The sequence below is a fragment of the Pyxicephalus adspersus genome, chromosome Z (assembly GCF_032062135.1).
Source record: "Pyxicephalus adspersus chromosome Z, UCB_Pads_2.0, whole genome shotgun sequence".
In the NCBI taxonomy this organism is placed as follows: Eukaryota; Metazoa; Chordata; class Amphibia; order Anura; family Pyxicephalidae; genus Pyxicephalus; species Pyxicephalus adspersus.
The window spans coordinates 11,257,629-11,311,890 of NC_092871.1; the positions used below are offsets into that span (position 1 = coordinate 11,257,629).

The 54,262-nt window shown below is 39.3% G+C and overlaps 1 protein-coding gene across 1 annotated transcript; it reads right to left on the reverse strand.

Annotated features, from left to right (window-relative positions):
- Positions 1–11,317: 11,317 nt before the first annotated feature.
- On the reverse strand, positions 11,318–35,656 carry LOC140343444 (uncharacterized). Its single transcript, XM_072430122.1, has 10 exons — positions 35,435–35,656; positions 33,757–33,890; positions 32,421–32,509; positions 29,797–29,892; positions 28,121–28,225; positions 23,929–23,981; positions 14,629–14,765; positions 13,396–13,448; positions 12,836–12,925; positions 11,318–12,626 (listed from the first exon to the last, which is right to left on the reverse strand). The coding sequence occupies exons 1-10, from the start codon at positions 35,543–35,545 to the stop codon at positions 12,499–12,501; spliced, it is 996 nt and encodes a 331-aa protein (XP_072286223.1). The 5' UTR covers positions 35,546–35,656; the 3' UTR covers positions 11,318–12,498.
- Between the last annotated feature and the right edge of the window lie 18,606 nt (positions 35,657–54,262).

Below are 54,262 nucleotides of genomic sequence, written 5' to 3' on the forward strand. Positions count from 1 at the left end.
ACATTTTTCTGCAAAATACTGTTGCTTGGGCATAACGTACTGTGGGTTCACGCAGAGGAATGTGTAACAGAACGCATTGGAGTCCACCAGCCGGTAAGGGAGGAGCTATTAATGCAATCAGCTGTGCAACTGTCGCATTGATTAGCTTTGTTTTGAGGTCATTTGGACCATATTTCCTCTTGCGCTTCAGCATCTGGGAGATGGAAGGTTGGATGCTGCTTATGCTAACCACAGAAGGATTGGATGATGGGGTAAAAGGTTTGGGGGATGGCAATGATGCCTTATCTTGACTGCTAGCAATGCGACAAGCTCCTTTTTACCGCTGGTGGTGCTCGGCTACATGCCCCACTCAAATTGCTGGCAGCAGCATGGGTAACTTTGGTGGCAGAAGGTGGAAAGGAATTGGAGGAAGATCTAGCAGTTGGAGCTTGCTTCTTGGGCAGAGGTGGTCATACAGAGCTCTGTGCTTTGACCAGGGGTTCACGCCAGGTTACCGGGTGGTGGATTTTTAAATGTGTGCTCATGCAACTTGTTCCAAGTTTGTTTGGGTTTTTGCCTCTTTTCAAGTGTTGAGCACACAGTTTGCAGATGACCATAGTGTTTTCATCTCTATGGACGCTATAAAATGTCCACACGGGCAAACATCTGACTGGGCTGAAAGGTGATCTGGAGCTGGTGCTCGTGGTGGCGATCCGCGGTAGTTGAGGCATAGCTGTGGTGACATCTTCCGATGATGGATGGCTATGACTTGCCTCACTGGTACGTGAAGACTGCAGAGTGTGGGTGGCTTTTACCCTCTTCCTCCCTCTCCCCCTTTGAGAGTGCTCTGCAACTTCTTCTTTTACCCTCCTCCTCCTCCTCCTCCTTCTTCTTCCTCCTCTTCTTTTGTCCTATGATGATCTCCTTGTTCGTCCTATGTTGGATCAAGGACATCATCATCATCAGAAGAGACAGTTTCCCTATATGCGCCGAAAGGAAGCTGCGGCCTTTTGGAGCCAGTTTGATTTGGCTCGTCTGGCTCAGAGTGTTCTGGTGAAAAGTAAGTGGGGGGAAAGCCTGTGAACACACTCTCTTCGTCAGATGAAACAATTGAGCATCTTCAAGGAATGCTTGTAGCCCTGCCTCTCCAACCCCTCGGTGGGACTCGTCTACATACTGCTGTACACAAAACTTTCCAGCCGAGGATGAAGAAGTAGGAGGAATAGGTGTATCATGGACTGTTTGGGACACCTGTAAGGCCTGTGTCTAGGACTGAGATGAAGAGGGGGTACAATCACTAGACCCAGGCTGGGTCATGTACTCAACTACCTCTTGTTCATGGTGTGGTAATAATGGAGGCCCACCACCAACAACAGCACTTTTCATTCTCAGGTCTGCAGTTAAAAACAAACTCATACTGCTTTGCTTGCCTTTGAGAAGAATGTCACCCTTACAGATAGCCAAAAAGAGATCACTGGTGTCAGTTAAAATGTCCTGAAAGAAACAAACTGCTCATTACTCAAGGAACCCCTAGCAACCTCTGGAGGAACCCTAGCAGGGTTGATGGACCTCTGGAGAAACCCTAGAGTTCCATGGTACCCTGGTAGAATAATACTGCTCCAATGCCATTCTGTCCTAAATGTAAAAAGTCTGTTTTTTCCTAAAGAATTTTGAAAATACATACAATATTTGCTCATTACAGGATTATTGTTTTTATTTATTTTGTTAATACATAATAGACAAGCAATAAGCATGAGCTCACTGTCCAAAGGATCATTACCAAATGAGTATATAGTGTATACATTTATCAATAACCTTGAAAATAAATATAGTGAAGAAGACACCATATATTTTATATACACAAATATATATTCATTTTCCTGTGACAACCTTACTAATTAGCAGAAAACAGGGTTAGTTTAATACAAAAATGTAATAATTTCACAAACAATAATTACTACAGTTTATCCGCATCAGTTTAAAGGAATTGCACGTGATTATGGATTATATAACCCTTGTAATTACACATTTGAAGTCTGTTCTGAGATAAGAGGAAATGTTACATTCTTCCAATCTGATAAACGTCAGCCGGGTTTGTGCTGGTGTTCTGCAGAAATTAAGAATGAGGATCTTATATTCCATTATGTAATACAGAACCACAGTCTGTAAAACTGCATTTTTATTTATTTTAAAATAATAATATGAGCCTGGGCTGCACTTTAAATAAACTTTGCAAAGAAATTGTCAGTAGATAACTAATTATGCGTCTGAGGGCGATTTTAAAGTGTGCGTATGCCAAAAAAAAATTTGGTGGGAAAAATGGTAGAAACCCTGTCAGGTTAATTGCTATCAGGGGCTCTGTTAAATAGATTTATTCTCATTTCCTGTCCTGCTGACAATATGTTATTTAAAAGGAAAAGAAATTCCCAAATGACATAAAAAGATTTAGATAAAAATCCGAGTAGGAGAAGGCTAAATATTCTTCAGGTTTTTGTAGGTGTTGCAGATTTTCCTTTACTTTCTTCCTAATGAAACCAATTAATAATAGAACAGGATGTGAGGCTACAATTTTTGAACTAACAGATGCTATTTTGAATTGTATCAGGGCATGACAGGTAGCAAAGAAAACAAGACAATCAGTACATACAGTACAATGATAAAATAAACTTAGGGGAGCTTGTCGATTTTCTCATTCAGAACAAAATGACAAGTTTTCTTAACCCTCCCCCTGTTCTCCCATATTTCTCAAAGCTCAACTTTCCTGCATTCCCCTGTAACCTGCTGGTGCCCTAACTTTAATGACTCTGCATAGGTTTTTATTAGGATATGCAGAACCACTTTCTTCCCTCCCCATGTGTTTCATCCCTACTGGGATTCAATGGATTGGGTGTGGAAATGGGTGATTGGAAGGGTATCAGTAAAAGAGAAGAGGTGTTTATAAGGGGGTTGCCTGAATGGGCAAAAAAAAAAACTCCCTACCTTTTATTTATAAACATGAATGTCAGTAAATGATAGACAAGATGCAATTTCCTTAAAGACTTCTACTTCAGCTGGGTCCACCTTATTTGACTTTGCTGTAAAATACAGAAAAAAAACATGGTGAGACATAAATATGATACATTGCTTCAGCCTGCCAGCAAATAGACTAAACATTATATGATATGATATATCATTATATGATATGATATCATATTGTTAAAGCAATGGAGCAGCCAAAAGTCATTCATAACTGTGCATGAGCTGATAGCTCTGTCCCCAGTTCTACCATAAATTCCCAGAAATGCACATATCACTGTACAACAAAAGCTATAGACACCATCCTATTTCATTATCCTGTTTCAATATCCAATGGCACAGGTGCAGTCAAGGAGGAAAGAAGGAGTTCCTTATTGTCCGGAAGTAAGTTCTTGAGTTGTGGTGGTGGAGTATCATATGTGAGACGTATAAAAGTCTGCCAACCATTACAGTAAGTGAAAGTTGCTTTAATTGCAATCTGTATGGACATTAATGTTCTATGGGGCAGAAGGGTGCAATCCTGCTGGGGTGTCTCATGAGGGTAAGTTGAAGGTGCTTGTAGTGGCTTCTAGAGTTGGGTTCACAGTACGACAGTATGACGAAATTGCACTTCATGATGGTCAGGGGGAGGTTATGTCCCTCTGGGAGGCACCTATGTACTTTTAATGTATAGATAATACAAGACCTGGTGACCTTGTTGCAACCTGAAGAATTCTGGATGTTTAGGCTTTTCTCTGTGCAAATTGAAACTATTTTATTTTTTGGAGTAGCTTGTGGTTACAAATATTTCTGGGATCTTTACATTTGGTATTTTCTTCTTACAAGCTGAGGTTTGTTTAGTACAAAACATTGCCATGACAGAAGAACCTAACCCATTTATTAATGAAGGCTTTGTGTTTGCAATGAAACATTTTCTGGGGTGTCAATAAAGCTGAACTATGGGTTAAATAAAAGATGACATATTTGATGTATTGAGCAATATTACAGCTGATTTAGCATTAACACTTTTCTTTTTCTTCACAGCAGAGGTTACCCTGTGGACAGGGTGGTCTTATATGGACATCCAGTTTTAAAACAGACCTTAAATAGCAGCAACTGAAGTTTAAAACCAAATAATACTGTTAACACACAACAACTATACAATAGTACAATACAATATAAAATATAGTTACTTTATAATTACCCCTGGAGGTGTTACAGAATATGGTTTGTCCCAACCACTGTTACTAAAACCTTTGCTTAGTAGCTTGGTCTCATAAGCATCACTTCCACCTAATTTAGGGATATCTGCCACCTATCCCCTGAGACAGAAATAGGTCTCCGCACTGTGACAAAGTACAGAAACGCAGGGAGGCTTATACTTTCTAAGTAAACAATAAGTTGCCGAGAACCAAAGGCACTAACTAAAATCAGTAGGAAGGCTGAAGCTAATCTCCGAGAGTTTCTTACCATGGAGCATGGGGAGACAGAAAGTGTCCCCTTTGAGGGACATACTATCATATCTTACAGCAGGGCAAATATGAATATTGTACTGGAAGTGTGATAAGCCGCAGCCACCAATACATTAATGTATTCTGATCAGGTGAAAGTAGTTCCATTTGGTTGTCCTGGATTGCTGAATTTGCATATCATTGCCCCTGGTGCCATTTTTGTTTAAATTGGTGGCTTCTCTTTACACTTTGTGGTCTCTCTTCTACAACCTAACAGCATAGCCACAGTGAATGCATAAATAGCCATTAAGTATTTTTGAAGCTTATTTTTGAAGCTTATTTTCTTGGCTTCCTACCAGAAGTCTGGATTTTGGATTCTTCCCCAGCAACCAATAGACATAAGGAGCCTATAAACCCATCTAGACGTTAAGGCTATTTTATATCTACCCTTATTTGAGAAGGCACCACTGCAGAATAGAATCAATCATTTAATTTTTACAGCCAACGGCTACGGTGTCTGATAATGCATGTGAAAGATCGGTGACTTATATTTGTGTACCTGTTTTGGATAGGATGTGCCCATTTGATTGATTTGCCTACATTTTCTGTGTTGTCACTAAAATAGTACCGTATTTTTCGGCGTATAAGACGCACTTTTTCTTCCCCAAAACTGGGGGGGGTGATTAGAAGGCGATACATTGACACAGAGTGATTTTTTAGTATTTTGTTCAGAATCTTTTTTTTCTAGGTTTTTCTCGTTTAAAATTGGGTGCGTCTTATAGGCCGGAGCGTCTTATACGCCGAAAAATACGGTAAGTATAGAGAGTTCTCTTTACCATGGAAACATGAATCAATAAAATAAACAATTGCTACAATGAGGAAGGGTTAGCAGATACCAGCGTTTTGGTGTATCCATGATAAAGTTCCATAAGTGAAACTCTTCCCAAAAGTAACTCAAAATCAGTTTGAACTGACAATGCTGGCCGTAAAGTTGGTTTAAGCCTTCAAACCCTAATGTACCAACAATTATTACTACAAGGAGAGTATATTATATAATGTTGGCAATACAAAAAATACATCATCTCCTTGTCCTTCAGTGGAATAATTAGTGACTTACATATCAGATACAGAGCTGTAATGTCATTAGTTTTTCTTTCACTCCAGACAAGCAAAGAGTCTCCTATTGACTGATGGAACACTAAAAAATGTTCTTTATCTGTTAACAAAACAGAAAGAGTTACTAACAAAGCCAGAAGAAAGAAAAACTAGAATATTATCTTTTATCATGAAAAATTTCACAAAACTGTTCCACAAATGTGAGTTAAAGTGAAACTAAAGTCTGATTTTGAAAAAATACATGATCAGGCTTGATGATTGTGATTGCAGAAACGGTCAGGAAATCCCAGCTTCCATCATCCCGGCACAGCCAATCAAGATTGCTGGAGATTTCCTCAAGGAAGAAAAGAAGAAGGAAGATAGGGATGTCCTGGAATAGAACTGGGATAGGTGTGTATCAAAGATTTTATTTCTACTTTAACTCAACTGCCAAACAAAGGGGAAGTAAAGGTTGAGTTGAGGAGCCATATAGCAAAGGACAGGCTGTGCAAAGTTGGGAAGGGTAAAATACAGAAATTATGGGGGCTGAAGTAGTACATACATGAAATATGGTGAGCATGCTAGCTGCAGCAGAACTCATGAAGGGTTAGGAAGCAGTAGAAACAGAACTGAAGCTCAGGGCCTTATATCAGCACTCTTACCACCAATGTCCTGAAACTTGTTATCACTCTTTTCCATTGTTATCTTCGTTCTGCAGAGATTGAATATATTTGAATAATTAAAAAATTTGACAGTTATAATGAATATAAAGTAGAATATAATATACAATACAATAGTACGACCATCAATGAGAATGGACTTTTCAGCAACTTAGTGTCACAAGCAACAGAAGACTGCAAAGATGTATTGAGTTAAAAGAAGAGCAGTGGTATCTCTGCAGACGTCCTACACACACCCTGTGGAGTCAGAACTGCAGCTTGCCAATCAGGAGAAGAATGTGTGTTACTGATTGCAGAGCTGGAGATTTGTCCCAAACTGTGGCTGCTTTCTACAAAAAAATGTTTTGTAAGACGTAGACAGCCTGTTACTTTGATGCACATGAAATGCTTTTGGGTAATTAAAATGTAAACTAATACCTAATATTAGATATCTATTCTCACCTACTCACAATGGAATGTAAAATCTCTCCCCCACCCGACCCCAGTGGTGCTGGCTGTGTCAGTTTGCTTCTATGACAAATAAAACATTTATTATATGTATAGAAGCGGCCATTTTGACTTAAACTTGACTCGCCATCCACCCCTTACTTGTCTGCCTACAGTGCTCCCTTCCAGGGCTCTCTATCCAATAAAAAAGTCAGTGCGTCACATCCCACCACCATATCAGACCCGTGTACAATACCATCACCCTCCCCTGCACAGTACCAGATTCTGTAACATAATTATGGATTTTCTTACCCATCCTCCTGTGAAACAATCACTTGCTGATCCTGCACTGTAAAATCCATCTCTGTAGGAACTTTTACCTTTTTATAAGTAGCTGATGTTTCCACCTTCCATTTACCTGAAAGCTGGGGGGATAACCACCATAAGTATTAAAGAAGACCTGTAATATGCAGACAATAATGCAACATACAAATACTTGAACATTTAGCATCTTATCAGACCATTTCACCAAATAAATCACAACAGTAAAAAATAATTTCTGATTGTACTTGTTATATATATATATTGTACATAAAATATAATAGGCATTCACAGGACAGAAGTTTTGCATGCTTTGAAATATTTTTCTTTATTCTCACCCTCTCCCGGTCTATTTGTTTTACTTCAGCTGGAATATTCAGGCAGGACAGAGCTGCAAACAATTATTAACAATTAATAAATAAAATAATAAAGCACACAGTTTAATTAAAATTGTTATAAACCCATAACAAATGAGGAATGTCATTATAAAATGGGGCTAAAAGTAATGCACTGCACCATCCTAGCTGTTAGATGGGGTTACTGCCATCGATTTTTAGATTTATATATATATTCTGAAAGTACAACAAAATACCCTTTGATCCAGATAGAAATCCCATGTCTTTGTAACTTCCTGTGCAATGCACTGAAATCTTAAATGGTTTTTGACCTTTGCAAACTATCTTCTGCAAATAACACAACTCAGCCTAGAGATGAGAAGGGAGGGGGGAGGTGTGTGGTCCAAATCAGGGGAGCAGACTGGTATGACAACGCTGCTCCTCCTATACAGATGCTGGGACTTGCAGGTTAGAATGAGTCCAATGCATTTCATGTTTATCTGTCACCTGTCAATGGATTCCAGACTACAGAAGTGTCCCTGAAAGAAATTGATGCATCTGACATAAAGCTAAAACCCATGACACTTTGGATTAGCAATGTCTCAATGTACAGGAGAAACCAATTCATGTGGCAGGGGAGCCAGTAGTCAATGTACCCAAAGTTTTAGGGCCAGGGAACACCAACAGGTTTATCACACAGACCACCAGAGAAGTATAAAGTGTCTTACAGGTTCACATGAAGTTTTACATTTTATGATGGTATGGTGGTAAGCGGTGCCTCCGAGGGCTTGCAACCGGAAAGGGAGTAAGAGTGTAGTGGTTAAAATTGTATATTGTAATTGTTGTTGTTACCGAAAATTGTTGTTATTATTGTTAGTATAGTTATTTATGGTTAAATGTCATAATGTTTAATGTTTTATAGTTACAAAAAAATATATATATAAATATTTATAATAAAGTGTTATAAGTGTTGTGTTGTGGTGTTGGGGACAGTGGGGTGGGAAATGGTGGATTGGGGGGGGGGAAGAGGAAGAAATAGGTGGTTGAAGGTGGAAGAAGTGACAATGCTAGCTCTCTGGGTCAGGGACTTAGATTGGCCCTATAACTTCTTGTCTGATCCTCCTTTACTGACACTTACCACTTCGCCTTCTTATGACCATGTTTGTAAAATTTTGACACACTGCATATTGTAAAAACAAAATCCTGTCTTCAAAGGAGAGAATATTCGAGTGACCTGGAATAAAGAGAAAATGTTTAATCGAGCACAAAAGTCTTTTCTGAGTAATAAAAGTTTTGGCTCATACAACCAATCACATTTTCATACATTTTCTAACCTTCTAATTTGTTTGGTTGTTGTAGAAATATAACTAGACAACTTTAGCCCTGGTTTTCAATAATGTGCAAATGTGCATGGCTGCAAGTCAACCCGATATCCTGAATATCTGAATATATTTGGTAATGGTATTTATGTTCTTGCCCTAGAACCAAGCACAGAGCCGAGGATCTGCTCTGTGGATTCTGGCGCTAGTAGGTCCTCCCATTACAAGCTTCCTGTAGAAAACTACAGGAAAGGTAGGTACAAAACTATGGCTAGAAGAAATTACTAATCCCACCTCTTTTTTGGTAAGTAGAATAGCTGCCCCTACCCCCACCCCCCTTGTAAAACTGTAGATAAGCAAGAAACAAGAGAAACAATGTTATATTGTGAATTTGTCAATAGATAAAACCATAGCTTTCATTTACACACATTAAACAGTGAAATAACTTTGGAACTTTCCCAATAATATCCCAATAAGACCGAGGAACTAGACATCACGAATTCCCAAGCAGTTATAAAAGTATGTCTCTTAATCTGGCACGGTTCGCCAACAGGCTTTTTCAGGGGATATGGTGAGACCTTTTGTACAACTGTATTGTAAAATACAATATAATAATAAATTTTGGAACACTTTTGGAACAGATAAGTGTACGATGAATAACATAATACCGTATGTCAAATTTCATGGAAGGTGATAAAACATTCATATGGGTCAGCTTGTGTAGTAAAGGAGTCATGAGATAATGAAGTGTATTAATATGATGGGTAACGAGTAATGAATAAAAGTAAAGAGTAAGCCGTAATAAAAGTGTCGATATTTAAAATATATAAAATAAAATAAAATTATATAGTACAAATATGGAGACATTTATGATGTGGATATAACTATTTACTGAAAAGATGTCATATAGCCATTGTGGTACTGACATGATTACAAAACTAGGCATACTGCATAAGGTAGGAGAGCATGTGTATATAGCCCAAATTTCACCATTTCAGCTTTCACTATTCAGCTTTAATAAAATTCCTTTCACAGTTTGAAAGGAGTTCACTATCAGGGGGGAACACATCTTTTTTAAAGACTGTACAACTGGACAAGGGCCCTCTTGAAACACAGGGCACCTATACTCTAAGTTCAGTTGAGGACCATCTCTGTCTAATTCGGTGCTGTAGCACCATAAGTTTGGATCTCATATATAGATTCTTTGATTCTATTGAGTGTTTTTTTGTGAGGGCCTCAAATAGAAAGCTATTCATACAGCCCAAGGTTATATAAAATGGTTTGAAGACAACTTTATGGGACACCAATGGCTCCAATCCCCGGTAAAAGTTGAAAGTTGCTAATTTCGCTCTAATGTTTAAAGCACAAATTAGGAGTGTAGCTGAAAATCCCTATTTGCATACATTGGCTATTGCCCTTCATATGGCAATTTCCATACATAACGTGAGCATACAATTCTCCCCCGATTTCATAAAAGCTTTTTGTTCCATACTAAATTCAACATTCTCTTTTTATAAGTGTTCTGCTTTGGTAGTTTTGAAGATGACACACCACTTTCTGTCTATAAGGTAAAAGTTATTGGGGGCAGGGAAATTGTTCATTTAGTAAGGAGGAAGGGGAAAACTTGTAATTTTTAATCAAGTCTCTCAACAGTCTTTCCAGTGTTTCTCAAGCAGGGTTCCTTCAGAGGTCGCTAAGGGTTCCTTGAGCAATAAGCAATTTGGACCTCTCAGGTTAGGTACCACTGACACCGATGATCTTTTTGGCTATGTGTAAGCGAGACATTCACCTAAATAGTCAACAAACTCGGAGGCATTCTTTCCATTGACCGCCGAGCTAATATACTGTGAGCTGTAAATAAAAAAAATTATAGAAGGGGTTTCCTGAGGACCTGAAAGGTATTTAGGATTTTCCCATGTTATAAAAGTCGAGAAAGGTGCAATAGGCAATGAAGGAAAAATTTCCCTTATAAAGTATCAGTTGTGATAAATAAAATTCAGCGTCAATTTTATTGTTACTAAAAAAACAAATATTATCTTCAAATTTTTTTTACAATGGGATCAAATAAAAGTCACTTAAAAATACTTACAAAAAAGATTTAAGGCATCATCCTGATCTTCTGAAACATGGAAGACACAGTCCCTGCTGAAATACCGTAATAAAGGCTTATTGCTTCCTGTAAAGAGTAACAAAATATACACCTGAAAATACAAGTTGCCTGGATTTTGTGATTATTTAAGTTTGTGTCACTGGAAGGGAAAATGTCAAGATAAATAATTGCATGAATAATTTTATAATTTGCAATGTGTTAACAACTTTAACTTTGACCTAGGGTCTAACTGGGGTTTTTGGTGTTGTCTACATAGTATACATTACATACCATTGATAGGTCATGGCTATATGAAGGCCTCTCCATTTGCTTCTGGATTCCATACATTGTTGGTGTAATTTTAAAGCTGCACTAAGCCCAAGGGTAAAGCCATAGTGTTCCTAATACACTTGATCTAAAGTAATAGATTGGTTTTCTACAGTGACTGTATGATAGACTGTAGAAAAAGAGTGTTGGATGGCGTTTGACAGAGAACTTAGTAGATTGGGGAGAATAAATCAGGAGACTAGATGTTGAAAGGCAGCCTGTAATGCACCTGGGTACACAAATCACAACCAACTCCAGGGAACACTTCAACAGACTTTATTCCGTAATCCAGGTACAGGGCGAGGTCAAACGCAATAGATCTATCAGATAAGCGAGGTACAAAAGGATGAGGCAGAAGGAGATTGTCAGGGACAATCTGAAGTCAGGGCAGGCAGAGTTCATGCCAGGTCGCTGCTGGTAATAAGACGGAGCTGATGACAAGACACGGGAAGACAACAGAGGTCAAAATGGTAAACCAACACAAACAACGCACCCAAGCACACTGTAACACAGGCTATACCAGGCAAGGACGCTAATGACAGGGTCTCATTAAATGGGCAGAGTGCCCAATCACATTGCACCACCTGGCGCTATTGATTAGGAGGAAACATACTGATTAGTTAAACCCCTGCCGCCATTTCAAACTATACATGCCTTGCCTCCTGGGGGTACAAGAGGCACACATAGTAGTACTGTGCACGCCCGCAGGAATCCTGAGGGCACATGCAGTACTGTGCATAACTACAGGGATGCGGTTCTACTGTTTGGCCGGGACAGATCCCTTCCCAAGTGGGAGGGGACACACTCCGAGCAGAGCAGCGGCAGCCCCGGTGTCTGTTGCAGTGGTCTTCTTTACCCTGCCCTGCGGTGTAAGTACCTTACACAGCCAGTGCTAGACAGATGTAGTGTAGATGAAGTGTAAGTTGTGGTGGGAAATTGGTTGATAGAATTCAGCAAACTAGAAGCATGCTTTGACTTTTGAGTGATGGTGAAATTTCTAAAAACAAGCAAAAAAGTATACTATTTAGAGCAGCCTCTCTCAAACTTTCTAATGTGGGGGAACCCTTGAAGGGTCATCAAGAAACCACTTGTATAGCTACAAAACCCACATCTCACAGTACATTAGTGTGTTGAACCCTTAGCAACATCTGGAGGAGCCCTTGGTTTCCTGGGAACTCGATCTGAGGAATTCTGAAATAAGGGATGGTTAGGTCTTAGAATTATCTGGTAATCAATAGACTTTGGTGTTAGGAGTACAAAAATAGATTGTATTGAGGAAAGCAAGAGACAAAAAAACTGTTGGATAGACTTAGGAAGGATATTCCCTTGAAGAGAGAGATTGCAGAATAATTGAAGTATAATTAAACTGGATAGAAAGTGTAACACCTAAGAGCTATAGGTGTGACTTTGCCAAACCTCCCCAGAAATACCACTGCTTCTCTATGCCAGTAAACATTAAATTAGAACAATTTAATATCGCCATTAGCTTTTATTACCTCCATGGTCTCTTTCTCTAGTACCAGGAACAAAATAGGTGTATTGGTTTCCAAAGCACGTAGCTTGAATCAAAAACTTATCCAGAACATGCTCTTCAGCTTTAAAAGTCTTGGCTGCAAAGGAAAATCAAATCAATTTATGAAAAAAAAGGCCCTCAACCTTATTTATGGCAAGGAAAGGTAAACATTAGAAAGAGACAATGCTACCTATGGCACAGTCCCTGCTATATTGTCAGAATGCCATTGTTAGAGTTTACATACACTATAAGTGGAAGTTTTATAACTCAAGATAACATAAATTTAGAAACAGTGGTAGTACTCACATGCAAGGTATAAGGTTCTTGAAGAGCCTTTTCTGACTCCAAGAAGCAGCAAATCTTTTTCAGTCTTAAATGTGGATATTTTAATATCATCTGGTACAAAAAAATGAAAAATGAAAACAGAATAACCATTAGGCGTATTCTAAGGGTGGTGATTTATTTATAGCATGTCTGCTTTATATGGCTGCCACCCAACACATTTTGGGCGATTTGCCACATTTATAAAACATATTTGCAGCTATGTTAACCCGACCAAATCCAATTTCCCTGCCCTATTCTGCATATGATTTTTATCTACAAAGAAGCTAGCGAGGGGTCATTTCTCTAAGTGTGACCATGACATCAATAGTTTGTGAATGGGTTAGACCTAACAAATGATTTTCACTTCTGGTCTGATTTCTGAAGAACACATGAGCAATTCCCCTGACAATTTGGAGCTTGAGCTACCTATTAAATTTAATTTCTGATTGGTGATCAATCATTTGGAAGGCTCAAACACTTAGTAATAAGTTATTGTTAAACATAAATGTTTAAAAACAGTCAAACAGCCATGAGTTTCTCACCTGTTTTTGATCCTTTGATATAATTATACTCTGCTTCTTTGTACTCCACTGTCCTGAGAAGATGAAAGGAAAAAAAGATTATAAAGAAAGGAGCAACGCTATAAAAATAGGAAAACAAGAATAAATAGTAATTATCAGGTATTAATGGCCGGTGAAGGAAACATTAAGCAGAGTTGCTCATTTTAAAGTCAAACTTAAGTTTTAAGTTTCATTTTTAAGTATCCCTAATACCAGACAGCTCACATTTGCAGAAAGGGTCAGGCCCTTTCTTGTGCCAGCTTTAATAATCTCCCCTGGTTGCTCCACGTATCTGGCAAAAAGATGAGTTGCTCAGCATCAGCTTTCGTTGCAAGAATACCCAGCATTTACCTCATACTGGCCTGGCCAATCAAGATGGCCAAAGTTTGTGTACAGGAAGATAAGAAGGAACAAGATGGCGGAACCCTGCAAGGGAACAGGAATGGAAAAGTAGCGTGGGTTTAGTTTGGCTTTAAGATATTTACAAAAGACAAGCAGCGCTTTCTTCTCACCTGAAGAAAAATAAATTCTACATCTACATACAGAAAGTGTTCTTCTCAATTGAATAAATAACATAGTATAATGATGATCTGGAAAGTATCTGATTACCTTTGGGGACCCAAAAGGATTTGTTTGCCCTCCTTTTGAAAGTTGCACCTTTTGCCTTCCCCTGGATCAGCAACTGAAGCACTGAAGTGTTCTTTTTTATTATTTTATCTCCTAAATTTATTCATTTCGGAATAATTTTTCCAGTCTAGCTAACCCTGTCACCGTATTCTAGCACTAACCCAAGCCTAATTTTTTCAGCTTATTAGATCATTTTCTTCTCCTACTAAAATATTGTAGAACCAAGCAGGGAATCTGATATTCCCTCAAACATTCCCTGGTGCAGAATCACTCAAACACTGCCACACTGGAACACATAGACCAGGAAGATTCTCCACTAGAGAATGTCTGATTCCCAACTTTATCAATGGAGCCCCTAGAGTTCTATGTTGCAAAGTCCTGATTGGAGCATGATTGTGTCTGTTGACCTGGAGTGGATGGTCCTAGTTGGACTAGTTGTTGGAGGAAGCAGGGCCCAGGAGAGAAAGAGGGGGATTAATACATTTGTACTTTGGTGGTCATCACTTTAAATAGTGTCACCTGCACCCCATGGACCACCGTGATAATATCACTATTCAGAGGTTATTTATATAAACTTTATAAACTCACTTTTTTTTGTACTCCCGCACAGTGTATTTACCATCCAAATGGAGAATTTCCAGCCTTGCTGTGTACAACATTTTAAAACGAGAAAAAAAATCCTCAGAGCTGACCGACTTCCCCACAAGATTCAGAAACACAGCATGCTATTAAAAGAAAGATACATTTTTCACCCAGGAGTCATAGAAACTTCAAGATTTTCAAATGAATCTAATTAGCAAAAATTGTAAATCTTAAGTAAAGTTGTATATAACTTTTTGTGAAAACATCCATAAGCAAGTCCTAAAGTATAACTAAAGAAAAAGTAAACATATAATGCAGTCTGTCACTTTTTTGTATTTCGGAGGCCACACTCCCCCTTGCTGTATAGTTTAATATTTGTAGATCCTGCCAGTAGATTCATTATTTCTAATTCTTGCAATAACAACAATCACCTTGTTTGTTACAAAGTAAAATTGCACAACAGCATTGTGGACAGAGTATCCTGTATGGACTTTACCACCTTCAAAATTTATTATGGTGATGTAGACTCCATGAAGTATATGATGGCTGCTTTGCTGTTGACATATTTTGGAGGTCTCCCCATAAGCCTCATTACGACTTGACATTTGCATATATTGCATTCGTTAACGTGGGGCTCATCCATTGACAGGGTAGCTCAGACATCTCCCTATTTTACCAGCTTACCAGCCCAACTCCCCCTTCCCCCTTAAAACAAACACGGGCACCTTCTCTGGATGTAACATCAGTTGGCAAGAAACCGTTTATTTAAACAAACTATTTTAAAATCAAAATACAGACTTCCAATTCCAGCGCCTCATGAAGTAGCAGCTTGCAGAGGAGGTTCCCACTCACCTGGTTATAGTTTCACCGCTGATTGCCTGAAACCTCAGGAGTGGCACTCCACTGTCTTTTATACTTCACCAGATAGATAAGTTCCTGAAGCAAACACCACAAGATCGCCCCTCCAGGCCAAATAAACAACTGGAGACAAACCATGCCATGCTTTCCAAGATGGCCGATGCTAGCTCCACACAGGCACAGAAGGCCCCAATCCTCAACACGGCTGACACGGCGTGACCTGACTTCGAACATGGATTGATTGCGGATGCCAGGGCGATTCTTCTAAGACCGACATTGCAAGAGGCCATCGACAAAGCAATCGGTAAAGGGATACTATCCCTTAGACAAGAACTAAGAGACCATTCCCGTAGACTTAGCAATGCTGAGGGTAAACTCACGTCAGTTGAAGACAAAGTAGCTCAAGCTGGGGGAACTAATACTGCTATGAGCAAAGTTATTGAAAGTTTATCAGATAAAATTGATGAGCTGGAAAAAAACAACCGCAGGAATAATCTGAACATTGTTGGAGCTCCAGAGAAAAACTCTCCAAGTCATCTCTGGGAGCTCAGCTCTTCTACTATCCAACCGCAACTGGGGATACATAAAAGGTGTCAGGTGGAGAGAACCTACCACTTAGGTCTGCAAGAAAGGACATTGTCACGGCTCCACAGGGCCAAGTGGTGGACACACTGTGTCACCTACCCAATGGGTGGAGATGTGCATGGAGCGCAGGGTCTAAGAAGTAACTTCTTCTCCAGAGCTTCTAGAGGTGAGGTTTTTGTGTGGCAAGCTACTGCCAGGTTGCAGCCCCCATGCCCGCCAAGGCAGGTGACTGCTAACATACAGGAACCAAAACGTAGTGCCAGAGGGCAATCCAAAAGAGTAGTCAAATGAGCCAAAGGTCAGGGCAGGCAGGAAACAAGCCGGGGTCGGTACACAGATAACACTTGAACAGTACACACAGGAACTAGAGCAGTGGAAACCTGGGAGTAGAACCACAAGGAACTCCTATGTCCAGGCAACTTCCTGTTGTCAGGGCACTTCCTTAAAAAGGGGATGTCAGGTGGTAGGTGTAGGTCATGTGAGCTGCATGAGAGCTGGAGACACCAATCCCACCAGCAGAGGGAGTGCTGGTGATGAGATAGTCTCAGGTGGTATTCAGATATATTCAGATAATTGCCAGCAGATGGAGTGCGTCTGTGGAATACCCTGGTTCCCCGAGGCAAGGGAGCAGCTGACAGAACATCACCTGACCTGGACCAGGAAGTATGCAGAGAGTTGGATCCAAAAGCAGAGATGGTGCTGGCAGCAGGGGACTGCATGGAGGGTGAGCCAGAAGGAGGCACAGATGACCTCGGCTTGTGGGGATCTGTGACAGACAGTAATAACCCAAAGCCTATAAACGCTTGTCACGGGGACTATGCAGACAGATCTGAAACACTACATTCTTACAGAAATCAGCAATACTTACTACTAGAGGGCTCAACTCTTCTAATCTTTGCTGTTTACTCAGCAGAATTTTCACGTAAAAGAAAAATGTTTCAAAAGATATGCTGTACACTACATCATAAACAAGTGCGGTTCCGTTTAGCATATCCAGCTACTTTACACATTGCCAACTTATAAGGAGCGAATCATGTGTTTACAAATTATAAAGATGCGGAGGCATTCTTTAGCGAGTGGTCATCTTCCTCAGAACTGATGCAGAAGGCACTGCCCACAGAACCGGTTCCTGAACCAGATACCATACCGAGGGCCCCAGACTCGCCCAACTCTGTTACATCAAACAAATCACTGAGAAGACCTGAACGCTCTGCCAAAACACCTCGCACACATACTAAACCATCTCGGGATAAAGCCAGAATGAAAAGCAGATAAGAGAAGTTCCGGTCTCTTTTAACATTCCTGGCAGTATTCTCGCGTGTGGCTCGGGGTAAAAAAAACATGCAAAAACCAGTAACTATGAGCCACAGCCGAGGTAGCTAAAAACAAAAAATAAACCTTGTCCCATTGCGTCCTCCGGCGTCCTGCTCGTCGGATCTCATCCTCGGGCGGTGTTCACTTCTTCAGATCTTCACCTGGGAGTGCAGTGATATTCCCCAGGGTGATGTCGGTGCATGTGTCCGTGTGTGCGGGAGGCGCGGCGGGAAATTCAAATAATTTTATGATGGATTCAATACAAAATACCTGTATAGAATCCAATACAATGAAATCTTTATATATTATATATATAATTATATTATATATATTAAACATGCTACTGTACAGTTATATTACAGTTTTCAGTATTTTTATGCACCCCTGTTTCAACAGATTTTTGTGTTTTTTACTTAAAAGTTTATTATTAAATTTAATAAATATTGGACATATTTCGGTGAGTTTTGCCTAAGAATTATAGGCCTACAACGTAAAATCAAGTTCCATGCAAAACAATGTACCACTTTTTGTGTAAAAACCTGACAGAATTGGAATGCCAGGGAGGTTATTGTACAAGTAATATATTTTTTTCCTTCAGTTTAAATATCATAAAAGCCATGAAGTGGCACATATTGCACTGTAGTACAACACCCGGGTGTAGACCCACACATAATTCTATTTGTTCTTATGGTATCCATGAGGAAAAAGGGAAGTCCACTAAATTAACAGTTTTGTTGGATGTACTTTGTTACAATCCCCACTGTCCTACCTTACCATCCTTTTCTGATCTTGATCTTGGACACTTTGACAGAATGGACAATCACCTACTTGTTATTCACCACACTATCTTTATCTCACTATCTTTTCAACAGAGTGACACTTTGAAGATCTATCTGCCATAGGATTCAATGGGACACCCATATTGGAATAATTCCTCTACTGACTTGGCTGACCTAAGTGGTACTACACAATATATCATAGGAGATCTTTGCATTTTACTTGTAGTATTTATAGGCTTATTAACAGTATTGTACATATAATTTCTTGAAATGTTTAAGGACTGAGATCCCCAAACAAGGGCAGACATTGCACTATTACAGGAATTGCATTTGCACGAAAAGGATTTCAATAGGGTACAAAAATTGTGGCTGGGCAAGGTACTAGGCTCTCAAACAATAGGCAGGAAAGCAGGAGTTCTCATTCTCGTGCATAAAAATTTGAAGTGTGAAGTGGTATCATCTGCCTGCGATCAGGCGGGAAGGATTCTGAAACTCATATTGAGGTTCCCGGATAGGGAATTATCCCTCCCTAATAATTATAGACCAAACTCCCCTTCTAGTACTTTTTTTTAAGAAGTTACCAATTGGATCGCTCAAAATCCCACTAACGATAAAATAGTGGGGGGAGAGTTCAACACTGTCATGTATGCGAGTGAGGATAGAACAGAATTTGCACAAACCACCCATCTTAATGATTCTTGGCATCACCAATTCCCAATTGAATGGCAGTATACATTTTTTTCTCACATACACACCTGTCAATCAAGGATAGACTAATTATTTTGTATTGATTCCCTTCTAAATCTTATATATCAGCCAGAAATATTGACCATAGCACTTTCTGACCATGCACCAATAGCGCTGACTTTGCAGGATACACTACCTAGGGGTGATTGGTGGTTGTGGGGATTCTCCTCATACCTGAGCAAGGATTCTGCTTTTCAAGCATACATAAGAGGGCGTATCATTTCTTATGTCACCACTTGTAGGAAAAAGGCTAGGGCAGCTTACTTAGCAGCCCTTTATGATTTATGCCAAGCACAAATAATTTGTACAGAGAGTCCATCCCCCGTCCATAAACAATCATGGTTAACTGCCAAGGCAAATTTTGATAAATGGTCTGAAAAAAAAGACTTCAATATTAATAAAAAAAGATTGTCTACCTAATTTTGGGAAAAAATCTGGGAAACTATTAGCAAATCTTTTACATCCTCAACACAAACCGACTTATTTTTCATCACTATATGCACCCACAGGGGACTTAAGACAGAACCCAAGGGCATCAACACAATTCTAGAGCAGTTCTACAAAAATGTATAAACCACACAAAAGCTAGCCCCATCTAAAACATTACAATGTTTTCAACAAGTGGTGTTGCCTACCCTAACAGCGGAACAAGTGAAAGCTCTGTTCATGTATGGTAAGCGAGAACGGCCCAACTCACCGTGAGACCAAATGTAATAAATTCGCTCGCTCATCCCTACAGTACAAACCTTTCATCTGGGAAATAATCTTATATTAAAGTGCTCCCAAAACCGGGAAGGAACCCCAGACAACCAGGTTCATACCACCCAATTTCATTGATAAAAATAGATGCAAAATTACTTTCTAAAATTCTGGCGGACACATTAGCCAGGTACCTGCCAACACTAATATCTCCGGTGCAGGTGGGGTTTGCCAAGGGCAGGCCAGCCGTGACAAACATTAAAGAACAGACAGATCTGACAATCATTCCCTGGTTATTCCAAACTCTGAGAAAAGTAGGCGTTTGTGGACCGTACTACAACCTGTTGGCAGCAATGTACTCTGACCCCCGAGCAAGAATAAATAACCCAGGATTTGGTTCAAGCTCCATACCATTGGGGCGGGGGATTAGACAGGGACTCCCCATATCCCCACTCCTGTTCAACATAGCGATTGAACCTTTGATACGATACACAGAAACTGTAGCTTCCCCACAGGTCATTAAGATGCACAAAACGGAACTTAGAGCCACATTTCTTGCGGACGACATTTTATTGTTTATATCCAATCACACCCAAGATGTTCCTATTGTACAACAAATGCTAACACTGTTTGGAGAGGTGGCAGATCTGAAAATTAATTTTTCAAAAAGTGAGATCCTCTCTTTGACCAATCTAAGAGGCAGGACGTGGACAACCTCTTACCTTTTACTTTTGTCAGGGATCATCTGACCTACCTGGGTGTGCCTATAGGCAAATCACCTACATCTTTATATAGACTACATTATATACCTTTAAAAAAAAAATACAAAGAGAAAAGCAATTATGGGAAACATTGCTATTTTCTTTAATGGGAAGATGTCACTTGATTAAAATGGTTTCGTTCCTCAGATTACTGTACACGCTCCAGACAATACCGATATAACTTAAACATGTAGATATCCAACTCTTGTACAAAACATTTACCAAGTTTTTGTGGCAAAGTAAACGGCCAAGGATATATATATATATATATATATATATTACCCTTGTCATTAAACAATAATGTACTCATAAGTGATACAATACTTACCTGGAGAGAAATTAGATGCAAACTGGATTTACTTCGTTCTTAATCTAAATACTTACCGATAAGAGATAATCCACTGTTCCCAACATGAATGGAATATAAAAGTTATCAAAATGGGCTAGTAGAGGTTTAATTACGGTAGGGGAGATTTTTTTTCATCCAAGTATCCCCAAACCATTTACCTTAAGGGCTTTGAAACAAAGATTTGCTTTGCCATCGCAAATGGTGCACCCACTATACTACTTATAATTTTTTGGTTTCTTTGTGTCTATTGGCTACATGCAGAGCTATAACGTTACAGTGGATCCATGTCACACCACCCGATTTAGACGCAGTTATGGCCTCCATGCATGTGTTGTGTTATATGGATCTCTTAGAGGCAGGTAAATCAGATGATAATACAGTAACAAGATCCTTTGAGAAGTGGTTTGCCTATATGGAACTCACCTTAGTTCGCTCTGAATTTGACCAGATAATGCACCGTTACCGTTATTCTACATGGCACAACATTCATTTACCATGATGGAAGACACATATCTTATTACTAGCTAAATAGATAGGTAGAGGTGGTCATGTTACCCCACCTATTTTCTTTTTGTTATTTGTATTTTACCCATGTTTTAGTTATAGGAAATACAAACAAGAAGGCAACAGTTAGACGAGTCACAATAGGTTTTATTGCAAAGGTAGTGGACAAACTAGAAAAACATTAGTCACAAAGTGTAAACACTGACTGTTCTGGAACGGTATTCTGTATTTTTTTTTTTCCTAGCATTATTCTATGTAAATGTACACACCATTGTATACACATTATATATTAATATATATCTTATATTTATATTATATTTATATATTAATATTTATTTATTTTATTTAGTATATATTTATTTTGTTTGTAAATGTCTTTCTGTACCTGTCAATAAAGTTAAAAAAAAAAAAAAAAGAAATACAAAATAATAAAATTTCTTTAACCACCTAAGCGTTACACTGAGGTCTAGATTTCTGTACCAAAAGTGATCCACTGTTTTTCATGAAATTTTTTTTTAAATTGTAGACCTGTAACTTACAGAAATATGTCCGAACAGGGGTTCTAGTAGATAATATGAATATAAAAAATGTTTGAAACACACAATCATGTAAAAAAAAAAAATTACTTTTAATAAAATTAAAGGAAAAACACAAAAATCAGCAATGTAAACAAATCATAAATACTGAAAATACTGAAAAAGCAATAACTCTGTATATTGTAAAGTACTATATTATTCTAAAACACCTCCCTAGTGTGGCAATTTTTAAAACTTTGATTGTGTATTTATTGGAGTTTGTTTTGAATTATTTTGTATTTGATTGGATACGGGAGTTTGTATCCAATCCAATACAAAATAAGAATTTGAATTTCCAAGTTATTTACTTTTATTTTATTTTTTTTTATTTTTTTGTATTGGATTGGATGCTGGAGTTTGTATCCAATCCAATACAAAATGAGTGTTTGAATTTACCAGGTATATACTTTGTAATTATTTGAATTATTTTGTATTGGATTGGATACGCAAGTTTGTATCCAATCAAATACAAAATATAAATTTGAATTTCCAAGTTATTTACTTTTATTTTTTTTTATTTTTTGTATTGGATTGGATACGCAAGTTTGTATCCAATCCAATACAAAATGACAGTTTGAATTTACCAGGTATATACTTTGTAATTATTTGAATTATTTTGTATTGGATTGGATACAGGAGTTTGTATTGAATCCAATACAAAATGTTTGAATGAGTTTCAGTTTGAATTTCCCGCACACGCGCCTACGTCATCACGCACGCAGGGAGAAGCCGTCCGTTTTTTTTTTTCTCCGCCGGACGGCTTCTCCCTGCAGAGATCATCCGGCGCTGGAACGAGGAGGACGTCGGACGATCAGCGGGACCAGGTAAGAAGCCGGCCGGCATCTTGTGTTCCGCCGGCCGGCATCTTGTGTTCCCTATCACAGGATGCCTATCACAGTTCTCATCACAGGATGCCGGCCGGCGGAACACAGGATGCCGGCCAGCTTCTTACCGGTCCCGCTGGCACCCGACGAAGGCACCCGACGCTGGAGAGATCGGCGGACGATGACCGATGGAGGACGACGCTGGATGAGCACAGGGGGACCAGGTAAGTGAAAAATCTCGGGCTTAACCATCCTTGCAATTTTTTTTTGCCCGAGCGAAGGTCGGCTTAACTGCAAGGAGGTTAAACTTTTGATAACATAAATACCTAACACATACACATACGTACTTCAACATTTTAACCCAAATTTTTCAACAGTACAACCGTTCCATAAACAAAAAACATACCTGTTTCAAAAGCCAGCAACAAGGCTGCAGATCTAAGAAGGCAAGATCCATTACAAGCCAGCACACCTTGATGGCTCCTAGCCACCCAGCACTCCCCTCCTAGCCACCCAGCACTCCCTTAGGGGCCTTAACCATTAATTACTCATGGGTAACCACACCAAAATTGCTTCCCTTATTTCCAAAATCACCAACCAGGGCCCTTGCTTTCCTGGACCCCAACTGCCCCAATCACCCCAAATCTCTTTTCCCTCTCTGCCTTTCAACAAAGAGAGGGAAAAGAGAGATGGGTGGATGGGTGGGTGGGAAACTTTTCTACCAAAAAATATTTTACCTACACCTTTAAACACCTTTCCCCCTAACTCCACCCCTACCTTTCACCAATCCTGCGCTGACCCCTCCTTCCACCTTCCACCCCCAGTCTCCTTTTCACGCCTTGTCATGTAGGCCATATTCCTTTCTTGTGCTTGCTTCAGGCCTCCTTTTCTTTTTGACCTCCACTTTGTAACGTATTGTATCACATACATTTTGGTGACCGTATTGAAATATTTCACTTGTAAGCCCCAAATGTGCTTGTATAAAAATAATATCATTTTCTATGAGGTTAATTATCTATGAGCATTTTATTTTAAATTGGTATTTTGTAATTATTAAAAATGAGAATTATTTTTTTAACAGCTATTGTCATACAGTATAACGTGTCTAATGGCCTATAAAGTCCCAATTTTTGTTTTTTTGCTCTTTGTACGCTGGCTAAGGATGAGATTTAGGGGCATATTTATGAAGCAGCGGATTTTACTTTTTTAAGATTATCTCTGGTGGTGGATCTAATCCCGCTTATTTAAATCATGTCACACAAAGATCCCTGAGTGAATGCCATATTTTCATGTTATATAAAAAGTACAAACCTGAACATCATCCAGATCATCCGACTTCTCAAGGAGACCAGAACATTGCTCTGCTGCAATTAAGGAAAGGGTAATATTAACATGGGGAGAATATTCAAATCTCATGCAGGGAGGGCTGCAAAGCCACAGTACAAGAATCAGAAGCAATTTCAGTGGTAAATGCTGATCATTTCACTTTGCCCCATCTGCAGAACAACTGCAGCTTATTCACACAAAATCAATGTACATGCAGTGTGTTGGACAAATAGCAATGCAATCTTATGATGTATGAACTAAACCTGCACCTATCCCCATATTACTCACCTATACCCATTCTTTTGCAGGGTTCAGCCATCTTCTGTCTTCTTTACTTCCTAAAGATGATCTCGGCTACCTTGATTTGTCTTTGCTGGGATGACGTAACTCCTGCATGTGCACAGCTCAGCAAAATGTTACAGCCGGAATGCAATCAGGCTCATAAGAACAGGTATTGCAGAAGGGAAATTCCCTATCCCCTTCCATAATAACTCCTAGCCTGAATGTCCTATGTTAAAAATTGGAACTTCCACTTTAATAAGGGCCCCCCAGATATTCAGCCTTTATTCTAAGGAATTTTTATAGAGGGGTATCTACCCATTCCATAATGAGTGAAATCAACCCTAAGACAACACACTATGAAAAAAAAGTATTTATTCTTCCTTCTTTTATTTCTTATTGACTTGACACAGAAACCCAGCCTGACTACAAGCAAAGTAATGTTAATAAATATTATTTCTATGCTAAATAAATTAAAACTTCACTTTGGAAATGTTTCTGTAGGCCCTGAGTCATCCCAGTCAAGACTATGCTCCTCGGCATTGTAATTAATATAAAAAGTTTGTGGCTATTCCAAATTGCTTCCTTAGATATTCACTGGTGCTGTATCTATTCCCTGGTATTTATAATACATATCATATGTCACCCACTGTAATTTCACTAGGTAGCACAAGGCAGGGAGCACATTCACCAAAATCACCAGCAAAGGATCGATGTTTAAGAAAATGTAGCCCTGTAGCTTTGGCTCTGCCATAGTGAAGATCCAACGCACAGACAGCAAGACAAGTAATAATCCCCTGCTTTGTCGTGTTTTTCCTATATTTTTACATTTTCCAAAGTTTCTACACCCAAGAACAAAAAAGTATTCCTTAGACTGGTTTCATACCAAGGTGTTGGACCATCGTGAATATGTGCATTACTGTACCAATACCTTTGAATGGTGTCCTAATGATTTGATTGGCAAACCAAAGGGCTATTAAGGCAATCCACATCAATGCATGAATGCATTAGCACATTTACATCATAAAAGAAACTTATAGAGCCATCAAAATGGCAGCTTCATGCAAGAGGAAAGGTTGTATTTTCAGGATAAAGTGTATGCTCACTTTGAAGACTGCTATCAACGGGTCAGCAATTTTCATTGTCATGGGAACAAATGGAGCATTCTCTCGCTCTCTCTCTCTCTCTCTCTCTCTCTCCCTCTGTTGGACCCCGTGGGGTTGGACACATTCTTCCCCCATATATTTAGTCCAGCTAGGGTGACTGCATTCCTTTTCTAGGCCAAAACACAAAACAACCAATACACACACAAAAAAAAAAATCATTTTTGAGACCCGGTGCTCTGGACCAAGTTGTCTCTGGTATATTTAAACTTCTTCTGCAAAGCATCTTTTTCCATCTTGTTTATGGTTACTTGGTGAAAACGCTTTACTTAGTCTTCTTTCCTTTTTCCTTATTTTTTGGCTTGTGCATCGTGAGACGGACAGATTCCTTGGGAAGATCAGGGCTAACTAAACTATCATCCCCCACCTTAATGACCTTCTCCATGGCTCTTCCCAGGATGCATTCCTCCGTCAGACCTCTGTCTGACCTAAACACCTTCTGGAGTCTGCATCTTTCTCAACCTGCCCCTGAGCCTCCTGTTCATCAAATGACCTAGGGACAATTTTAAATGCTTTGTGCTTGTTACTGGCATCCTCCAGTAGAGATACTTTTTGCTTCAGGGCTGTCCTCATTATAGTAAAGTGGATTTTTTTCCTCTGTCTGGGATTTTGCTTTTCCTCTAACTTTTGCTGGGTTCTGTTCAGCTCTTCTTGTAATCTCTTCATTTCCTGTTCAGCCACATGGAGAGCTTCCTCCTTCACCTGGAACTTTTCTTGGACTTCAGCTTCTTTTCTCTGGCAGTCCATCTTTTCCTAAGCATGCTGTGCATTGGATACCCCTTTGTTCCTCTAGTTCCTTTTCCAAGTCACACACTTGTTTCTGCATCTTCTCACATAGACTGACCTTGGCACTTAGCGCAGCCTCCAGATTAGCTCTGGTATTGCCCAGTGTGGCCTTCAACTCATTGTGAATTTGTATGGGAATGTATTGAGTGCTAAGACATTCCTGGAGCGCCTTCAGCTTTCTAGTGGTTTGTAAATTTTCTTCTTGCATCCTGCGCTGCTTTTTTAAAGTAACATTTGCCCTGTACAGTTTAGTGTTGGCTAGGCATGGTGGCTAGGCATACAGGGACATCCAACAGGCCATCCCACACTCAAAAGCCTCGTACAGGTACAGGGCATCTGGCAGCGACATGGCCCCACTCCTGGCATCTCCAGCACTGTAGTGGGCTGCGAGTGTCCATGGAGGAAGTCTCACAAGCCCTCTGGTCCTCCTTGACCCGGTCCCCAACCTGTCTTTCATTCCCAGCCTCCGGAGGTGGAAAATTACACATTGCCCCAGGTGACCACCTGAGACCTAGGCGACTTTTCTGGCTGGTAAGTCTATTTATGCACTCGTTTGGCACGCACAGCAGGGGTCACGCCCAGTCGCCTCTGAATTGAAGTTTTTAGCTTTTCATAACATTTGGCGTCCTCTGGGGCCAGGTCAAAATTTGCTTTTGGAGAGTCCCCTGTCAGGCATGGGGCCAGCTCTCTCTTTCCGCAGTCCTCTCAAACGTATGAATGTAGTTCTCAACATCATCATAGGGTGTCAATTTTAGCAAAAAAGGGCTGGCTCAAGAGGTACTAGGGGTACCCTCGGCCAGCTGCTGCACAACCTCGCTCAGCACTTTCCGATCCTTTGCTACACCCTGAGAGACTTCCGCTAGTTGTGCCACCAACAAACCATTGGTCTCCTGCTGGGCTTCATAATTTTCTCTTTGAGCAGCATTGGCTTGCTGCTGGGTGGCATTCCTTTGCTCTTAGTGTACTGAACAATTGCTATCTCCACTTCTGGGCTGCCCATGCTGCCAACTTCACTGCTTAATCTGCTAATTATGCTGCCCGCATTCTCCACCATATGTGGGATTTCCCCTGGCAATGGGTTCAGAGTATATCAGTGATCAGACAGCAGCCTTTACAATGCCGTTGAACACAGGCTCCAGGTGTTTATTAGCAAAGAAAGCAAAACAAAACAAATGGCTTGTCTGAGCAACTAAAAACACTCACTTTTAGTGGTCCCTCTCTGACTACCACAAACTTACAACAATTTCCAAGATGGCAGTCCTTCATGGCAAACAAAGCAACTTGTTTCACTTACAGGAACTCCTCGGTTGCATTTGGCAGAGCTCTATTCCCCTCCAACAATGGGAATCAACTGAGCTCTCTCTCCCCCTCTGCTATGGGAACAAACTGAGCTCTCTCAGCCTCTGACTTATCACTACCTCTGCCACACTATCCCAATCAGGATTGGCCAAGGAACCCACCTTTCACTTTTCTTGGCCGGCTCCAGGGCCCTAAAGAACCTGGTTTTCCTTTCCAAGAAACCCCACACACCAAGTATCACTCTTTTTCCATGCCAACCACACAGCCTACACCCTGCCCACCACTCATCTTACACTCTGCCCACCACTCCACTTACACACTGCCCACCATTCATCCTACATTCTGCCCACCACTCCACCTACACCCTGCCCACCACTCATCCCACACCCTGCCCACCACTCCATCTATACACTGCCCACCACTCATCCTATGCCCTGCCTACCACTCTACCTACAGCCTGCACACCACTCACCCTACACCCTGCCCACCACTCATCTTAAACCCTGCCCACCACTCATCCTACACCCTGCCCACCACTTAGCCTACACCCTGCCCACCACTTAGCCTACACCCAAACCCAGAAAGGTGAATTAAAATGTGTGGAATAAAATGCAATGTTTATATTATTGCTGATAATGTAATATAAATACCGTAGTTGATGGATGTGTCAAGGTCGAAAGTAGGATGAAGATTCTTGCACTGACTCCACTTGCTGAAATGTTCTACTTCGTTGGGTGGAAGTGATGTCTCTTTGTCTGGAATGAAGGGGAAAACGCGACAAATGCGTAACCAGCATTATACATTTTCTAAGCAGTTGGTCTCTCAGTTTGTGTGATATTCCATGCAGACTTCATCCTTCTACAATATCATAGTTCTTTCTTTTGCATTGATAATTGCATTGTGATGTTTTAGTGATAGATGGAACCATATGAGTTGAATCTACCCAGCTTTTAATTTGCCATGCATACTCCAGGGCTCCCTCTAATGGCCCATCTATGAATTTCTGTATTTGATACAATAGCAAAAATATGGAAGCACCAGCTTGTACAAAAAGAGTCAGTTATGTCAACACTGATTTTCAGGTAAACCCTGCAAATTGTAACTCAAAATTTATTGTCAAGCTAAAACTGTAGTCTCTACTGCTTCAAGCAATTACCAAAATATCTTAAATATACTGCTAAAGCTTTTTTTAATTATTTGTATATGGCAGGTTTTCCTGGATGCTTTAGCTTGGTTTGTATTTCAATGTAGCGTGTTGCTTTTTCTGTATCAAAGTTGCGTTGTTCTGTTATGCCTGTTTTCACCACTCAGCCTATGAATGACAGCATGGTAATGACCATTGGTCACACCTATGGAGGAGAGCACAGCGGGGTGCTACTTGCTCGTCCTTCCCCCAATCTCTACATAGAAAGTGCATAGTGTTTTATGCACACCAATCATTTGTTCATCTAGCTATAGTGATCTGAAGTCCATCTGACCTCTGTACGGGGCTTTACACCAATAAGCAACGAAAAAACAAACTCCAAACATTTTTTTATATGTTATTAAAATATGTTATTTTTTAACAAATTTATACTTCAAATAATTGGAAGTCCTATTCGGCTTGCCCTCAAAAACCATCTTTTCAAACTTGCCTACCCATCTTCTTCTGTCTCCTAAACCCATACTACTTCCCACCACCACATATCCCCCTCCTATTGTGTGTTACTTCCCCCACCTCCTAGATTGTAAGCTCTTCGAGCAAGGTCCTCTCCTCCTCCTGTATCACTGTCTGCATTTGTCTGTCATTTGCAACCCCTATTTAATGTACATCCCTGCGTAACATGTTGGCGCTACATATATCCTGTTTATTAATAATAATAATAAGAAAAAAATAATAATAATATAAAATAATATAATAATAATAATTTGAAAAAGAATTTCAAATAAGTGAATGTGAATAAATAAATCCATGACGTGTTATTTCTAAAATATTTATTAAGGAAAAATGTCACATGGGCTCTATTTTCCATTTTTACAGGTTATTTTGTATTTTTGAATTGGTTATGATGGGTCACTTGCTCTTAAGTGATCATTTGTACATTACATGGTGCTGTGTCCTCATGTAAAATGTATAACAAACTCTTTAATATTAAACTGCACAGAAAGAGTTCGTTATACACATGGATACATAGTGTCATCTATTGGAGGAACCAAAAAAAACCCCAAGATTCTTTATTTCAAGTAAAAAAGAATCTTGGTTTATACTTGAGTATATACATATACAATTTTACTAATGTATCTACGTATTATTATATCTGCACATATTGTGCAGGTCAGTACTTACAGTATAATACAGCCAATTTATAAACTCCATTTTCTCTGTAATATATGATCAGACTGCCCGGGTGAGGTTGGACAATTGTTATCACAGATTTTGTTCCTAGAAAACATAAAGAGATGCAAATTAAAGAAGCAGCTTATTCACTTAGTTTACAAAGATTTATGCCAAAGTCCCAACAATAAACTTCTATCATTTGCTCCTTGTTCGGAAGCAAAAAAGGAGTCATTTATAGGATGACCAGCTGAAAATGTAAGAACAAAGACAAAACTAATGAGAATGGACAAAAACTAATGAGATTAGTAGACTACAAAAGGAAGACAAGTGACAGGGGCAAAAAGTCTGGCAAAATAAAATGATTTTTTTCTGTACTTGCAGAAAAGGTTTTAAGTCTGAAAAATGAAGACCAATGCAGGCGCCTAATTTAGGGGCATGTTTACACTAATGATATTTTACTGCTCCTGGGCTCCTTTTGTCAAACACTGGACATCCAGGAGGGGTGACAGGCTGTAAAGCTACATACATACCTCAGATAATAGTGTGAAATGTGTGCAGCAGTCCTCCGTCATATAATAAGCAATAAGGAACCATGACTGTGGCATGCAAGAGCCTTTTCCAACTCCTCACTTAACTCTTAACCTCCCTTAACTCTTGAATAACCACGACAACTGAGGTATGGTAAAATTGGCCTACTGGCCGTTTATTAAATTACAACTTTAACATTTCAACATTTATTGTACAACCAACAATAATCCTCATTAACAACCATATATTCCAATAATAATCAGGTGGCAGGTCCTCGACCATCTTTAACCCTTTTCCCTTTAATCTGGGATCTGCGTTCCAATTGATATATATGTATCACTGCTCCTAGACGCCCCTCCACAGCCTCAGGAACCATATCAACTACGCATACCTCCCGCTGCTAACCCATCACCAACCTCATTCCACAAACCAGGAGACCCCATACCACAGATGGCTCTCTACACTTCCACACTCCTACCACACACCTTCCCCAACCACTTCCCCTCGAGGACCTCACACCGCCCACACTGCAACCTTAACACCTTGATCACCCAAAACAGGGCGGGAGGGTGGGAACCTCGTTAAATTCTGTCACAATTGTACTGTCCCTCTCTTTCACTCTGATCTTTTATGACTTCCTGTGACCCCACCCATTGTTTTATTTATTATCCAATCAACACTTATTATTAACTGCCATACCCCTCACACCATATTCCTGACCTATGGCCTTCCCCCACAGTCATGTTGGCCCACGCCTAGCTCCCCTCTCGCAGGGTGCAGGGCCTCCCTACATTGTGGTTTCTATCAAGGAAAGCACAGTGGGTGTTGTTCCATGGTTTTCCCCTCTCCCTAGGATGGATACTTTTTGCTCCCATAGGCCAGCTAGAAATTGTTGCAAACCATTAACCTTTGACAGGCACAAAACACACCACAAAAAGGAGAGAGATAGGGTTGAGAAATGGGAAGAAAGAGGGAGAATTTAGAAAGGGGGGTAAGGAGAGAGAGCAGATAGGGAGAGAGGTGAGAGGGGTAAAAGAAAGAGGCAGGGAGTGCAGCAAGAGTGAAGGAAGAAAGAGACATACTATGGAAATGATAGGGCAGAATGAGTGGGAGGTAGAGAGGGAAGGACAGAGGAGACAGAGAGGAGGGAGAGAGAAAAAGAAGAGTGGAAGAGATAAGGAAAGGCGAAACAGAGTGAGAGAGGGGGTTAGAGAGAGCAAGAGAGAAAAAAGAGGACCAGAATAGAGAAGGGGAGAAGAAGAGAGAGCGAGAGTAGAGAATGAGAGAGAACTACAGAGGAACACAAAGAGGAGAATGGGGAGAAAAGAGGATGGGGAGAGAGCAAAAAGAGAGGAAGAGAGACAGGGAGAAAAGTGGGAGGGAGGATGCTGCTCGAATCATCTGAATAAAGTGCGCGGCAGCATTGACAACTCCTATCACTTGTTACCCCCCCCTAGCTGTAATCCCGAGTGTGACTCGGGGTGGATTTACCATGCAAAAAGCAGTAATCCCCAGTCCCACTAAGGCTCACTTAAAACATAAAAAAAACACTTACCTTCCTCCGTTGTCGTCCCCCAGCATCCTGCGGGTCCCTGCAACTCCTCCGGACACGTCTTCTTTCCGCGATCTTCTCCTGGCGTGTGCATGCGCTGGTGTGGGCGGGAGGAGCGGCATGAAATTCAAAAACTTTTGTATTGGATTCAATACAAAACAGCTGTATTAAATCCAATAGAAGGAAATCTATATATATTATATATAATTATTTATGTATATATATATTATATATATATATTTATATATATTATACATGCTACTTTACAGTTATATTACATCTGTCACTATTTTAGTTTTTTACAGATTTTTGTGTTTTTTGATGTAAAGTTTAATAATAAATGTAATAAACCTAATAAATATTGGACATATTTTGGTGAGTTATGCCTAAGAATTATAGGCCTACAATATAAAATGAATTTCCACGCAAAAAAATATAACGCCTTTTGTGTGGAAATACAGCCAGAATTAGAACGCTAGGGTGGTTAAATAAAAGATGAAAATCTGACCCATTCTGAGAAATGTTAAGAAAGTTTATATATAAAACATCTTACCATTCAGAAATGTAAATTCATAGGACAGATCTCCAGAATCGCCATGTCCTATCCTTTTACAAGTGACTTCACCTCCCTCTATAGACAACCTGGAATAAATGGGGAAAGGTTAGGGGCACCCAAAATATCTCATGACAGTACTGCACAGGGTGACCTTACTGGACCACGTTGGTCCTCATACAATTCCATACACCTTCAATAAAGTCTATCTTAAAGCGGACCTAAACCTTATCATCAGTCTTGTTAATATTTTTAATATTAAACAAGATTTATATAGCACCAACATATTACACAGCGCTGTACATTAAATAGGAGTTGCAAATGACAGACAGATACAGACAGTGACACAGGAGGAGGAGAGGTCCCTGCCCAGAGGAGCTTACACTCTAGGAGATAATATTTGATTAATATTTGAAATCTCTTCTCACTGGTGGTGCTGGTTTTGTCAGTTTGCATCCATGAAATCACACACAACTCAAATCATGCCCATGACTCACCTATGATGTGATACCATGCCCACTAATGACACATTCTCCCAGCAGCACTAGCAGTCTTTAGGACATTGGCATGAGGATGGGGAGAGGGCCAGAATAAAATGTCTTCATACCAATGGGAAACTTTATGAGTGACAACATAGATTAGAACTCAAGAATACCTGATTCATAGGCCCATGTGGCAAATTTGAATTTAGATCCACTCCAACCCAAACAAAGCCCAGGATAATGTTGCACGTCTGTAATGTCAAAAAGTTTAACGTCAACTCTAAGAAAAATGAAAAATGAATCCCTGCATACTGCAAGTGTTAAATTCATTTTTTTGCATTAGGCTCTGACATCATCACGTACAATGCAGGAGCGGCAGTCCCGCATGCTAAGTCAGGATGACAAAGGCTCGCTCACAATCTGTACAGAGGGATAAGCTAAGTAAAACTACTTTTTACTGGTAATCTAGGCACTCAAAAATAGGCATATACATTTTTGGTGCTGCAAACAGGGAAAGATTTCCCAAAAGACCACCTAGGCCTTAAGGGAAAAAAGTGGTGGTCTGTAATTAATGGGCTGGGGTTGGCTAACACTGGATCTAAACCTTATCACCATAATCTTATATAAGACTTAACATTTAGGGCTCGCTTTATACATTTTTCCCCCAGTCAATTCCTCTGAAATTCGCCGCTGGTGAATTCTATGATTTTTTTTTTTTACCGGTCTCCTATTAAAACAATAACTCGTTTTGCCACCTAGTGGCCAATTATCAAAATTTAACACAGCAGGTTCCATGTTTATGATGAACATACGTTCAGCTATGGTTTGCATCTGTTCCTAGGTTGGGAACTTACGGATTGTACGATACACTGATATTTGCCTCCTTCTCATTTGCAGAAACTCTTGAAAAGATGTATGCTACTCCTTTATCTTTAAATTTAATATCCTCCAATGATAATATTAATTGAATGTTCCAAAGTCCATTGATCTGTAAAAAGATTGCAATCACATTTATTTGTCTGGTTGCTTTCCAAACATTACAGAACTATACAAACAGCAAAGGTGGTGTAAAAGAATCATACATTGTCTAAGAATGAACTCATTGGTGTAGAATTTGTCTTGTATGGTTTCTGTTGGATTCCGAAGTTTGCATGTTGCTCACGATCAGGTCAATCTTACACTCATCACTCCCCTTTACAAGTAGATTTGGATTTACTGAGCCTTTTAGACAAAACTTCAATGTCCTCTAGTTATACAAAATTACCATATAACAAAGTTCCCAATATTTCTGGTAACTTCAAAAACAATTATTCCCTCTGGATATGAAATATATGTGAAATAATTTAACAAAGAGGACGTTTCCCTCATTTTTGATTTTTGTAGTCTGAACCAGGGACACAATAAAAGTTGTGCTGTCAGGAACCAATCAGAGCTCCCCCTTGTGTCCATCATAATGTAATAACCAGTGGGGCATTTTTGCATAAAAAACTCCTTGAAGGTTCAAAAGTAGTGGAATGGGTAGGGAAGAGCTAATCTAGTTCACAAAAAGTTTTGTGTTTTCAAATCTGCAAACTCCATTAAAGTAGATGAGATTGATTTAATAAAGTTTACTAAGAATGGAGACGATAAACTATCATAGATGAACTTGGGTAATCCAGCAAACCTGCAATGGATCCAATTCAGAAATGACAACATTCGTCAACAAATACTAAATTTATTTTAAGAAATGCATTCTAGGTTTGCTGGACCACCGAAACCCAGGTTCACCCATGATAGATGTTCTTTAGTTTTGGAGATCTTTAATAAATTAGGCTCAATGTCAGTGAGTAAACCTTGTGATTCAATTCTGATTATATGCAGGGCTTATCAGTGAGCTATCAATAAATTCATGAGAAATCAGACAGTGCTTGTGGGGACTAATGCCACATGTAAAAGCACAGCATAACTCCATTTACAGAATGGGCAGGTTAACACCTTTTTTTTTCAGATCAAGCAATCCCACACCGCTCCTGGAAGCTGGCACCTTGCTAGCCGCTCGGTCACTTCTTATAGCACCAATGTCTGCACATTTGGCAGCTATACAGCCAGTATTACCCACCATCTATTCTCTATGGAGCTGCCATGGGCTGTAGGTACTTGTAACGTCTCCCCAAAGCCAGTGGCTCCTTGGCAAAAGGAAGCAGTAAATGCAATGTGAACATAGACTCAGGCCACCTTTTCATAGAAGGAGCAGGGTGATCAGTTCCTCCAGATCTTTGGGTTTTTTGACTATGCTGAGCATTGGCAACATTACTATTGCATTACAGGTCATTTGCCAATAATAGGAAAGTGGTCAGACATGAATTCGTGAACCCAGGTGATTCACCACAAAGGCATGGCAGTAATGAACCTGAACCTCATCCCTAATGCCAGGCAGACGTGTGATAGTGTCTGCTTTGCAAAGCTAACAACGACAGGTGTTTGTTTGGAGCAGATTTACTATTACCTGACCATCTCGCCGTCCTAAGAACTAATGATCTCCAAATCACTCACCTTGGTAAAGTCAGGGGGAATCCCTTTAATTTCAGTGCTGCAGTTCACATGGTTTCCATCAGTAATAGGTAACAGAGAGAAGAGTGACAGCAGAATAAGTACAGTGGCCATGTCTGACCAGGCACTGCCGCAATCTGCAATTATAAAGCATTACAAAAGGATTTTATCAAACCATTGCCAATCTCTCATCTCCTGTGTTGGCCTTTGGTCCACAGAGGACAATGTGACAGCCTGCAATCTGTCCAGGTCAAATATTGGCGAAATCTCTGTGGACAGAGGTAAACATGGTGTCAGGTCCCTGCTATGAAACACCCAGCAGATTGCATGAACGTCTGGCTACTATTCCCACAGTGTACACAAGGGAAACAATTGCACATATTGAAGAATTTATTTTAAAGTGAAAAGCTTTTAAAAAGACGTCTTGTAAAAAAAAAAGATGAAATAATAAAACCAGATTTTGCAACAAAATCCACCTTCAGTCCAGAGAGTTAGTTAGAGTACATTTCTGCTGCTAGATGTCCTAAGTTTGATCACCAGCATCATTTATCTCACTTCCCCTGTGTCCAGGTCATCCTAGACCAGCTGGTGAATTGGTGAAAGGAGTAGCAGCAAAGTGATTATCTCCAGGGGTACCTGAACGTTGTATATTTATAGAATATATTTAATAATGTAGTGATGATTACAGAACTTTATTAATTTCTATATTTACCCCTGGATCTCAGCTTCTATACTTACCTGTCTCATGCCATAACATTATTCTAAATTTGGTTGTAGAGCCACCAATTCCAAATAATATTTAACACCACACAACCCCACATATCCTTTCTTTCCACTCATACTTTCTCTTCATTGGAAACTAGAAATTAGAGCACCCAAAACCCATCTTTTCAAACTTGCCTATCCATCTTCATTTTTGTCTCCTAAAACCCTAACTACTTCCCACCTCCCCATATCACTATTCTGTGCTACTTCCTCCACCTCCTAGATTGTAAGCTCTTCAGGGAAGGGTCCTCTCCTCCTCCTGTGTCACATACTAATAGAAAGTTTGCTCTTTCTCTTTTTACTATCCAATTATAGACTATTTAGGGAAAATTGGTGGGTTCTACTTACTTACTTTCTTTCTTATAGCTGCCGAGACAAAATTAGGTTTTCTTCTTGCACTAAGAAAGGGGTTTGTCACCAGGGGTGTAGCAAAAAAGGAAGAGGGGGTACAGTACGTGCCCACCCCAATACACCCCTGCCTGTGTCACTTAAAGGGGAAGACACTGCCCCCAGAGTGATGTCATGATCCCAGACCCCGCACACTCTCTCATCACGCTTGGTCTGAGCCTGGGATGGAATAGTGAGCGGGTTGTATTCGGAGAGACAACCTGCCCACCGACCTGAGCTTGCCATCAGTACGGGAGACATGGTCTGCGGCTCTGGCCAGTGCCCCCCCCCCAAGCGTGGTCCTTCTCCTGACCCCGTGGGGGGGTGTGTACCGGCCAGAGCTGTGGACCACCAAAGACTTCTTTGTAAATAAAAGTGGGCACATGTGCCCACTCCCAAAAAAAGTGACAGCACAGCGTTCCCACCCGTGCCCGTCCCACTACACCCCTGTTTGTCACCTAGGAGTCTGCTGCAAGTAGATGGGGTGCAATGTTGCAGCGGAGAGGCCACTGGTTTAGCTATGCCAATGAGTGTGTATAATTGGTACATGTTCTCCCATCACTATACTGACTGTATGCAGAACTAAAACTTACAATTTAAAATTGCATGCAGGCCGCTTGTTTATTGCAGAAAGGACAGCAGATGTCTTTTAATAAACTTACTCATCTCTTAGCAATTTTTTTAAGTAAAACTACTTCTTGCTCTTTTGCCAGCACAGACATCTTCACCCTGTCCTCTTCTGGATTTGACATCTTTGGGGCATCTTGTTTGGCCAGCCTGGAATGACATAACTTCATTATATAGGAGAATGCAGACTGGCAGGAACGTTTATCTTTATTACAGAAAATACATTGCCTGGCACTTCTCTAATAAAGAATCTGGCTGCTTTTTAATTGGTAAGGTTTCATTCTTCCTTTATGGGACACTATTATATGTAATTAATGAGAGCCACCATTCCAGAACGTTCCTTCTTCTGAGTCCTTGGCTGCAGTTATGATATTCGGATCTCCATGCTGACAATTCACTGATGTGGAACAAATACAGGTATATAGATATAGATATAAACCCTTCTCACACTTTTCTGACACTCATGTAAAGCATGCGTATTCTGGTCCTGCACAGTACTTCACTTAGGACTAAGTCACTAGAAAGCTTGTCCTAGGTAACTAATCAATATGGGAGATAAAATCACCAACTTGGAGCTTCAAGGGCAAGTCAGCAATGGTCACAATGGTAAGGACAAAGTCTTGCATGTATCCTGCACAGTCCGGCTCTCCTTTATCTCAATGTCACATACCCAACCTTGTTCATACTCGCTATCTGGTTGATTTAATAAAAGATTATGTATACATACACCATGAATTTAAACTTATCTTAGTGAATAAGACCAAAATTAAAATTTACTATGCAAAGAAAAACCAACAGCAAGGAGCATTATGAAAAGTTTTTTGCTTGCACTTAATTGGATGAATAAAGTGTACACAGCTTCACCTCATTCACTAAACTAAATATATTTTAGTATTTATTAATTATATTACTTTTTGTTAGCTCAGTTAATGAGATAAAGCTATGTTGAGTGGACAATAACCTGATCATGTGCAAGCAAATTTTTTTTCAAAGCTTGTCATTTTTTTAATCAACACAATTGTGTATTTTTTGTAAAGGGAATTTCCTATTTGGAAATAAATTCACCTTATAAAATTCTTAAGTGACCATGCTCCAACTCTTTAGTAAATATTTTCATTAGATATATTTTAATAAATGTTTGTCAGATTTAATCTCAAACAATTGTATTTTTATTTTCAGTATTGGTAAAGTGACAACAAATTTGCAGTGCATATTACATAGATCCAAGAGATCTAATCCCGTCAGCCTGGACCAGGACAGAGCTCACATTCTGATGTCCCTGTTAGGCTTAGTCCACACGGACATTTTCCCCAGTGTTGAACCTGACGCTTTTAAAGCCCATGTTTGTAATCCTATGCATTCCAGTGGGCTAATCTACACCGTTTCCTTCAGACAATTTTACGAGCGTTATTTTAAACGTTGCTTGCAATGTTTAAAAAATCAAAACGCTGGGTTAAAGCTGGAAAATGCCTCAAAATGTGAGAAAATGCAGAAAAACACTTCCATTGATTTCAATAGGATGTTTTCCCACATTTTTAAGCACTTAAAATGCAAATGAGTTAAAAGCAATGGGAACCACGGGAAAAGGCAAGCTTTAAACCGCTAAAAGAAATGCATAAAAACACAATAGGAATGTTTACATGCGTTTTTAAAAATGTCCATGTAGACCCAGCCTTACCCTCAAACACATTTTGGATACATTTAGAAGATGCCCATACATCCACTTGTATGAGGGATAAAACTAGAGCCCAAACACAAACATAGGGAGAACATAAACCTCCATTACCATTCCCTTACCTTACAGGAAATTCAGTACGGTATTGCTTAGGAAAATGACTCCCGAGACCAGAACCAGAGGTATATAAAGAGAACTATTTGGATGGGTACCAATAAAGTAGAAGCAGCTATAAAGGGGTGTCGGGGGGTCACTTCGTCACTGCATTAAATATTCAAATTCATACTTTTTGCAGGAATAGAAGCACCCAGGACCATGAAGCTGCTGCTCTGTTTAGTTATAGTTTTCTGTCTGGTGTCAGCAGGTGAGTGCTACATGTTCAATCTTTATTTTTTATGTGTACTGCAGTACAAGAAACCTGCTGATAACACAGTCAGCTGCTTCTCCTTTCACTGTCTACGAAAGGGACCTGTAAGTATTTCTAAAATGCAGAATAAAAGAATGACCTCCTACCTTTTCTATCAGAGCTGTGCTGTCTAGCAGAGAGGTGTAAATTACAAAACTTAACAAAAAAAACATTTGGATGGAGATGAGGAAGGATTAGAGCACCCATCAGATTTTTTTGCTGTCTCTATTATAGAGATTTATCCTTACTTCGTCTCCCCTCGACAAGAAAATGTGGTTCAGGATATATCCGAGATTAGCATTGTGCACAGATAGTTTGGCTGCTCTGCTCCAGCCCTCTATAATCCTTTCATTTTTTTTTTAAATATATGTTATATTATATTTTTTGCATCAGTCACCACTTTCAGCAAATAAGGGTAACGTCACTGCTGTTATCTGGGCACTTATATTCCAATGAAAATACATTTAAATCAGATTTTGAGTGCACAGGGGACAGCAGTAGCATCACTTGCACCCATGGAAATGTAAGTCATTTTTTGATTTTAAATTCGTTTTTTTTTTTTTTAATAATGGTGGCAGGGGGCTGGCTGTGTCCTATTGGGGTAATTTCACTTAAATTTGCTGCAAGATGAAGTAAGGAAGGGGAATTTGTAATTGTCTTTAGAACATTGGTCTCCATTGGGGGACTCAGACTTTTGAAAAAATAGAATTTCCAGCGCCTTCCTGTCTTAGTAACAACAGTCACCAGAAGAATTAGAGACAAAGGGGAATCTCAACCCCTCTTTAACATGGAGAAACCCCCGATTTAGCTTTTAGGTCTCAGGCGAACCCCAACCAATATTTATAATATGCACAATTAATGGTACATTAAAAAGGATGAATTTCTCCTAGGAGCGTCTTATACGCCGAAAAATACGGTATATAACAAATACACGTAAATATTATTTCATACAATCCCTGAGCTGTGAGACTCATTATTTTTCTTCTTTTATACATTATATATGATTGCCTAATGAGGTGGCTCAACATTGAAAGTTATTAATGAAGAGAGGGAAACACCCTTATGAACTGCTGTACATACATCACCGTTCTGCTCTATGGAGAGGGAAGAGGGAGAACGATGAAGTGGCACCCCGCTGCACACTCTCTCCCTTCACTTCCTTTGGGATCGTTCATCGTCCTTGGACCTGCCAGGGCAGTCGTTCAGATGATGGACGACGGGCGATGTACACACGCCGGATTCTTATCTGATATCGGCCCTGAGCCAATTATCTGACGAGAACCATTGGATGTGTGTACCTAGCCTTACATTGCTGGCCATTGGGAATATTGTCACCCTTACAGATACCCAAACAGATCATTGCCAGTGGTAAGTGACCTGAGAGGCACAAACCAGTCATTGCTCATGGAACCCGTAACAACCTCTGGAGGAATCCTGGGGTTCCGCTGAACTCTGGTTGAAAAACACTGATCTATATAGTGTATGTAGTGCGGTTTGACTCTATGTACACTTTAAATTCAAAAGATTGTAGCTCTGCGTAATAATATATTGATCACCTTCTATGGAAGGTAAAATGACTTTGTAAGATAAACAATGAAAATATCTACAAAGATATTTATGATATCCTGACTTTTTAGTACTTATACCATAGAGGGCAGAAAAAAGGGGCATAAGGTCCTTCAAAGAAAAAGAGGAGGGCAAATATGTAATCTATGAAATACTGGACAGCAGACTGATAACAATTACAGAACCTTGGTTAATAAATGACATGGTGACAAAGGGGCAGATAGTGAAAAGGTGACTGGGATACAAACAATGTGACTTCAATGGTAAGAAACGGTTTGATACCAATTCATCCAAACTTGTGACGTATAAAGAAAGGTCATAATGCTGCAAGACAGATCAAATCCACAAAATCATGTTTCATTTTAAATTTGGAGAGTCCAAAATCATAGAAAATGAAAACTTTTGTCACCTGATAGAAATGTCTAAAAGACTAGTTGAACTTTTAGTTTAAATAGGGCTCCAGGCTGTTCTATATGTTGGTTAAAATATTTGCCTTGCCCAATCTATATCAACCAATAATCTATATAAATTTTGATTGATATTCAACTATTCTGAATACATTTTTATTGTCACAACATTTTGTAATAAACCAAAAATACTGCAAAGTGTATTGCCAGCAGCTGCAGGGATGAATCTTTACTTTCTGTGTGAAAGCAGTGGTCTGCAGAAATCCATCACCACCCCAACTGCAATCCGCAAAGCTTATTCTCCCTGCTAACCAGAGAGTTTCTGACACCACAAAGCATAGGACCTCTGTCTCCCCAAGGACTTTAGGTATCCTTCTTTGTAGTATGCACACCCAAACGGGTATTTGGCTGGATGGTACAATATATTATGTATGTATAAACCTCTTTGTATTTACCAACAACTGTGTAGTACAATCTATGTGCCTGTCCTAATTGTGTGCCTTTATCTTTTACAGGAACATCATTGACTTGCAATGTTTGCAGATTTGAGATGAATTCAATTTGCTTCTCCATTTCCAGTTCTGAAAACTGTACTGGAGTTTGCACCACCACCAACATTTCTTTCGGTAAATAAATATCCCAGGAACAGATGCATGCACAGTGAAAAAAAGGGTGATACGCTATACAGATACCATCTCTCATGGCCATACCATCTCTCTTGTAGTTAGACTTAATTAAAAAAGAATTATTGCTGAATTATGCATTCAGTGCAGTGCTAGTCATACACATGACTATGTTCAACCTGCTTTGGCTGATCTCAGTACAACCTGCTTGAGTCCTGATTTATTAAAGTTATCTAAGACTGCTATTAGTTGGCAAATATTTTCAATCCTGGACCAGATCTATTCCAGGTTTGCTGGATCACCATTTTTCTCCCACAATAGTCTATCTTGACCAATCTTGGAGATCTTTATTAACCTCCCTAGAGGTAACCTTGAGTGTGACTCGGGGTAGAAAAAAGTTGCTAAAAACGGTAACCCCGAGTCACACTCGGGATAGGTAATCCTATGGGAGGTAATAGTAAATACAGCCTTACCTGTTCCGCCGGTGTCCCATGCCGTCCATCGCCACAATCTCCATCTTCTCTCTTCTTCCAGTCGGCTTCCGCATCCAATGAGTCACTGGGGAGTTCCTGTGTACGTTGCCGGCGGGACGGGAAATTCAAAAATCTATTTGTATTGCATTCAATACAAAATAACTGTATTGAATGCAATACATTCGATTTATATGTGTAAAAGCAGTACATTGTTTTCAAGAACGTTTATTTTACAGTATATATAATAGTATAATAGAGTATAATATGTATTTTTGTTTTAATTATTTTTTTTAAATATATAGATTTTTTAAATTATTCAATTTAATATTTTTACATAACTTTGTGTTTCAAACTTTATTATACTCATACTATTATATTTTACTGTAAAATAAATTTTCATGAAAAACAATGTACCGCTTTTAGACATATAAAACAGGAAAGAAATGAACCGCTAGGGGGGTTAAATCAGAGTCTTAGGACCTGATTTATTAAAGCTCACCAAGGTTGGAGAGGATACAGTTTTTTCAGTGAAGCTGGATGATCCAGCAAACCTGGATTGGATCTGGTTCAGTATTCAAAACATTTGCTAACAAATAGCAAATGACTTTAAAGGAATTCATTGCAGATTTGCTGGATCACCCAGCTTCACTGAAGAAAGTGTATCTTCTCCATACTTGGTGAGCTTTAAACAATCAGGTACATTGTCTGAAGAAGCAAGCCAAAGCTTGATCAAGCTCAGAATCAGAATGGTCATTCACACTACGTCATTAAAGTCATTGGAAGTCTGAAGATGTGTTTAAAGTTTATTTCTAATGCACATTAAATACAGAACAACAAATTCTATCTATAAAAAACAATTTTATACCCAAATAATAATATGTGGACATTGGTGCAAAAGCTGCAGGATGGTGTAGGGCTGAGGTCCAGGTATGCCAACATCAAAGTAATTTATTGTTGGGTATAAGCTTAGGAGTTAGGTTAATGTGGGTGTTCAAGGTTTATTGTGAGTGACAAACTATAATCGGACATAAAGTAATTTACTAAAGAACTATTTTTAATACAATTTTGAAATATCAAGTACATTTGAATGTGTAAAAAGTGGTGTTTGTTTCGATGTGAAGATTAGGTCTGATTGCTGCTACAAAATGCCGTACAATATTGGTAGAGTAGTCGCAATGCAAAGGTAGCAATCACTGCAAAAAATGACCAACTTTCCAGATGATTTTCATTTTTATTAAAAGGGAACAAAAAGTTTTGGGGAAAAAAGTCACCTTTTTTTAATGAACAGTCAATTCAGTCAATAACAACAGCAGGCTTAGAAGTAATGATTCCTTTACATTTCTTAATGACCAATTTAGTGAAAAGGAATGTATACAGATAAAATGCAAAAGGCATTACATTGTTTTGCATGAAAATTTATTTTAAATTGTATGCTCCTAATTCATAGGGATAACTCACCAACATATGTCCAATATTTATTACATTTATTAATAAACTTAAAATTAAAAAAAAACACAAAAACTGTTAAAAAAAAGGGTGCATAAAAATACAGAAACCTGTAATATAAATAACTGTACAGTTGCATGTATTATATATATATATATATATATATATATATATATACCACAGCCAACTCCAAGAATCCTTTTATCAAGCTTTATTGCGTAGTCAGAAAACAAGCCAAAGGCCATTCACAGAAGTTCAGTCCGATAAGCATGGTACAGATGGATGAGGCAAAGGCAGGTCAGGAACAACCTGAAGTCAGGGTAGGCAGCAGGCAAGGGCAGTCAGAAACAATCCAAGGTCAGGGCATGCAGAGTTTAGGCAGAATCAGATATCAGACTGGGTCACTATTGGTGATGACACAACAGAAGTCAATTCGATAACCAACATATATAGAACGCACCCAAGCACTGTTACACAGAGGCTTATAATAGACAATGGTGTTCATGACAGGTTCTCCTTAAATGGGCAGAGTGCCCAATGACCCTGCTCCACCTGGCGCCATTTGATTGGAGGATCAACTGAATCCAAACTATTTCCCACCCCGTGGTGAGGCAGCCTGACACATGACAAAAATCAAATGTCTGTGCACAGCTTACACAAACAGTAACTTCCTCTAGCACAACGAAAGCGAAATCAAGTACAAAATGCTTCTCCTTTTTCTAATATTTTGCACTTATTAAAGTGTGTACATAAAACACAATATAGCTCAGTGTAGCTCATACAGCAGTCTCACTTTCACATATATAGGGTGGGATTTCCGGTTTAACAAATTTGCTTCTTCCCAATCACTACAACAACAAAGACTGAGGGTTGTCTTCAGAAGAGTTTACATCCTTACTGAATCGCTGTGTTTTTGACTGATAATTATTGCAACTCAAAATGCTGCCTGTATATTCATCTATTTTATTCTGATAGAAATGAAAATGTCAATATCTGTAATTATGTAACAGGGAAAATATTGGCTGTTCTAAGACAAGCCCTGCTAAACTGGGCATACTCTATGTCAGCCTTTCCCAACTTTCCCAATATAGAGGAAACTTTGAAATAACTTTCAAGGCTTTAGGGAACCCCTAACAATAATAACATAATTATAGAAAAATACCAAAATCCACAGATCACATTACATTAACATGGCGGTCGGTAGGAAGAATGCCTCTTGCATTGCTGCCCAGTAGGAAGAATGTAACCCTTACAGAGAGCCAAAAAGATCCTTGCTATCAATTAAACTGACCTAAGAGGCACAAACTGCTCATTACCCTGGTTAAGAAACACAAAGTTAAGAGTAAACACAGTATAGATCAGTATTACTTGGATTGATTGCCCATAAGCAAGGTTAAAATGTGAGTTTAGGTCTGTTTAGGTCACTAAAATTTAAACAAGATGTATTTATGAATGAATTTCAGATAGGTATAAATGTTCATCTGTTTTAGTGTGGGTAAATCTATATGTTTATTTTAATTCTTTATATAGCAGTGTTATATTGATCAGTGCTTCATACATGTGTACAATCATTGACATTAGGTCCCGCCCCTGAGGAGTTTATATGTGGGGAGACAGATCATAACTTATGTTGTATAATACAATCTGCAAGATGAATGCACTTGCAAGGTGATGTCATTTAACAAAAGTGTAAATCCAATGCTTTTCCTGGTCTGGTTACAATTCTTATTGTTTAACTAATCAGAGTTTTTTTATGAACAACAGCCACAATAAAAAGGAAAGAGAAGTGTTCTTTTAACTGTGTTATTCAGTAATAAAATCAATTATTTATAATTATAAGGAAGTTTTGTCTGTTGTCTGCTTGAACCTATAACGTATTATGAATCTTTGGTATTTGAAGTGGAGTTGACAATAAACTAAAATCTAAATGCCAGATTTAGTAGAATATTATTATTATTATTAGTAGTAGTAGTAGTAGTAGTAGTAGTAGATACACATGAAGATCTCCAGCTAAAACATTTTACAGTTTGGACATGGGAACCTCTGTTCATTTTTTTATTTTTGTCTCTTTCATTTTGGAAAGATAGCTTTCATTTTCGAGTCCATTTTTAAAGCAGTACATTTGACTTTCTTCAAACATTCTTAGGTGAATGTTTCAAGGTCTGTGTGTTTTCAATGGTAGTGATTGATTTTCCAGTACACAATGGTGAATACCAGACTCCCTGTGTTATAAATAGACCCCTTTCTGTCCACCTGACAGTTCCAATTAAAGCACCATCATTTCACATATGTTTTCAAACACAAATGTATTTCATGATAATAAATACAAATCATTCCCAGAGCACATGCTCATTTGTATTGCAAAATTAGGTTTCTCATCATGCCAAAAATCTTATCAACACACACAAAATTGCATACACTACAAAATATGTTTGTCAAAGTACAATTATCTACAAAAAACTCACTTTGGATTCTATGTATAAAGCAAGGAATGTGACATTCACTAAAACATTTGCTGGTGGAGATTTTTCAATGTTTCAGTTTCTCCACCAGGGAATGTTTCAGTAATTCAATGCTTTAAAAATAGACCCCTGGGAGGTGACAAAATACAGATTTGTGCCTATTTAGTACAATGAGATTTAGTATAATCAACCATGTTAAAGATGTCAGATGTAAATGACAGATGAAGCTTTTTTTATCTATTTCTTTATTACATAAAAGAAAGTATGTATGCTATAGGGCAGCACGGTGGCTCAGGGGTTAGCACTCTGGCCTTTGCAGCGCTAGGTCCTAGGTTCGAATCCCAGCCAGGACACTATCTGCATGGAGTTATTAATGACATATGACTATAGTAGGGACATTAGATTGTGAGCTCCTTTGAGGGACAGTTAGTGACACAACTATGGACTCTGTACAGCGCTGCGTAATATGATGGCGCTATATAAATACTGTATAATAATAATAATAACACAATGGACTTTGTATGTCTTCTCAGAAAATTCTTCCATCTTGTCACTGGATCTGTAAACACAAAAGAATGAAAATATTTTAATAACTTGTAACTTAAAATTGTTGTTTTTTGTTCCTGCAGTGGTATCAGGTTTGTTTGAAGATGTTAATGACATAAAACGTTGGATGTATTTGGATAGGGTGAGAATGTTTTTACCATTAGGAACTGGTGTGCCATTGTCAGAAAGGAAGGACCAAGCAATAAAACTGAAGATATATGAGGGGCATGGGGTTGTAAGGGGTCTGAAGAATCTCTACAATAAACACATCTCTTTTATCTTTATGATGAAGTTATTAACCACTTAATTCTAGTACTAGGGGGTTCATTAAATAAAACAAGGCTGCACCTTGGCCTCATTCCTTCTTCGGGACTCTGCAACACAATAGACCCGAAAGCTCCAAATCCCTGTTGAAGTTACATGATCGGCTTTCCTCCAATACATACCTGTTTCTGTTCCATTGAGAGAAGGAACTATATTCTCCCTTTGCTGCTTGCACACCACCATCCTAACCTTCATAAAAGGCACGGCACAATGTAGCACAGAGCGGATGGTATTTTCTGCTCTACATTACAACCGGACCCCTTGGTTTTCAAATCACATGACAATAGCTATTTGTGTTAGCATAAATTTCAACATACTGAAATTAGAATCTTTATATGTCATGTGATCAGCACCTTCCCCTTCCACTTTCACAATTTATACAGGAATATAAGGGCTGAAAATAAACCATGTTGGATTAGGGGGTGAGATGTCAAGAATCTAGAGAGTTGTGTGGATTCCACGTGGCATCGCCCCAATAACTAACAGATTGGATTTATGAACAAAGGACCTGAGACATAGCTATATAGGTGGTTTAAAAACAAAAAGCTAATAAATTAATACGTAAATAAGGTGTATGACTTTAACAAATGTATTCTTTAATATAGTGTTTACATTTAGATTTGGGCTGAATATGTAAGTACCCAATGTTAGTGCTGTTTGTTTCCACATTGGATAGAATAGTGCAAGAATGGCACTGACCCCACCATGTTGAAGCTACTTTTTGCATCACTGAATATTGCTCACCCCTGGAAAAGTTTAGAAAATGAAGAGGACGCCGAGCCTTATGTCAATTTGAATACATATTTATTTCATACCATACATGCTGGGGGTTCAGGGAGTAGGCAGTTGTGGAGGGGGAGCACATGCTTTCTGCCTTGTTCTTGCTTTTGTGTCAATCTGGGCCCTGGAAAAGGTTTGGGCCCTTGGCAATCACCTTATTTGCCCTACACTAAAACTAGCCCTGCTGCTAGACAGGGCTGTGCCGTTGGTAGGTAAATCAGCAAGAAGGTATGTACTCAGTATTTTAAAACAACAGAGTATAAATGGCAAAATATGCCAATATGGCTACATCAAAAGTCAATAGCTGAATAATGATAAAAAGGTTCAAATGGAGCTTGAATTAATTTTTACATTGACTTCCAAACACTTAACAGATTATATAAAATATTTTCAATATTTACTCATCACAAATGCACAATAAAATATATATTTACAAAAACAAGAAAGATAATTTCACTTTAAAATTATTTGACCCAATTTAGGGGTTATAGATTCAATGTTACAATAGATAACTGTGCTCCCAGACAAATAACCATTCAAAGCCTTAGAATAAAATAAAAAGTTCTTGTGCTGTGCCTTCAACAACTTTTGTCCCACTTACCTTTCTACCCTGAGAAATATTCCCCTAGCCGCTCTCTTTGGTCCTCCAACAACCTACTAATGACTTTCTCACTGATAACCTCGTCATACGTATGGCCCCAAGACTTTTCTAAAGCTGCCCCAAATGTCTGGAACGGTCTTCCTCACTACATTCAACTTGATCCTACTTTCTGCTCATTTAGAAGAGCACTCAAAATCCAACGCTTCAACCTCACCTACCCGTCTTACTTCCCACCATTCCATATCCCTCTCCTATTGTATGCTGTTCTCCCACCTCCTAGATTGTAAGCTCTTCGGGGCAGGGTCCTCTCCTCCTCCTGTGTCACTGTCTGTATCCATCTGTCATTTTCAACCACTATTTAATGGACAGTGCTGTGTAATATGTTAGCACTATATAAATACTATTTAATAGTAATAATAGTAAAGACATTCAAAGCAAGAAATGTAACAATAATTTCTTCTAATAGTTTTTTTTCTTCTTTACGCATTTCGCAATTTCACCAAGTATGTTGCAGCAATCTAATTATTGTGGTAAGACAGAAATAAATAGAATCATGCAGTCCCCAGAAACTCGCTCAAGCACTCTCACACATGATAGCAAAAGCCAGGATTGCTCGACCTCCAGTTCAGTTTTCATGGCCTACACAGCACAATGACCCACCTACATATACAATATGAAACCCAGCATTACTGGGAAATCTGTAATATTCCTGTCTATAGAAAATTATATATAAAGCCCATCGGCCTGACTCCTTTCAGGGGATTCCCAGACTGCGCGCCTGATATAGATGAAATGAAAGCCACTATCAAAAGGGAGTTTCTGCAGCAGTAATACGCAATAACCTCACCTTTTATTTTTTTACATTTATGTACGGCAGAGAGAAGCAGGAAGCCAGCAGTTTGAACTTTTCCAGTGTAAATGGATCCACAGTAAAACTCTTTGCTCTAAGGTGTAATAAACACAGAATAAAGGTAAAATAAATCAATTATTGTTTAAATATGGCAAGAAATAAAAATTACATAACATGATGTTGGCTGTCACTACATTTAATGCAGCAGTTTTTGTTTTTTTACAAATTGATCCTGCCAGTAGATTTGTTATATTTCCATGATTTTTTTTCTGTGACATGTTGACATTGCTATTCTATCTGCAATTAAATCACACAGCAGTCTTGGCATTCTCTGGGACAGAGTAGTCTTAGATATTCTTTAAAGTGGAAGCTCCACTTTTACAAATGCTTGATCTAATGCAGGTCATTATTGCAGAAAGGGCCCGGCGATGTCTCTACTGCAATAATCTGTCTTGCCTTATTGCATGAGCACGCTCAACATCAGCTTTGGTTGCCAGGAAACACTGGCAACTTCCGCTTACCTCGCATGTGCCGGGAATAACCTCACACCTGCAACAATTTTATTTTATTTGTCAAAAACCACTTAATTATAGTTATAAAGTTTTTCCAAACCCTGAAACTTTTACTGGATGGCTTAGCCTCCTAATATATCAACTGGCAGGTTAACCTGTTTTTCCGGTAGTCAGGGAAACAGAATGTTGTCCTGATTGTAGTGACAGACTGCAAAATATTGGTGATTTATGATTTTGGGGTTAGTTCTACTTTAAGTTTCTACCACAATTCGATGAAAAATCTGTTACTTCCTTTTCACAATTCCTTTTGTGGCGCCTTCAGATATGAATCATCCTTTAATAGTGGGCCTGACCTCTATAGTTTCCTCTTTTGGAGCTAGTACTTCCTCAAAAAAAATATAAGTTCACTGGTCCAATAAAGATATTGTTGAGCAGGTAGACATCACTGCTTGCATGATTTTGAGCCTTAGCTGATGGGCACCCAACAGAAATGGGTTGTTAAGGCAATTTCTTGCTGATCCCAGATCAGTTTCCCTCTCTCTCTCATGACCTCTGTTTTCAATACATTGGGAGCAAGGAATAACACACAAGCAGCTAAACAATGTAGTTATATCACAAAATGTTATTATCACATCACAGTTTATATAATCAGACAACAAAATGGAAGGCACTTTAGTAGTTAGTCAATACCAAACATCTTAATTAACAACTTTGCTGAGCAAGATGTTTCAAGGTAAGAAGCCAAGGTAAGAAGGTAAGGATGGAGCAAATATTGACCTACTGATAAGGAGGATATAACTAGTTTCAACACAATTCAATTATCTGCAAAATATAGCAAAAAACACGAAAACAACCTATTTTCAAGACTCAGCAAACTACACTACTTACATGGGCCCTGGTACAACTTTTACCTTCCTGCCCACACCCCTTAAACTTTGGAATAGATACATTAAATCAAACCCTGCCTATACATTCCCCATATAGACAGGTGGGGAGGTTGTAGTGCTGCTCACGCCCATGAACCACACCCATGGGGAATAAATGGGGGCAGCTATAAGTGGTCAAATGTGGAAGTCTTGGATTATTAACAATCAGCACAGTGCTTAGGGTGAGTGGCTAGCAAACTGCCATATTCCAGGAACACCTGTTCCCAATGCTCCTATGAGCGTAATTACTTTACACCAACCGTTCTCAACCAGGGTTCCTCCAGAGGTTGTTGGGAGTTTCTCAAACTGTGGCCGATTGACCTCCTATTTGAATATGCCTGCAAAGTTCTGGGGCCAGCACCACTAAATAGAGCCTTTTGCATGATCTAATGACGTTTTTAATTGTCTATAAAAGGTGGTATTATGGCCTCCACTATATGGAAGGCATTCTTTCCACTGGCCACACATGTAAAAGGCTTTTCCCCTACTGAACTCCAATAAATGGATTCTAGCATGGGTTTCCTGAGATGTGAAAACTATTTCAAGTGTCCCACAGGAGTAAAATCGTTGTGAAACTCTGGTCTACATCGTAAATGCCACCATTGCTATGTTTGCTTAAAGCATAAAAGTAAAAAAAAGAAGTAGAAACTGAAACCCGACATTCTTTCTCTTGGTGAAATGACTTACACAATGATACAATGCAGCACGAGCTTCCTTTATGCTTCCAATCCAGATGAGCAATGAATTCTCAGATGATTTGTGGACTTTTAATAATCTAAATACGAAAAGCAGTTTATAATATATTTATTTACGTTTCATATTAGGGCATGTGTAGCTGCATTGTGTTAGGCAGTTGATATGTTTTATGTGAAGCAAACAATTTTTTTTACAAATATGAAAAGCCTATGTGCAGATCAAAGCCTATATATCAGTGGCTGCCTGCTATGTAGGATGACTTGTTCAGGCCCATCTTTCTATTTGCCCATATCCAAAAAAAGCAACAGTTCCATTATTTATTTTTCCATTTTTTTATTGTGTCAATAAAAAGCCCGCATTTGAGCCATGGCTGCTTTAAAAAAAATCATGTCCCCTTTTGGCAGCAGGGGGGAAACAAAAGGTGATAATCAGTCTAGGCTATTTTTTCTTCCAAATCTTCTGATCAAACAAGAAAAACGTATCAGAATTTCCTGGAATGCCCAACTTGTATGTATGTAGACACTTACAATACTGTAATATATTGTAGTTTATTGGACCTCACATACAGTGTTTGCATTCAATCATATCTCCCTTCATAGAAACAATAGATGAGTGATCATAGTCACCAGGAAGGCTATGAGTTTGCAATGGGAGAGTGTGTGGGCTGTGTCACTGCGCACAACCAGCCCACTCCACCATCGCAGGCTCCGATCTGGGGGACGTGTTCCGTGGCTCTGGCCGGGAAGAGCTGCGCACCACCCAAAGGGCTGGGGAAACATCCCTATTGGGCTGTATACAGCCCGCGGGCCGTAATTTGCCCATGCCTACCTTTGACAGTCATATAGATAGATGCTAAATAATACATAGAGGGCAGGAAAGTGTGGAAACCTTTGCCAAGATTTTGCTAGTTATGTGTCCCTCTTGGGAAAATGACCCCTTTACCTTTTTTCCCAAAGAAAATAAGGACTGTAACAATCTTCCCATCTTTCCTCTCCAAATCCCCTATAGAGGCTCTGATTTATTAAGGCTCTCCAAGGCTGGACAGAATACACTTTCATTAAATAAAATTCTGTTTTTTCTTTTTTCTTTTATGTGCAACGCCCTTTTTTTAAAAAAAAAACTAAAAACAAAAAAAAACTGAATATTATTTAATGAAATGAGTGCAGCACCGTGCACCTAATTATGAATGGCAGCGCAAAGAGCTCTTGGGTGGTCCTTCTGCTCCCCTGGCTTGTGCACTGATTAAGAATACAATGTTTTTTTTTACTAATGTTGAGATCAGATGAACTTTTACCTATTACTATAACGCCTGTAGCTACAATTCATGCTCCGTTGTTTTCATTCGTAGCCACCTCATTGTGCTGTGCAGAGCATGAGGTTTTTAATGGCAGGAAGCTCACATTGCAGCAACTTCACTGTCTTCAACTGATTAGAAATAGGTAAAACAACTAGCGGCCTCTACACAGACTGGCTGCATAAACAGAAACTTTTTCAAAGTAAAAGCATGTTTTAAAATAATATATTATTTATATATAAATATTGTAAAGTCTGAGGATAAGCTCAGACCACAGCCAGCACCCTTTTCACCTAAAGGGTGTAGCAAACACAAGTCTTTATTGGAATAACTAAAAAATAAAGCAACTCAGGGAGGTATAAACAATAGAGAGAATGTCTTACTTCAGCCTAGTGGTGTAAATGTCCAAAGTCCATCAGAACATCTCCGATATAAGGATGGGCCCTATACAAGTCTCCCGTGAGGGTCCAATCCCCAGCCTGGGGTTTCCACAGACCATAAATCAATAAATTCAAGTCAGCATCAACAGTAACACCACTTCTTAGCTTGACTTTAGCCCAAGCTTGTTTGCAGGCTACATCCTGCAACTCTACTGTCCTCTCCTTCTTGCACACCTGAGCCCTTATGGAATTCCCACCTTCCTGCTGGGCAGGTGCAACGCCTGATGTGAATGGACTGAAGAGGCCCACCTAACCCTTCCCCTTCAGTCCGGTGTTCGGGTCCTGTGACACCTAGGAAAAACACAGCAAGATAGTTGCCTAATAAAAAAAAAGAAACCTGGAACTCCTTTCCCAACACATCAGCTTGAAAGGGCCAGGGCCCATATATAGGGGCAATGTAACTTCCGTCCAAGATCCAACCCTGCAATCCTTTACAATGTGCATTTGCTTGTTATTAATTCTTAACATGGGGACCGGGTGAGTGTGATATAGATCAGTGGTCGGCAACCATTTAGACATCATGGACCACTAAATGCTTGGTATATTGGTATATTGAGTGAACAGCAAAAAGGGGATCAGTGACTGATAAAGAAAAGACAACAAGGTGCATATCAAACACTGCACAAGTGGACTGGATGTGCAGTTAAGCAGCTATAAGCTTGCAGGCAGCAAGGGAATGCCTACAACATGAAAGGTCCATCCACAGTCTCTTGGGTGTAGCTTGACATCACCTAACAACCCTTATGAAGCTTAAGCCTGGGACAGAAGAAGCTTCAAGTGTGTTGAACCATGTGGGAATATTACCATATATCAAACTTGATTATCTAGAACATTGCTTGTGTCTATCACCACTTTTACAGCAGCATAGGCCAACCACAATCAGGCCTATTGATAAACCTCACTGTGACTGTAATAATATCCTACCCTGTTACTCTCGAAGTAACTCTGCCAGTAACTCCAGTCCTAAAAGTAATGTCTCTGAAAACCAATCCAACCCTAATCCGCTCTGTAAGCTTAACACTAAC

Excerpts from the sequence above, each read along its gene's own strand:
- LOC140343444 (XM_072430122.1), bottom strand. The coding sequence starts at position 35,545 with ATGGCCACTGTACTTATTCTGCTGTCACTCTTCTCTCTGTTACCTATT. Across the intron at positions 28,226-29,796 it reads TAAATTGGCTGTATTATACT|ACAAAGAGACATCACTTCCA; the intron begins GTAAGTACTGAC and ends CCTTCATTCCAG. Across the intron at positions 12,627-12,835 it reads AAGAACCTTATACCTTGCAT|CCAAGACTTTTAAAGCTGAA; the intron begins GTGAGTACTACC and ends TTTCCTTTGCAG.